The sequence below is a fragment of the Lathyrus oleraceus genome, chromosome 5 (genome assembly GCF_024323335.1).
Source record: "Lathyrus oleraceus cultivar Zhongwan6 chromosome 5, CAAS_Psat_ZW6_1.0, whole genome shotgun sequence".
Lineage (NCBI taxonomy): Eukaryota > Viridiplantae > Streptophyta > Magnoliopsida > Fabales > Fabaceae > Lathyrus > Lathyrus oleraceus.
Window position 1 is genome coordinate 47654899 of NC_066583.1, and position 72089 is coordinate 47726987.

General features: G+C 36.1%; 2 protein-coding genes and 1 non-coding gene across 4 annotated transcripts; 2 read left to right on the plus strand and 1 right to left on the minus strand.

The window, feature by feature from the left end:
• The first annotated feature begins 12448 nt into the window (after positions 1–12448).
• LOC127086285 (probable rhamnogalacturonate lyase B) lies at positions 12449–16207 on the plus strand. The gene is made up of 13 exons (XM_051027020.1): positions 12449–12658; positions 12744–12865; positions 13125–13184; positions 13285–13524; positions 13609–13750; positions 14024–14194; positions 14303–14461; positions 14552–14658; positions 14742–14838; positions 14920–15218; positions 15371–15487; positions 15561–15687; positions 15784–16207. The coding sequence occupies exons 1-13, from the start codon at positions 12617–12619 to the stop codon at positions 16042–16044; spliced, it is 1944 nt and encodes a 647-aa protein (XP_050882977.1). The 5' UTR covers positions 12449–12616; the 3' UTR covers positions 16045–16207.
• Positions 16208–24113: 7906 nt separating this feature from the next.
• Positions 24114–28785, plus strand: LOC127085288 (probable rhamnogalacturonate lyase B). 2 transcript variants are annotated; one of them, XM_051025815.1, is made up of 16 exons: positions 24114–24528; positions 24996–25097; positions 25231–25259; positions 25392–25513; positions 25630–25707; positions 25806–25925; positions 26031–26150; positions 26243–26384; positions 26464–26661; positions 26748–26903; positions 27006–27112; positions 27252–27342; positions 27439–27580; positions 27687–27843; positions 28000–28116; positions 28217–28785. In XM_051025815.1, the coding sequence occupies exons 2-16, from the start codon at positions 25028–25030 to the stop codon at positions 28593–28595; spliced, it is 2028 nt and encodes a 675-aa protein (XP_050881772.1). In that variant the 5' UTR covers positions 24114–24528; positions 24996–25027; the 3' UTR covers positions 28596–28785. The 2 variants fall into 2 exon arrangements, with proteins under 2 accessions (XP_050881772.1, XP_050881773.1); XM_051025816.1 differs by lacking the exons at positions 24996–25097; positions 25231–25259 and having other exon boundaries at positions 24115–24528.
• Positions 28786–34297: 5512 nt separating this feature from the next.
• On the minus strand, positions 34298–34404 carry LOC127090202 (small nucleolar RNA R71). Its single transcript, XR_007791730.1, has one exon. It is a non-coding gene; the product is annotated as a small nucleolar RNA R71 (small nucleolar RNA).
• Between the last annotated feature and the right edge of the window lie 37685 nt (positions 34405–72089).

Here is a 72089-nt window from a genome sequence, read left to right on the forward strand (position 1 = left end):
TCGTGACCATTAAGCTATGGATAAATTTGACGTCGGTAAAACCAGAGTCGCCACCGCGCTTTTATTGTTTCCAAAGGAAAAAGGAAAATTACGAACAAAACTCGAAGATAAGAAGTTTTCAAATCAAAACTAGTAAAATTCCAGAGATTACAGGTAAGGGGGTTGGTTACACAGACGGAAGGTGTTAGCATCCAAAGTGTCATATGTAATCCTAGGGAGACCTTTTTGTGTGCATATGTTTTTGGTGTAAATGATGTTTGATAAAATATAAAGTGAGGAGATGAGAAAATAATTCATTAATTATATTTTTTTGTTTGACAAGACTTTCGATCTTATGCCTACGTACCAACATAAAAATGACGGATCAAAACCCCATAGTTCGTGGTAAAAGTTTCAAAGAAGTTGATGAATTGATTTTAACAAAAGTTTAAGTGAAAGGGTACAAAAGGCCAAAAATTTGAATGGGGTTGTTATTTCTTTTTGTTTTTTTGAAACTTAAGTCAATATGGTTAAGTTTATTTACAAGTTTGATTTAAGAAAAGTTTGAAAAAAATTCAATGGCATAAGGCCAAAGTTTCTAATCAGTAAAACATGTCTAAGTTTGAAATTTACAAGCAAAGATTTTTTTTTGAAAAGAGGGAGAGATTTTAAAATTTAAGAAGTGGGAGGAGATGAAGAGACTGCCTTAGACAAAAATTAAAAGTTAAGAGTTGAAAAGATCTGACCAATGGGATGCAATCCAACAGACAAGAATGTCATATAGAAATCCATTTTCCTTTAGACTTTGACAAGTAACAAGCATAAGCAACATCCAAATTCCAAATGAAGGCCAAGGCATCAAATAAAGATGGCAATAATATCCAAGCAAGCATTCCAATAGCTAGTAGTCTTCAACGTCTTCCAATGTATTAGATGAAATACTCCTTGATCAACTCAGAACAATCATCTGACACAGGCAAGAATAATAATATAACAATTAAGCACAGAGACAGAGTAACAGATGAATCAAAGGGATCCAAGATCTTGCATTAGATGAAGGCATAATCGAAGACAGCTCAGGCTCAGATGTTGGGATTGGCCAAGTTCTTTAGCACAGGGAATGTTGCCTAATTCTAAGTCCAAGAGTTCAGGTCAAGTCCAACAGTCCACAATATGTTTTTAGGGATTTTGTTGTTATTAGGTGTTTTAAGGTCCTAAGACCACAAAAAAAATCAAAACAAAGCAAACAACATATATACAATCACATGATATGGCTCAAATGACCAAAGTGAAAAGGACTTGAAACATAGACAAGTTGCATGAAATGTAAATGGCAATGAATGATAAAGGTATTGAAACTTAAATTGCATAAAGTAAATGACTTGAAAGTAAAGCAATGTTAATTAAGAAGTTAGTCAATGATTAGTCAAATGTTAGTGATAAGTTTTAATTGATTAAGTCATTCTTTGGAGAACACTCAACCATTCATTCACAAGTATGAATCCTTGAACCAAGACATCATCCATGAGAAGGGCTTCAACTTGAATAATTCAACAAGTATGCCACTAACTCTCATGAAAGGAAAAAAAGGTTAAGTTTCCATACAATACCATGAAGAATGGGAGACTTACAATCTCACTTACTAGAATACTATGCCTTCTTGATCAAATTTAGCTCTATGTTAAGTAATCATAATTGGACTTATGTAGAAGTCACAATTATCTAAGGTCGGGAAATAAAAATATAGGTGTTAATGCATGTTAGAGATTTGGTACAAGGAACCAAACTCCTAAAACATACAACACACTAAAGAAAATGGGGGGAGGACCTATCTTAGTCTGGCTCATGTTGATTCATCTGACACAAGGTCATTGATGAATCAACTAGCATTAGACATGAAGAGATTTCATTAGTCAATGATGGATTGAGGAAGAATATGGATGAAGATGAAGAAGGAAGGGGAAATAGAAACCCAAATTGATCACAGGAGGAATTTCATCTGATCAATACTATTCATTCATTTTGGGAGATGAAATGTACATTTCATCAATCCCTAAATCCAATGGTATTGATCATACAAAAGTTAAATAAACCATGACCAAGGCCCAAACAGAAAGTCAAACATCACAAGACCATAAAAATGACTCAACATAATTTTTAAACATTTATTCAATTAAAAATCAAATTAAAAGTGAATTAAAATGCATTTTAAAAAGGACAAAACCTCAAATCCCTTCAAAACACCAAATAAATGGCCAATGGATTTATCTTAGGTCAAACAAGGTCAAAGGACCTTAGACAAAAAATTTCATAATTTTTGGAAAGTCAGAAGTATTTTAAAATAATTAAAAATAAGTCAAAAAAAATTTAATTCATGAAAAATATGAAAATTAATCCAAAAAATGATTTTAATTCAAAATATGGAAGATGAAACTATTTAAATTTTTTTGGTGAAAGTCCCATATTTTTTGGATTAAAAATGAATTTAGTATGAATTAAACAAAATAAAGGAATTAAATGAAAAATCATAATTAAAAAAGAAATTCAAAAAAACAAGGGCCATCAGATCTCCCTCATTAATTGAGGTGGCAGATCTGATGGTCACGCGCTAGAGTGCACCAAACACCCTATTCAAACGCGCAACACAAGTGGTAATCACAATTGAGGGCTAAGATTAGAACGTGGAGTCATGATCAGATGGCCTGGGACGTTCCAGCGCACCACCGGAGCCCTAGCTTCGGTCATCTTCTCTGGTGGACCTCACCGAACTGGTCCACCACCAACCACCACTAAAATAAAAAGTGAGTACACTATTTTAAAGAAAAAATGCTCAGGAGCTCGAATCTGGTCTCAATTTCACCCAATTCCAAGTATATTGAAAGATACGTGGACTTGAAGTTTGAGGTGCATGATCTAAGTTGTTTCGATTTGGTCTCAAAGCAACTCAATCTTGTTCCCTACATTGATAGGTCTTTAGATAACCAATAATCAATCAAAATAGTTGAGAAATGAAGGAGAATCGAAAAAGAGAAGTTTGAGAAAATTCACCTTCGGGTAGCTTCAATAGAGCTTGATCTTGCTTCCAATTTGCCTTGGCTCGACTCTAACAACTTGCAGGAAGTGAAATGGATCAATGAAAGGCTTGGATTTTTGGAGTTTCAATCTCAAAACAGAATGAGAATTGAAACTCGATTTCAAGTGAAATCTTCAAGTTTATCCTTTGATGGAGGTTAGGGAGGCAATGGTGCAAAGCTTGGGCAAGATGGATCCCTTTTCTGAGTAACAAGGCAATGTATTTATAACATGAGAGTTTCTTTCCACACCTTTCCATAATTTATCCAAAAATAGTAATGTTATGTGCATGGGTGCATGAACATGCATTGGGACCAAAATGATGATTTCATTGAGTCCAAATTTGTGCATAAACCATGCTGAGATCATATCATGAAGCCATGCAATGGTAATTGGGAAATGAATTCAAAAGTTGCCAAAACAAACCATGCAAAGTATCCACGCGCAAGTCCCTCAATTATTGTCTAAATGAAGTCATCTTGGATGATTTGGAAATGTGACATCAAGGGGAACAACTTTGATGTTGAAAAAATTTCAATTTGGAGCTTGGATCATGATGAATTTGATATGGAAGTTGGAGAAATCAAACAAGGTTGAAAATTTTCTAAGTACAAAGTCAAATGACCTCTTCTTCCATCTTGCATAACTTTTGATATGAACTCCAAATGGAAATGGTTTATTCACCAAAGTTTAATCTATTCCAATCCTCTTAAATTTGGTCATGATTTTTACATCATTTGGATTTGTCATGATGGAGTTATGCATTTTTAGAAGTTTAAGAAACTTGCTTGTTCAATGGTGATGGCCCAAAATGACCTATAATGTTTCCTCTTGGAACATACCCTTGCAAGTTGAATTTGACATTTCTCAAAGAATAAAAGATGGAGAGAACATCTTAAAATTGATCATGAAACTTGGATAGACTTCATATCATAAAAATTGAGCAAGTTATGGTTATTGGAAGTTGACCTCTTAACTAGGGCACAAACAAAATGGCCTATAATCCTTCACCATAGAAAATGACTTTCCAAGAAAAACTAGTTCTTGATGCCAACATGAAAGTTGTTTGGAATGTCATAAAGAGTAACGTTTCGCTTGGAATCATTTTCATATGACAAATATTGTAGGAGATAGGGTCTAGGGAACCCCAATTTTGACTAGTTGACTTTCTCTAGTCAACCTCTTTGAACCAACTTGCAAACTTGAAGTTCTCTTGATCTTTAGAGATCATGGAGGATCATATATGCGTAATATTATGTATAATGAAGTATCCCTTGATATATTTGACCAATTATTGAAGAAACTTGCTAAGGAAGTCACACAAGATACCTAGATGAATTAGGGCTTCCAAGGTAAACAAGCTTCAAACTCTTGATGAATTCTTGATCAAAATGATAAATGAAGAACATGGGGATCCATATATGATGTTTATAACTAATGGTGAACCATTCCCTAATTGATTTCTTGCCATGAGGGTTTCAAACCCTAGTTGTGAGCTTGGTAGGGCACATGTGGATGCACACACTACCTACAAAAGAAACAAAGCTATACATAGACATATTTTTGATATTTTGGTTAGTAATCATGCTTTAGTTTTTTGCTTTAATTTTCATGCTTTAGTTTTTTGCTTTAATTTTCAGTCTATTATTTATGCTTCTATCATTTTTATCATTATTATTGCTGCTGCTATTTAATTTCTAATTTCAGTTCGTATTATTTTTGTTATTGTTCATTGTATTGTTCTGTTTTACCACACATATCAGTTTGAATTGCTACTGTACGTACTGGTTTCACTACATGTGTGTATGTTAGCTACTTATATATATATATATATATATATATATATATATATATATATATATATATATATATATATATATATATATATATATATATATATATATATATATATATATATATATATATATATATATATATATATATATATATATATATATATATACTTTTGATGTAATATCCCATATTATCTTAAATGCTCAATTAGTTGTCAATTGAGACCAATTGAGTTCGTATGTACTCTATCTCTTGTTAGTTAGAATTATATAAGCTCCTATATGCTCTAATTGTTGTCAGTTGGGACAAATAGAGTAACCAGTGGACTCATAAGAGATTAATCATTATTAAAAGAGATTGACCTTTATTAATAAGTACAAGATGAGACATTTTTGTAACATTAATAATTGGTCAATTGATACTAGAAGACAAAATATCAATTAAGATATTTTCTATCACTACTTAATATTATATATTATATAGTATATATTTATGTGGATAAGAAGAAATAAAAGTAGATAAAAGAGAAGGAGAATTGGTAGAGATATCAGAAAGTAGAAAAGAAAGGAAAGAAAGAAATAAGAGAAGAGACAAGATAAAAGGAAAAAGAAGGGAAGAAGAAGAAGAAAGCCATGGAAGACATCATCATCATCAGTTGTTGAGGGAAGTTATCAGCCAAAAATAGTGGACATTGAGAAGGAGGAAGATATTAGTCATGTAGAAGATGAAGAGGAAAGCCCGGCTCAAGTGAATGATCTTCCATCGGCTTGGAAATCCTCAAGAGACCATCCTATTGACAATATACTTGGAGATATCACCAAAGGAGTGACGACTCGTTCTAAGCTAAGTAATTTTTGTTATCATTTCACTTTTGTTTCTCATGTAGAACCTAAAAATGCCAAAGAGGCCTTGATTGATGAATTTTGGCTAATGGCCATGCAAGATGAGCTTAATCAATTTAAAAGAAATGGAATTTGGGAACTTGTCCCTCATCCGCGAGACGATCATATCATTGGTACTAAGTGGGTTTTCAGGAACAAACTTGATGAAAACAGAATGATAACCCGAAATAAAGCCCAGTTAGTTGCTCAAGGGTATAACTAAGAGGAGGGCATAAACTATGAGGAGACTTATGCCCCGGTCGCTCGCCTTGAGACTATACGCCTTTTGCTTGCTTATGCATGTGCTAAGAATTTTAAACTTTATCAAATGGACGTAAAAAGTGTCTTTCTTAATGGCTTCATAAATGAAGAGGTATACGTCTCACAACCTTCGGGTTTTGAGAATGATGAATATCCGGATCACGTTTTCAAATTAAAGCGTGCTTTATATGGTCTTAAATAGGCCCTTCGGGCTTGGTATGAAAGACTTAGTAAATTTTTATTTGATCATGGATACTTAAGAGGTAAAGTGGACACCGCTCTTTTCATTAAACGTCAACAAAAGAATATTCTTTTAGTTCAAGTATATGTAGATGATATTATTTTTGGTTCAACTAACATGCACTTGGTAAAAGAATTTTCTAAGGTTATGTAGGGTGAGTTTGAGATGAGTCTAATGGGGGAGCTAAACTACTTCCTCGGTCTTCAAATTAAACAACTCGACGAAGGCACAATCGTGTGTTAAACAAAATATTATAGAGAGTTGCTAAAGCGCTTTGGAATGGAAGACTCAAAGTCAATCAACACCTATATGTCTACCAACGGGAACTTAGACAAAGATGAACATGGTAAGAGTGTAGATGTCAAGAAGTATAGAGGTATGATTGGATATCTTTTATATCTTATTGCATCTAGACCCGACATCATATTTAGTGCGTGTATGTGCGCTTGGTATCAATCAGATCCTAAAGAATCTCACTTAAAAGCTGTAAAACGTATACTTAGATACCTTCACGGGACATCCAAGTATCGGTTGTGGTATTCTAAGGGAAGAAATTTTATTTTAGTAGGTTACTCCGATTCTGACTTTTCCGGTTGCAAATCGGATAGGAAAAGTACTAGTGGTACATGTAATTTATTTTCAAACTCCTTAGTGAGTTGGCATAGCAAAAAGCAAGTTTATGTTTCTTTGTCAACTATCGAGGATGAATACGTTGCAACCAATATTTTTCGTGCCCATATTTTATGGCTAAAACAACAATTACTTGATTTTGATATACAAATCAAACATATTCCCATCAAATGTGACAACACGAGCGCCATAAACCTTACTAAAAATCCAGTTTTACATTCTTGCACTAAACACATTGAGATTAGACATCATTTTTTTCCGCGATCATGTTGAAAAAGAAGATGTTGTGTTTGAACATGTTGATACTAAAAATCAACTTGCCGATATTTTTACAAAACCACTCGCAACTGAATCGTTTTTTTGACATTCGCCGGGAGTTAGAAATTCTCGATATCTCAAGTTTGATGTCATAAGCATGCAGTTTTGTTATTTATATGTATATCTCACCACTATATTTGAGATCTCTTTAAGCTTATGAATATGCATCTTCACCATTCATCAAATGAGGTAACTTCGTTCTTTTTTATATCTCGTTGTAAACTTTACCTATGTGTGTACTTAAGTTGTTCCTTTATGGGATATGGTTATATGCTTGATAAGTTGTGATTATCTTATATGTGTTCATTTCCAGAATTTCGTTGATTGCGTTAATAAGTCTTTCAATCTATATGTTAAAGTGACTCATTGATAATTCTTTCGTCTTGTATATTCATGCGCTCATAAAACATATCATACGTTGCATTTCATGCATTCACATGTTATCTATACACTACTTATATCATTTGTCTCTCATCATCACAAAAACTTTAATACGTGTTTAAATGTGCATATGCATTTCATATCATTTCATTGCCAAAATTAAACCATCAAAGGAAAATCAATGTATCTCAAGTCTGTTTACATCTGGTTTTTTATTTTATTTTAATTTTTTACTAATGGATCGATACATACCTCTTTGGATCGATACATTAATGTCTGAAAAGCCAAAACAAACTCATTGAATTGACTTGGATCGACCCATATTACCATGTGTCGATACATGCAATAATTTTTTAAACTTTAGAAGATTGTCGGGAACAACCGGGTATCATGGAACGTTTTCGGAGTGAGAATGTGCAACAACGGTTCAGGCAACATGGCTTTATGGGTGGATTTAATCAACCTACACCTTCGCCTCCGGAAGGTGGAAGTCGTCAATTCAAGCCCGGACAAGATGAACACATGCCATTCAATGAAAATCAAAGTCTTCCATGACATACCATATCATTCATAACATACCATGTTTTAGTTTCATCTTATTATGTTGTTTGACTTATGTTATTTTGGCTGTATGATGTAGTTTAATTCTCGCACCTCTTAGCAACTTTTGTTTTGTAATTCCGTTTTATGTTAAGCATGTTTACTATATTGCCTATTTAGTCACTCTTTGTGAGTGCATTTGTGTTTTTTCCTTCCAATTGGTTGTTCTTTGTGAATGCCTTTTGTTTTCCATTATGTTGCGTATGCCTTCATATAGTTACTCATTGATATTATGATAATAGATATGATACTACTAACAGAAAATACGTTGTCTCTTTTTGACGTTGACAAAGGGGGAGAAAGATTGCGTGCTCAAGATCTTATGCATAAACTCGGGGGGAGCTTACCTCGTTCATCTACCTTCCATCACAAGACTTACAATTATTTGTCATCATCAAAAAGGGGGAGTATTATGAGTGATATCCCATATTATGAGTTTTTGAATGATGTCAAAGTTTGTGATAGAAATGTAGTTAGAAATTATTTCAAAAAGATCTCTAGCATGGCATATCATTAAAATAAAAATTGAGAAGATTTTTGCATCATTAAAATATCATTTTTTGCATATTTTGATGTTTTAGATCGACACATGAGTTGGTGTATCGATACATGTCTAGATTGTGTTTCTGAAATTCAATTTTGGTTCAGCATGAATCGACTCATATGGTGATGTATCGATACATGTGTAATTGTTTTTCTCAAAAATCAATTTTCCTTCAGTATGTATCGACCCATCGATGGTTGTATCCATACATGGTCTGTCAACCTTTCTGTTTGGTGTTTTCTACCAAACATATATCGACCCATTTACTCATGTATGACTCATGTTGTATTAAAATTGTGAAAAATTGTTTTTCATCCCAGTATGGATCGACCCATACCCTATGTATTGATACATCATGATACATTCATTCTAGAAAAGGTTTTTGTTACCTAATGTATCGATCCATTGGGTCATATATCGACTCATGGGTCAATTTTTGCACACATGCATCGACTCATGCATCGCATGTATCGACTCATCCAACTAAAATTTTCTATTATTTTCTGTTTTCACTCTTTTATAAGTAGTAAAATATTATTCTTTTTACATAACACATGAAAACATTTTGAGAGCATTTTGGTGTGAGCAAGAAACCTGAAAGATACTTTGTCTTCATCACCTTCTCAATCATCTTTTCACATTCAATCACTTTGAAACATAATAGTCATTGTGCATTGCATCAAGAGATCTTTGAGATAATGTTCAACTGTAGGATTTGTAATCGAAGCTGAGTTGAAGGGATACAAAGGGGGTTTCTCTGAAAAACCAGAAGGTTTTCCATCAAGAACGGATTGTTTCTTAGGGGTTTTCATCAAAGTCAAGTGGATCGAATTCAGCCGTAGTGAAGGGGTTTGGAAATCTAGATATTTCTCAAACAAGTATTGGAGCGGAGGGTTGATCGTTGATTTTGAGGTTCAAGACTTGATCGGATCTGATCAAGCGAGGTTAAGACAAATTCAACATAATCGGTGGAATTGGTGCTCGTTATTTGTGTTGTAACCTTGTAAACATTTGCAATATTATTGGAAATAAGATCTCAATTTCTATTTCGAAATTAAGGGGAGACGTACCCACATGCGAGGACGATAGTGGGGAAATTCCTTACCAAACTCTCTGCGTACAATTTTCTATCCTTAATCTCTTTACTTTTTTAGCAAGTTTATCATTCAATTGTGGTGTTAATTTTTCTGTTGAATGATCCTACATTGGCAAAATAATTCTGCATAATTGAAAAATTGTTTTAGTGTTTTTAATTATTTGATAAAAGTGTTATGTTTGGTTTTGTTCATTGGAATATAGTGTTGTGTGTGAATTTCATTAAAACGATTATCCAAGCGTGTTTATTTGTTATCGACATACTGTTATCCATTGGTTTATCGCATGTTCGGTTTTCTAGTAGCCGATTCAAAATAGACGGAAGTCGATTCGGGACTATGCTTTTCTGCTAGCCTTTAAAAATCAATTAAAAGTTTTAAAATCTGTGATTTTTCTGTGGTGATCTATTCACCCCCTCTCGATCACCTGTCACACCGTCTAACAGACCCCACAACTCAAAATTCCTAGCTCCGTCCTTGATAAAAGTGATAAATAAATATGTTACCCTTAACAAAAAGGATAGTCTGGAACAATGAGATGTAACATTTCCTTGCGCTTATCGATCAGAATTCCATTAAAAGCTTTCAATGCGTCAACATTCTTAACAAGGTACATGAAGAGGCAAAGAACTTTTTTCAACGCCAATCTCGACCATCAGGTTGTTTTAAAAAAATTCCTTCCACCTCTATCAAAGCATCTAGCACTCTATGAAAATGACGACTAACAGTTTCACCAGAGCGTCTAAAAAAGAAGGACATCACACGGTTTCTGACATTATGTCCAACTATGTGAAGAAATTTTGCTACTTGTTCCTCGACAAACGCTCTTCGTGTATGTGTATGTGTAAGTCCACATTGGTCTTGTAATAAGGTGCACAAGTTTAAGAAAGCTTTGGGACCCATACGAATGATATCGTAACATCGTTCACTTCCTATAATATGCTTCATTAACTCATTTCTAACTTTCTCTCTTTGCTCTGTGATTCTATAAGGTATTTGAGATTTTCTACGCTTGTTTTTTAGCAAACATATTAGAACAATAAATAATAGATACTTGAAGAATCATCATTTGAACCAATTTCATATACTTGATTCTTATGTCTTCCTTAGTCATCTATAACAAATTCAATAATAAAATCTATTTTAATTATAAATCCATAATTAAATAAATCAAATTAAAATATTTATAACAAATAAAACACATCATATTAAAATCAGAACAAATCAATTAAGAATTTTTATAACAAATCAAATACAAACCCAAATCAATAGCAAATCAATAATTTATATTCCTATAAATTCTTTTCATATTGTGTTACATAGTATTATTAGGACTGCAAATCAATAATTTATATTCCTATAAATTCTTTTCATATTGTGTTACATAGTATTATTAGGACTGCAAATCAATAATTTATATTATCAAGAATATTTATAGCAAATCAACAATTTATATTACTAATAATTATTTTCTATACAACATAAATCCTATTTTTATAGCACTAAGAATCCAATTTTTATTGTAGGTATATTATTGTATGCTACGAAAATGTGCAAATTCAATTTTTATAGCACTACATATCAAATTTTGGTTGCAAATCCAATTTTTGTAATAGGTATTATATAGCTCTTCAAGTCCAATTTATATAGTACTAACTAGCATTATAAATCATGAAGAAAAACAATCCATAAACAGTAATGGTAGAAAAAAACAAGCAACAATATGAAAAAACTACAAGAAGCACACAAGAGTATCACACCTAATTTCTAAAAATTGAAATACTCATTAACATGAAAATAAATCAATAGAACATACATATAAATTGGTGAAAAATTAAAAAGAAATATGACATATCTTATTAAGGTAGAAGAAGAAGCCGATCTAGAAAGAAGAAGAGTTACGGTGAATGAATAAAAAATGTCACGTGAAATGAAGAGTGAAGAATATGAACGGTTAATAAAATTGAAAATTTTGAGAACAAAATTATAAGTGTGTTATTAATTGATTTCCTTCCATTGGATACACTCCAATTTGGTGGAATGAAAAATGAGTTAAAAAAATGGTATTGGATGGAATTGGTTACATCGCACTCCATTCCATTCCATTCATTTTTTGCAAAATCAAATAATGAAATATAACTCCACTCTATTTCATTTCATTTCATCCATTTCCTCAATCCAAACCACCGACCCTTAGTATTTGAACTTTAACGTGATATTAAAAATTCACATTCTATGATTTTAAATTTTGCCGCTATTAGTATTAGACTTCTTTGGTACCACAAATCATTTTGAAATCGAACACAACAAAACCCTTTCACAATCCATGTACTTCTGTCGACGGTATATTGGTAACTATCAGTTGATTTAACTTTAAGCATTACATTCCATATACTTTATTAGTGTGTGTCTATTACTATTTTGTAAAAAAGAACACATTTTAGAAACTTAATGGTTGAGATCATAATAAAATTTATTATAAATCAATTTTGAAAAGTTATTTACTGTTTCTTGACTCTGAAGCCTTTATCTAATACACAACATATGCACCAAACAAATGTGACGACTAAGTAAAGAGATTTAAAGAATGCTTTTTCTCTAGTTCAAGGAAACTCCTCAACTATACTATCTATCCAATTTCTATAGCTAGATTGCATAGTATTTCTATTAAACTATTTATAGCACATAAACACAAACTGTTTTATTCAAACGTTGTGCTCAGAACCTTCCATCACCACCATATAAAATAAAAAAAAACATGTTATCTTTCTTCTCATTATATTCAACATAAATTCTCAACCATTCAACCGCAAATACTACCATGTCTACACAAGGGGTGCAACTCATCCTTCAAGATCATCATGTAATTAAAATCTTATCTCTATAATTATTTTCCTTCCGTATGAACTTTTTATGGTAAAAGTAAAACATCATTATTTCATGTGTAGGTGGTGATGGACAATGGCATACTAAGAGTCACTTTATCAAATCCTGATGGAATTGTCACTGGAATAGAGTATAATGGCATTGACAACTTGCTTGAAGTCTTGAATGAAGAATCTAATAGAGGGTATAAATATTTTACAAAATCATTCATATAATTGTAGAGCCGTCTTAAACTTTTGCAAGTCCTGTGTAAATTAGTCACTGTTCAATCATGACAAAATAATTAGAGTATTTAAATATTTTATGAAATCCTATTTAATTACGATTTAACTGTGACAAATTTTGAATCATGTGCGCTAACCTTTCTTGCATGCCAAGACTGCATTTCTACAATTCAAGTAACTTTTATGTAATAAAAATATGTTTTGCAACCTTTGATTTAGGTATTGGGATCTTGTTTGGAGCTCTCCAACAAGTACAGGAACCACCGGAATATTCGATGTGTATGTCTCTCTATCTTCTCTTGCCAACTTCATTACTTTCACATGATTTTAAAAATGTAGACTTATAGTAACACTTTTGAATTGTGATTAATGAGGACAGGATAAAGGGAAGCACATTCAAAGTTATATTGGAGAATGAAGATCAACTTGAGTTATCCTTCTCTAGGACTTGGGATACCTCCCTAGAGGGCAAGTTGGTTCCATTAAATATTGATAAAAGGTTTATAATGCTTCGCGGTTCTTCCGGCTTCTACTCCTATGGAATTTATGAACACTTGGAGGATTGGCCTGCTTTTAATCTTGATGAAACAAGAATTGCTTTCAAGCTTAGAAAAGACAAGTATTTACCTTTTTCTATAAGCTCTTTTAAACAGTTATATTGAAGTTGTTGATGGAACTAATTGAATGGTGATGGTGGTGACAGATTCCATTATATGGCAATGGCAGATAATAGACAAAGGAATATGCCTCTTCCAGATGATAGAGTACCACCAAGAGGCCAACCACTTGCCTATCCAGAAGCAGTTCTACTTGTCAATCCTATAGAACCAGAACTTAAAGGAGAGGTATATTTTCAGAGTCGTATCTACGAAGACGTGTAAGACAGCCTACTGTATAGAGTCCAAAGTTTGACACGTTTAAACCGTGATTAAAAATGACTTCATAAAATATTTTTCACGATTAAATCATGATAAAATAGAGTCTATATTTGATTTGTCACGGTTCAATTATGGTTAACCTACGCAAAGCTTCCAAAAATTTACGACTGCGTTGTATATTTTACATTTCATGCATCAATGAGAAAAATATAACTCTAGAATGTTTTTCCTAATGTTTAGGTGGATGATAAGTACCAATATTCATGTGACAACAAAGATAGTCAAGTTCATGGATGGATTTGCAAGGATCCTGCTGTTGGATTCTGGCTCATTACACCTAGCAATGAGTTTCGATCGGGTGGACCCGTCAAACAAAACTTAACTTCTCACGTGGGACCTACCACGCTTGCCGTAAGTGTTCAATCATATCATAATCTGATAATACTAGAGGTATTCGTGGTGCAGTTTAGATCAGTTTTAATCTGATTTTATAATTTTTTGTCTAAATAATGTAATCAGGTGTTTCTTAGTGCGCATTATAGCGGAGAGGATTTAGTGCCAAAATTCAAAGCTAATGAAGCATGGAAAAAAGTTTTTGGTCCCGTTTTTATCTATGTCAATTCTCCATATAATGAAGATGATGACCCAATTAAGCTATGGGATGATGCTAAACTTCAGGTTCAAAATTACTTACACAACAATTTATATATATGTACATATTATGTATCTATATTTTCTAAAGAAATAACCAAATTATAAAACTTACAGATGTTAGTTGAAGTTCAAAGTTGGCCCTATAATTTTCCCGAATCCGATGATTTTCCAAAATGGGACGAACGTGGTAACGTTTGTGGCAGATTAATGGTTAAAGAGAGGTGCGTTCTTAGTAGTCATAATTGTTTCGTGATCAAAATAAGTAATACGACTAATTAGATTTTTGATCTGATAAAACATATAGGTATATTGATGATGATGATGATTATTTATCAGCAAAATATGCTTATGTTGGCTTGGCTACACCAGGAGATGTAGGATCTTGGCAAAGAGAATGCAAAGTAGGTTACTTTTGAAAAATGAAATTGATTGCATATAAAAAAACTATAAGCTAACTTGTATTTACATCAAAATGTTATCAGAATTATCAGTTTTGGACTCAAGCGGACGATGATGGCTATTTCTCTGTCAGCAATATTCGTGTCGGGGACTATAATGTTTATGCATGGATACCTGGTTTTATTGGTGATTATAAGTATGATGTAGTAATTACCATAACAGAAGGTTGTGACATAGATATTGGCGATCTTGTTTATGAGCCACCAAGAGATGGACCAACATTGTGGGAAATAGGCGTCCCCGATCGATCGGCTGCTGAGTTCTATGTTCCCGATCCAAATCCGAAATATATCAACAAATTATATGTTGATCATCCTGATAAGTTAGGATTCGCTTTCTTTAAGTGTTTCAATTTAAATATTTGTCAGTTGAATACTATATATTAAACATGCGACCGATGATTGTTTTGTATATAGCACAGACACTTCAGATTGAAGACGTGTCTGATATTTCAGGGATACCTGTGATTTGCAGGTTTAGGCAATATGGGATATGGGAGAGATATGCAGAACTATACCCTGAAAAAGATTTGATCTACACTATTGGTGTTAGTGACTACACCAAAGATTGGTTCTATGCTCAAGTTACTAGGTAAACATAGTTTTGCATTACCAACTAATTATCTTCTTTACATTATGTTTAATTCTTTCCTCCTCAATTGTAGGAAGAAAGAAGATAATAAATATCAAGGAACCACTTGGCAAATCAAGTTTAATCTTGATAATGTGAACAAAAAAGAAAGCTATAAACTTCGAATCGCTTTGGCATCAGCTACATATTCAGAACTTCAGGTGAAATTTCAGAAATCGCATATTCGAACAAATGTTAAGTAGTCAAGATTTATAAATTTATCTTATGTTTGATAAATACTTTATTTATAAATTTAGGTACGAGTTAATGACCCGAAAGCGAATCGCCCGATATTTTCAAGTGGGTTGATAGGAAAGGATAACTCAATTGCTAGACATGGAATTCATGGACTTTATTGGCTTTACAATATTGACTTACAAGGTTCTTTACTTGTTGAAGGAGATAACAATACCATCTTTTTGACACAAACAAGAAGCAATGGTCCATTTCAAGCCATTATGTATGATTATATTCGTTTGGAAGGTCCAGCAAATTCTAGTTTCACTAAGAAAATTTGAGAAACTTTTCTATTTTATTATAATGGTAAATTAAATTCAAAGAAATAGGAAAATAAAGAGTGGTGCTTATGAAAGAGCATACAAGTTTTTGTTTTATTTCAATTGTAAGATTTCTTGTATTGTAAGGTAATTATTAAAGATTATAAATGAAAAATAGTTTGTGTTTATTTTGGGAGAAAAAATGTGACACAAAATTACTGTAATGAAAAAATAGAAACACAAAATACCTAACCAAAAAAGTTTATTTTTAAAAAAAAAATATTTTTTTATTTATATTTGGAGCATATATATGGTTGTTTCATACATATACAAATATTTGAATCAACCGTATATTTTCTCGTCTGTAAATATTAATTTTGTTTTGACATATTTTGTTGATTTAAGAAAAACCATTTAAAAATTATCACGTGTCTATATAGAAAACCATTTAAAAGATCGATTGGTTGTGAAATTCTCTTTCTTGTAGCAGACACAGACAGATAATGCAATTTAATCTATTTTATTGATTAAGTCTACAACTGGATACATCTTTAAGTCTACAGGTTTAATGTAACCGGTTACAAGTACGAGATTTTCTATTTTATGTTATTTTAGCTTGATTTCTTATATCTCAATCCATTTATAAACATATAAATACTTTGGAGGTATTGTTGTCAATGTTAATGATAATTCTCACCCTCAATTACTATCTCTCTCTAATTACAATTCTCTCTCTCTCACTCTCCATACTCAATTTCTCCATTACTCACTAATTTTGCGGTTCCAAATTCTAACAATTTATTTATTTATTTTTATCTATTTATGAATTTGATTCTTTATTTTAAAATTTAAATCTTTGACCATTCACAGTAATCGTGACAGTGATTTGGTTCTAAACTTAAACAACTTCGAATGACATTACTCTATTTACTTCAAACAATCTATACCACCTATGAAAGAGTTTTCCCATAAAAAATTGTAATCTTGAGTTGAACTATAGAACTAGCTCTCTTTCATTTAATCCTTTTGTGATTTCTTTGTATAACTTCGCATTCTCATACGCATTAAGACTTAACTCCTCTAGTTCGTTTAGCTATTGTTTCCTTTTCTCTTTAGCTTCTATAGATTTAAGGATGAAGACTTTTATCGTCCAATAAGCTTTATACTCAACTTCAACAGGGAGATGACACGATTTTTGATAATTTGAAAAAGTATCGCATTTTCGACTCGATTAACATGTCATTTTGAGTCTTTTTCCTTTCCTTTTTATAGTTTTACGTTTGTACTTGGTATTTGTTTAAGGTATTTTGGTTGCGGGAATGTTCATGCGAAGATATGATGTGAAACGGCGAAAACGGGAGAAAAAGGAAATTTTGTACTGATATGACGCCCTTCATGACGTGGCAGGTCTAGACCGTCAGGACAAAAAGACAAAAGCAGAATAATTTCAGCACCAACTGGATGATGGGTAGGTCGTCACCCAGATGACATCTGTCATCCCTCCACGATGCACGAAGACCAAGACGTCAGAGCCATGACATCCGTCATGGTTCTGTAGTTCAGAAAAATGTGACACGTTTTCAGACTTGACAAGAGATTTTTCCCCCACTTTCTCCACTACCTTTTGCACGTTTTTGACACCCTTATACGAATTATAACTCTGTAAATAGGTCTTTAGACTTCAATTTTGATATCTAAATTTTCTAGAATTTATTTTAGGCAGAAAATTCAGTTTTATTAAAGCCCTTATTTTCTCACACTAAGAAATAAGTGCACCTTAGTTTAAGATTCTACAATTTTCCTATCAAATTGTAATCTTGCTGGCATCAGATTTCCAGAATTTTATTCAACAATTATTACCAGAATTGGATTTTTTCTTATTATTTTACGTACTGTCATTGCATTTCCAAGTTTTGCATTTATTGCTTTTACTACTTTGTTTCTATAAAGTGCATCTGTCTTCATTATTTTAGTATTATAAAAGGTATGTTTAACATGTTTAGAATTAATTTTTAGTATTGTATTTGTTCTATTTGCAACATGTCAGTTTAATTTTTTAGAGTCCCGGATACAAGAGTTGTCGTAAAGACGGTGCTCGTAAAGTATAATTTAGAGATATTGGTTTTGATTCGAAAGAATTGAACTTTTATCAGACTTAGAAAAAAAATAGATTTTAAATATTTGCATTGCAAAAGCATATTTTATTTTATTTGTAAAAATAATTATTTTTAACAAAAGGATTTTAAGAACATAAACAGACACGTGAAAGCGGACGCTTATGCGCTTAAAATCCGGTATTAGACGAGCGAAAGCCGATAATATTTTTATACCGTAAATAATTTTTTGAATAATTAAAAGTAATTAATTTTCAAAAATAGAGTTTTGCACTTTAATACGTTGAATATGTGAAAGCGGCAGAAAATATTTTAGACTAAAACTCACTTCGGCTGCGCGAAAACGAACAATTCCTTTAAATCATTTCTTTTTCTTATGAGAAAACACTATCCCAATTTAATTATAAATTGATACAACTTTGTGAGTATTGTTGGTCGATGAGAGTCGTATTTCGGTCTCTGGCTTAATTGATTTTCTAAATTAGCTTATTTTAGTTCTTTTGCATCCAAAATTGTTATTATGCCTTAGATTTACACACTAGCGATAGATAAAGATAGGTTGATATTTGGTCTTTGTGGGTTCGATACCTTTTTATATTACTACGACATTTTCGTGCACTTGCAGACCTATCAAGTTTTTGGCGCCATTGTCGGGGACCATATAGTCAATATCGTGATTTTGTTGCTTCATCAAATAGACTAAGGCAATCTTTTAAATATTTTATTTCCCTTTTCTCTGTTGTATGCAAAGTATCCGCTCATTCGGGGATGAGTTAGAACAACTGGTTGACAAAATCGTGCATTTTCTCCTTATTAGACGTTGATTAGAATAACTTCACGCTGAATTCACCATTCACATGGCTGCAAACAATGATGAGCGTCCTCTTAAGGATTATGTCGTCCCATCTCAGGATGAGCCTCATTCGAGCATTTCTCCCCCAAATATTCAAACCAATAAATTTAAGCTTAAACCTTCTCTACTGCAAATTGTGCAACAGAATCAGTTCTCCAGAAGCCCTATAGAGGACACTAATCTGCATCTCTCTATGTTTCTTCAGTATGTTGACACGTTAAAGAGTAATGACATTGATCCCGAAGCCATTTGATTACGTCTTTTCCCTTTTTCCCTCTGGGACAGAGCCAAAACTTGGCTACAGTCCCTCCCAACTAATTCTATTACTACTTGGAATGGCCTCAAGAAGGTACTCTTAGCCTGATATTTTCCGCAATCTAAAACAGAAGTTTTAAGAAATCAAATCACTTCTTTTAGACAAGCTAGAGGAGAATCCCTCTTTGAAGCCTTGGAAAGCTACAAAGAAATGATGATACTTTTCACGTACCATGGCCTATAGAAATGGCTAATTATCTAGGCTTTATATAATGGTCTCCTCTATAACATGAGGATGACAGTTGATGTTGCGACATGAGGTGCTCTAATGGACAACCCCTTCACTGAGGCCTATCAACTTATTGAAAACATGGCCCAAAATCAGTATCAGTGGGGTAGCGAGTGCACCCCTGTTGAAAAGTCTCAAAAAAAGGCAGTATGTATGAAGTGAATGTCCTAGATCATGTGAATGCTAAGGTAGATGCCCTCACACAGAAAATTGATAATCTAACCATTATTCCTGCGGATACCGTAGCTGCAGTGACTCCCCTCGGTGAGATTTATGGAGTCCAAGGACACGTCACATCTGACTGTTAATTGTTGTCTAAGCCTTCCCACGACCAGGCCAATCATGCGCATGGTAACCCCTACTTTAACACACATAATATTGGATGGAGGAATCATCTGAATTTCTCCTATAAGAACAACAAGGCTCTTTTTGCACCAAGCTCACCTCCTCCTACTTCTCCCGACTCTCAGATAATAAATGAGCTTATGCTTCCCCCCATGATTGTGCACTCCTTTTTGTCATCATTGCAAAAAAAATCTATTAAAACCCACTTCACTCACATTTTCACACTACGCGCACGATTCTCCCACACTTTCAAGTTTTTCAAACCCCAAACAACATCTCTTCTCTGTCTTCAACTGTTCTTTATCATCATCTTCCTCCTCCTCAATAATCAATGGATGAACAACAATAATCATCAATGGCTGAACAACAACAATCTTCAACGGCTGCTCAACAACAACTACTTCAGTAACAATTTCAACAACTGCAACTAGCTCAGACTAGATCTCCTCTTAGATCTGTATTTAGTGAAGGCACTCCTTCATTCAAGGAAGAATAAACAGCAGTATTACACCAGTGGAAAACTATCATATCTTCACAAAGATCAATCCACCAGATATTTTAGCACATTACATGGAGATCTGTCTTGAATAGAGTATTGATTCGTTGGTAGATCCCTTAAATCTTTCGGATGACTACCCAACTGTTCCGCCGCCTCCTCCTTCTTCCCCAAACCCTTAGTTTTTCTCTAATATCTTCGCACGTGTGTGTATTTGTTTTATGTTTTTCTTGCTGCATTTCGTTTGTAGTTCATTTCAGTACTTTGTTATTCCGTTTTGATGTTTACCAGTTGTACTTTGCATTGCCTGTTGGCATTTTTAATCAATGAAAAATGTTTTACTTCTCTTTGTTTATTTTTTGTCTTTTATCTTTTTGATTGATGACAAAAGGGGAGAAAACATAACGTTATAAAAGGGAAGAATTAAGTGTTTATTTTGATATCTCTTTTCCTAAGTAAAGACCCAAACATGTTTAAATGTTTTTGTTAACAAATACTTTGAGAAAAGTTTGTTAAGTGTTTTTCCAGGGTTAACTCTCAAGAATCCGAATGGTTCTAAAGGTACTACTTCTAAAAATTAAGGTTCTGAAAAAAACCTTATCCTTCAAGGAAAAGAAGTTTCTGAAGAAAGGTCTTATAAAGTAAAAGATTCTGAAGTAAAGCCTATCAAAATGATGATGTTATCAACCAGTGCTCTGGATAACATCAACTAACTTATGAAGATAAACCAGTTTCTAACTAAATATTGATTCTGACTCTTCAAAAGGTAAATCAGGAAAATGTTCTTTCATTCTGAGTTTATCTTTATAGGACTATATATCTCAGGGGGAGCTTTGTGCTTCTATAAGATGTATTCTTATGTCATTACCCTGTACAAAATTGTTCATTGAAATACATGTTTTGTCATCATCAAAAAGGGGGAGATTGTTAGAACAAGATTTTGTTATGCATCTATACCTTGAGTTTTGATGATAACAATGTTGTATTTGTGTGAGAAAAATTTTGGTACCTTAACGGTTTGTTATTGTATAGATTTACAACCAGTTCTGATTATGATCATATGATATGCAACATCATCAGTTTCTGAAATTTGCGTTTCAAATCCGCTTATGCGCTGCAATTAGAAGTTCTGAAAGACGTCAATATTGTCGCTGCAATGTTCTTTCTACTTCTGTGTTATTTCACCTATCAGAAGCTTATGAGGAGACTCTATATTGCTGCTGCAATGTTCTCTCAGCTCTTGCTTCTGGACGTGACTCTGATCACCAAACTTCTGAAGAATGGCAAGCTTCTGAAGTTGTGTTATGTATCTGAAGACTCTGATGATCTCAAGATAGACGATTGAAGTTATCAAGGTTCTGACTGAGGATTCTGAAGACTCTGAAGATTATGAAGATACTGAAGAACTCAAGTCAGACTACTGACGCTGTCAAGGTTCAGAAGTTTCTGAATCTAGCTCTCTACTTCTTCACTTCATGCTTCAATCATCTTTTATTAGAAGCCAATAAATTTGAAGATAAGATCAAATGGGAACATGATCAAATAATACATAGTACAAATCTAACAACCTTTCCACTACCTGATTTTGTGGGCAATGATTGTACTATTCATCCCACCTATCACTGAATTTATGGGTGAAAGGACAGTACGTGGTATCATTCCTTTCTCATCCAACAGTGGACAACCTCTCAAGGAGCTTTCCCCATTTTGCCCTCCACCTGTCACATGCTTCTCTATATAAGCATGCATTTGAGACTTGAAGAAAACGTTGATTTGCACAAGTATTTTGACAAGCTATTTTTCTTTGTGAAAAACTATCATCTTTTGTATACATTGTTCTTTAAGTATTTGTTATTCATTTGTGTAAAATCTGTTTGTGTAGAAGCATCTCCTTAAGGAGGTTATCCTTGAGAAGACAAAGAAAGTTGTTCTTTGTGAGTCCTTAAGGAGACTAAGGTTTAGCTGGATCCTTGAGAAGACAAAGAAGGTTATTCTTTGTGTTTATTGTAATCTGTTGATTATAGTGGGTTAAGTCCTTGTGTATAAGGCAAAATCTCCTTGGCGGGTGGACTGGATTAGCTTTGAGTTCAAGAGAACCAGGATAAAAATCATTGTATTTTTATCTCTTTGTTATTAACTTGTTTGTGGTATTTTGTTTTTGAAAAAAAAAACTTTTGCTTGTAAAACCCAATTCAAACCCCCTTTCTTGTGTTTTTCACACCTTCAATACCTACAGAAGATTTTCGACAAATTTGGTATGTCAAATTCAAAGCCTATTGTGACTCTGAAAAACCCTCAATTCAAGATGAATAACATCCCATATGCTAATATAATAGGTTCTTTGATGTATGTTATGGTTTGTACTAGACCCGACATAACATATGCAGTAAGTCTTGTAAGCAGGTACATGGAGAATCCTGGAAAGGCTCATTGGCAAGCATTTAAGTGGATTCTAAGGTACATAAATGAGTCTCTGAACAGAGTCCTGATTTATGGTGGAGCATGTGGTGAAAATAGTAAAGCAGAAATCGAAGGGTATGACAACTCTAATTATGCAAGTTGTATGGATTCCAGAAAATCTATTTTTGGATATGTGTTCACTATGTTTGGCACAACAATCAGTTGGAAAGCAACACTTTAGAAGGTTGTTGCCTTATCAACATCTGAAGTGGAATATATCGCCCTCACTAAAGCTGTGGAAGAAGCATTGTGGCTTGAAGATTTTGCTAAGAAGTTGAAACTTCAAGGTCGACTTATCACTGTTAAATGTGATAGTCAAAGTGTTATACACCTGTCGAAAATTCAGCATATCATGAGCAAACCAAGCACATCAATGTGAGGTTGCATTTCATCAGAGGGGTAATCGAGCATGGAAAAGTCCAAGTGCTGAAGGTTTCGACAAATCATAATGTTGCTGATATGATCACCAAGACATTACCAAGTTGCTGATATGATCACCAAGACATTACCAAGTTGCAAGTTTTTCCACTGTATGCAGCTGCATGAAGAAAGCTAATGTGTTCCCGTGATGTTATAAAGTTTATTCCAAGATGAAGATTTGTGAGATATTGGATTGAATTCTAGTATGGTCGAAGGGTAGCTTCTTGCTTTGACAATCCGACAAGATCATTAGCATGTTGTCAAAGTCTGTTCACATGTTGTAGTCGAAATATGCTAGGAGTGTTAGCATGTCGAATTGGGCATGTTTGTTATGCTCAATTATTTAAATTAGCTTGTTCTCTAAGTTAACTTGTGTAATGGACATGTGTGTAAAAGCCAATTAGTTTAACGTGTTAATTTTCTTATAAATAGCATATTAGTTTCTCATCATTGTATAACGCAAATCCTAATTAGGATGAGAGGAGTTATTTTCTATTTTGTAACACTTGTAATCTTGTTTTTTTTACGAAGGTGACATTGTTTAGTTCGCTCAAAAACATTAGATTTGTATGAGAAATCGTTCCTCAATTGGATCCCATTTTCCTCTCCTACAATAATTTTATAAAGTTGTCATATTTACTCATTTAATCATTAAATTTTATTTTGAGAAGAAGAGAGTATTTTTTCTAATAAATGTGATGAAGGTAAAATGCTATAATATACTAATTAGTAGAACACTAATAACCCCACTTTGTGATATGGTAATTGGTAACTACCAAACCATATAGCGACATGTGAACAAATGTGGCAGGCAATCACAATGTGGTAGCCACAAATAAAAGCCCAACAAGGATTAGATTATGGAAAAAGAAAGTAACAAGGTTGGTCTCTTACCAGTTCAACAAGATTCTTCAAAACATTCTTTCACATGACTTTAGTTATTACTTACTCTCTTGTTTCTTCCTTTGCCCATGTTACCTAAATACTCACCTTTACTCCACCTTTAAACCATCCCTTCCATTACCAAATACACTTCTAAGTTTAACTTCCATCAAGACTCTTGCTTCTCCTTCTTCCTAACTACCTCATGCTTCTCTTCTCAAACCACCTAACTTCCACCACCTTCATCACCAATCACAAATACTTTTTATAATTCAGAAATACTATATATTCAATTCAACTGTAGAGAATAATCTCTGGAGTTAGAGAAAATTACAATAAACAACAAGAAGATCACATTTCTAGAATTGAATTAACCACTCATGGTTTAAAGGTATGTTTTTGGGTCTGATTATAAATTATTATTATCTTTGTCTTAACTTTCAATTTTTTAAAAAAGAAATAGGCAAAGTGATATAATATTATTGGTAATTATTTATAGTAAAAAAAAATGTACTTTTAATTAACAATTAGATTTTTTATAAAATTAACAATTCATATTTTATATTTTCTTTTACAGAAACATTTTATATTATATAATTTCTGAAAAGTGTATTACATGCTAAAATATGACCGAGTGCAAAGAATCATGAACATTTATAGTAAAAAAAGAATAAGATCAACTTTTCTTAGGTATCAAATTAAAATAATGACTATGATGTTTTCTTTCTATAAAAATGCAAATAAAATCCGTAAATATAATAATTGAATATGCAATAACAAAATAAATAAAAACTTTCTATAAATTTAATCTTAAATCAAACTTCATCCTCCTAGAACAACACAGTTTTGCTTTTGCAGAAAGTGAAGAGATTGAGGTTGAACAGAGAACAATGAACTTCAACAATTTTTTCTTGTTCTTCCTGTTGCAATTCATCTTAATTCTTGGTTGCAGTAGTTCAGGTTTCACAACTTCATATTATTATTATTATTTATTTATTGTGTATTTTACCTTTCATTATTTTATGTTTTTTTAATCTACATTATAAAAATTAATATTATATGAATAAATTAACAATATAGTATTTAATCTCAGGAGTGCGATTGGATATTCAAGAAAAACATGTAATATATTTCTGCAATAGCTTCTTCTCCGTAAACTTTTTTTTATTGTTAAATTTTTTAGGATAATATGTATGGGGCAATGAACAATTCCTAATTAATTTAATTATTTAATTTTTTTTTGGTTCTGATTAGGTGATAATTGATAATGGCATAGTACAAGTTAATATATCAAATCCAGAAGGACATATCATTGGAATTCAATATAATGGAATTGATAATTTGCTTGAAGTTCAAAATAAAGAATCTGACAGAGGGTACACCAATTTAATTTCAAATATTATTATTATTATTATTATTATTATTATTATTATTATTATTATTATTATTATTATTATTATTATTATTATTATTATTATTATTAATTTGGTAGGTACTGGGATATTGTATGGGAGCAAGATGAGGAAAAAAGAACTGAAAAAGGAACAAAGAAAAAGGGAACATTGGACAGGTATATGATTCACGGACTTTGTCTTATATATAAATTTATATTAATTAATTAATGTAATATTATATTTAAAAAAATTGAATTTGATTAATTTTTTAAAGGATGGAAACAAATAATTTGACGGTGATAGTGGAAAATGAAGAACAAGTAGAGTTATCTTTCACTAGAATATGGAATTTCTCTCTTGAGGGAAAGTTTGCACCACTCAATTTTGATAAAAGGTTCTTCAATATCTCTTTATTATTTTTTTAATTAAAGTTAAAATTTAAATTGTGAAGTAAATAATATTAATAATTATTATCATTATGATGATTATGAACATGTAGGTTTATAATGCTTCGTGATTCTTCTGGCTTTTATACATATGCAATTTATGAGCATTTGAAGGAATGGCCAGCTTTTGATCTTGATAATACTAGGGTTGCGTTTAAGCCTAGAAAAGATAAGTAAGAATTTATTTTTATTTTTATCTTGAAGAAATTAAAATAACTTGCATTTAAAATTTATTGTTGTAATGTCTTTTTAATAAATTTGAAAGGTTCAATTATATGGTTATAGCGGACAACAGACAAAGATTTATGCCTCGGTCAGATGATCGATTACCAGAAAGAGGCGAAGTTCTAGCTTATCCAGAGGCTGTCCGTCTTGTCAATCCAGTGGAACCGGAGTTTAAAGGAGAGGTATCTTATGAATTTAAATTTTTTTGAATTATGTTTGAACTTATGACATCTCGTTAAAATAGAGATGTAATTATTTCAGGTCGATGATAAATATGAGTACTCAATTGAGAGTAGAAAAAACCAAGTTCATGGATGGATTTCCATTAATTCGTCATCGGAATCGGAATCGGAATCAAAATCAACTGGATTCTGGATAATTACTCCTAGCAATGAATTCAGATCTGCTGGACCCTTAAAGCAATACCTTGCTTCCCACGTTGGGCCTACTTCACTATCTGTGAGTTAGATAGTGTTTCTTCATCAATTTTTTTTTAATAATTATTTTCTATAATTCTTATTTATTTGGAAAATCACATGAATCAGGTATTTCATAGTACACATTATTCAGGAGCAGATTTGATCATGAAATTTGGAGTAAACGAGGCATGGAAGAAAGTTTTTGGGCCTATATTTATATATCTTAACTCCAACTCTGATGGTTTTAGCCCAATCAATCTCTGGGAGGATGCCAAACACCAGGTTATACCGAAATTATTGTTAACGTCGATGTATCAGTGTCGTGGTTGATATTTGTGGCCGTGATTTAAGGGTTTTATTAAAAAAATTTATAAAATATTGTAGATGGTGAATGAAGTCGAAAGGTGGCCCTATACATTTCCTGCTTCAAAGGACTTTCTCTCATCTGATCAAAGAGGTAAAGTTGAAGGTAGATTGCTTGTTCGAGATAGGTATGTATCATATAGCTAAGGACTATCACTAAAATATACCAATGGTTAAAATCATGTCAATAATGTCAAGAATTTGATATACCTAACTAGTTTCATCTATAAATACCACGACTGACCGATAGTAAGGAACGGTGAATAGGTTTATCAGTGATACATTTGTTCCTGTCAAAGGCGCTTACCTGGGATTAGCACACCCGGGAGATGTTGGCTCATGGCAAAGAGAATGCAAGGTAACACAAACGAGAAAAATAATTGATCCGATTTTACTTATATTTTGTTCGAAAAACTTCAAATAATATTTAGTATGTATTATTATTTTTTAATAGGGTTATCAATTCTGGACTATTACTGATGATAAAGGCTATTTCTCAATTATTAACATACTTCCTGGTGACTATAATCTGTATTCTTGGGTTAATGGATTCATTGGTGATTATCAATATAACAAAGTCATTAACATAACCTCAGGTAATAATAATTTATGAAGTTTATTCAAAAAAGTTTCTAAATGATATAATATTGTTATTATAAACTCACCATGAGACATGAGACATGAGACAAATGTGTAACATAGGTAGTGAAATTAAAGTGGGTGAGCTTGTTTATGAGCCACCAAGAGATGGCCCTACATTGTGGGAGATAGGTATCCCCGATCGCTCGGCCGCCGAGTTTTATGTTCCCGATCCGAATCCTTTATACGTGAACAAACTTTACCTCAACCATTCTGACAGGTACCATAGTCCTAAAATTGTTCAACCTATTTTTTTTTCAAAATCGAACTGATTCAATAAAAAAAACGTCACTTCTATAGTTGGTTTGATTTCAGTTATATCTTAGACCGACCGAAACGAAGCAAAAACTTTATGAGCTTAACATATAACTTACAGGTATAGGCAATATGGTTTATGGGAGAGATATGCTGAATTATATCCAAAAGAAGATCTAGTTTACAATGTTGGCACTAGTGATTACAAAAAAGATTGGTATTTTGCTCAGAATACAAGGTTGGTAGTCTCACAATTCATAAGATTAATCTATATAGTTACGCGTTGAATATAACAATTTAAAATAGTCTCTTTTAACTCCGTCTATTGATTTTTATAGGAAGAAAGACAACAACACTTACGAAGGAACAACATGGCAAATTAATTTCAATCTCGATCGTGTGAATACCAATGGTACCTACAAATTGCGACTAGCTCTGGCATCTGTTCATTTTGCGGAGTTACAGGTTCGCATAAACAATGCAGATGCAAATCCACCTTTGTTTAGAACTGAAATTATTGGAAAGGATAATACTATAGCAAGACATGGAATTCATGGAATGTACAGGTTATACAATGTTGATGTTCAAGGCAGTCTTCTTGTGAATGGAAACAATACCATCTTTCTAACACAAGCTGCCAGCAATGGTCCTTTTGTAGGAATTTTGTATGATTATATTCGTTTAGAAGGACCCTCTCAAGTACATTTTTATGATTAGAATTAGATATTCTTTTGAAAAATATCATAGTTTCATTTAAGTTCAACAATGGAAAAATAAATTATTGTGTAGCATATTGATATTAAAGATAGATCAAATTAGAAAACCTTCTAAAAGTTCTTCAGATTTTGCTATTACTAAATGTATATACTATAATTAAAGTTAAGAATTTACTCTTATATTCGTTAAATTTATATTGAGTTTATGTCTTTGGTTAAATTGACTTAGATCTCTTTTACAATTTACAATTGGTTTAGATTAACAATTCTCTAATACTATTTTAAATGGACTTTAATTTCACTCTAAACTAACTAATTCAAACGTTGAGATTCTTTAAGCACATTTATTTTACTCAATGGATATGATAATGATTGTGGGCTTCGACCTTAGTTTTTGTATGCTATATATTTTTAATGATTTATTTTATACAGTTGTGTGTTGGTAGAGATAACTTTTGTGAAATTTAGTGCTTGGATGTGTGATTGTGGATCTGTGTTTTGGAATGTGATGTATCAAAAAAAAATTATGATGTGTAGGACTAATAGATGAATTGTAATTTATCATATGAGAATTTCCTTTTAAGAAAGTAAACTTTAGATTTTGAATTTGTGAGTATATGATTATTCGGTAAAAAAAATATATTATTGGCTAGATAATGACCTTTGTAGATAAATTGATTTGAGTTCTAAGTTGTAAAATTGTGATATAATGAGTTTGGCAATGCTTAGTAAATGTAGGATAAAAATATGGTTTGGGATTTTGGTTTAGGATTTTATGTTTAAATGATGTTGTTGTTGAAAATCCCCTAAAATCTATGGAGAATTTTAGTCAATCTTGATGAACAAGATTATTATTACCCACACAAATAGCAATGAAAAGAAAGGAACAATGGAGAAAGAGAGAATGTATATAACGATGAAGGAGAAGAGAAATAAGATTTTGCAGAGTTTCTGTCTGCCCACAAACTGTGGAAAACTTGTTATTCACTTTGCAACTGCAAAATACTATGAATACAATGTTATGAATACTCTATTCACTTCTGTTACAAAATAAGGGTTACTCCTTCTATTTATAGATTTGGGTTAACTTGGACCTCAAGTCAAAGTCCAAAACTATATATGCCCAAAATAGCTAAAACTACTAAAATAGGCATAAGTCGAAATCCTGTGTAAAGGAACATGTTTTGACACTTCGACACACTAACACAACTCAAACACACTAGATGGTTCGGCACTTCCTTACTATGTCGAGCAACCTGCTTCGACACAAGGAATTACAATTCAACATATCACCTAATTCATTGTGTCTAAGCTATCTATATTCATCATAGCTCTTAGTTTTCTGAACACTTTGACATGCATACCTTCTTTGATGCATCATCAAACCTCTACCACTCTTGTAGAATTCGATGTCAAGGAAATATGAAATGTCACCCAAATCTGACATTTCGAATTCCTTGTCACTTTTGAAGTCTTCGATCTTTTTCTTACAGCTACCTGTTATCAACAAGTCATCGACATAGAGACATAGCATAAGCAATTCATTCATGCTTCTTCTTACGTATACTCCATGTTCACTTGTTCACTTCACAAATTCCTTCTCCCTTAGAAAGTCATCTATCTTCTTGTTCCAAACTCTTGGAGCTTGTTTAAGTCTGTACAGGGCTTTATGCAGCCTGTACACCTTTCTTTCTTCGCCATGTTTCACAAACCCAGCTGGTTGTGCAACATAAACTTCTTCTTCTAAGGGGCCATTAAGGAATGCATATTTCAAATCCTTCTGACACATTTACCAGTTGTTCATGTTTGCTAGACCAACAATCAATCTGATTGTTTCGATCCTAGCAACAGATGCAAAAACTTCATCAAAGTCGATTCCTTCTTTTTAAAGAAATCCTTTTGCCACAAGCCTCGCCTTGTGTCGAGTTACTTCTCCTCTGGGATTCAACTTCATCTTGTATACCCACTTCACATTGATTGTCTTCTTGTCTTGGGTTAATTCAACAAGTGACCAAGTGTTGTTGACTTCGATTAACTTCAGCTTTTCATCCATTGCTTTCATCCACTTCGAATCTTTCAATGCCTCAGTTGCCTTGACAGGTTTGACATCTGCGTAGAAAGCATAATATATCAGCTCACCTTCTTCATTTACATTATCATCTAATGTAATCACACATTCTTGCAACCTTGCAGGCATGTGTCTTGTTCTTTGAGGTCTGCTTGTACTTGCTTCACCTCTGACTTATTCCTGTCGAACTTCTCTTTCGACTTCAGTAGCTAGTTCATCACAAAAGATTCTCATTGAATATTTCTTGACATTCTCAGTCCAATCCCACTCCTTAAGCTCATCTATGATCACGTCTCTGCTGATCACTAGTTGCTTATTCTCTGGGTCGAATAACTTGTATCCTCCAGTCGAATGATATCCTATCAAGATCATCTGACTCGACTTGTCATCAAGTTTTCTTCTCAACTGATCTGGCACACGTCTATGTGCTATAGATCCAAACACCCTCAGATGACTCAAGCTAGGCTTGACACCAGACCAACATTCTTCTGGCGTGATTCCTTCTAGCTTCTTCGTCGGACATCTGTTCAGGATATATGTCGCAATCGACACAGCTTCTCCCCGTAATTCTTTGGGTAGATGCTTGTCTTTCAACATACTTTTAACCATATTCATAATGTTTCTATTCTTCCTTTCTGCGACTCCATTCTGCTGTGGAGTGTAGGGTGGCACCACCTCATGCACAATCCCTTCTTCCACACATAATGCATCGAAGTCTTTCGACACATATTCTCCACCACCATCAGTTCTAAAAATATTTATCTTTCGACCGCTCTGATTTAAACTTGGCAAATACCTCGATCACTTCACTTTTCTTCTGGATCAGGTAAGACCACGGTTTTCGACTGAAATCATTTATGAATGTAACGAAGTATTTGTTACCTCCAATCGAATCCACCTGGAGAGGGCCACATACATCAGAGTATATGACTTCAAGAATTGCCTTCGACCTGCTTCCTGCATCCTTACTGAAGTTGTTCTTATGATGCTTCGCTTGCACACATTCTTCACAGACTTCGTTTGGAATGTCGATTTCTGGTAATCCTGAAACCATATTTCTTATCTTCAAATCTCTGATGTCTTTGAAATTGAGATGGCCAAGTCTGTAATGCCATATCCATTCATCTCTGTTGGCTGCTGTTGCAAGGCACTTATGCTCCATCACATTTAGTTCAATCTTGAAGGTTTTATTTTGATACATTGGAGCCTTCAAGATCAACATTCCATTTGAGTCGAGAACTCTCATCATCTTGTCTTTGATCGATACCTTGTATTTCTTTTTGACCAACTACCCTATGTTGAGCAAATTACTCTTCATGTTTGGTATGTATAACACATTTGAAATTATCGACCTCTTGTCATCTTTCCTCATAATCAAAACATCACCAACACCTTCAGTTGCTAGAGTGTTGTCATTTGCAAATTTCACCATGTTCTTCATTGAGGGTTTTTTATCACACTGAATTACACCGTGTTTTTGACTCGGACTTCACATGTTTATTAGGACTTTATTATCATTTTGTTTGTATTATGCTCTCTTTTATGTTGTTTTCAGATATTTAGCTCTTTCGGACCCTTTTAGATGAAACGAAGCAAAAAGACCTAAAATTAGGGGGTTTTGGCGAATATTGTACACATGGCGTTGCACATGGCGGCCGCTATAGGGGAAGCCATGACTCATCAGCCCTCAACCAGGAGGTAACCGCCATGTTCCCATGATCTTTACCATTTACACACATGGAGGGCACCATGAGGGGATGGCGGGCGCCACCTTTGGAAATCACGTTCCCACTAATGAGAAGTTGGAGGGCACCATGGTCTTTGCAAGCTGCTGAAATCCTCTATAAATAGTTCGTTCCATTTCATTTTCTAATCATCCAACTTAGTTTACAACACTAAGCCTATATTTATCATTTGTAAAAGCGGTAATCCGTCACATCAGGGGGTTATCGCACCTTAGTAAGATTGAGTTGGGTCACTTCGAGTTGCTGTCGTCTTTATCTTCAGGAGTTGGAGGTTTATTTTTGTACCAGATTTAAAGCCCTCCGTTTAGAGTAGGTTCTTATTTTATCGTGTTTTTATTTATTTTCCGTTTCGCTTTACTTTATTTATTTTCCGCACTCACTCTACTTTATTTACTTTCCGCACTCGCTTTACTTTATTTATTTTCCGCACTCGCTTTACTTTATTTATTTTCCGCACCCACTTTACTTTATTTACTTTCCGCACTCGCTTTACTTTATTTATTTTCCGCACTCACTTTACTTTATTTTACGCACTTTACTCGCTCTTTACGCCTCACATTCTAAAACAAACTTTTCATCATGATCAATACCGTTGTGTTTGTTTGTGTTACCATGTTTGGCTAAATCTTTTAAAGGTTAGAATGTAAGGATCGCGGTTAAAGTAATGTTTCACATATTGAATCTGTAGAAATACTTTAAAGGCTGTTTTGATTTTTAACTTGAGTTTTCTAAAACAAACTTGGTTAGTTTTAATTATTCAAGGAGTGCGAAAGCACCCTGGCTTAGTTAACTAGGAATTTTTATCACTTTAAGGAAAAACTATTTTTGAAACTATTTTTGGACACGTTGATAGATCTAAAATTAGGAAACTCCTCGGGTAAAACTTTCCAAATCAAAATCACTTTTCAACTAAGTTTATGAGTCTTATTTCTTAAAAATAAGTTTACTACTTTAGCGTTATGCGCACCTTTTATAAGTGACAATAAAAGGCCTTAATTTAAGGGTAAACTCGGTTCTGAATACGCGAAAGCGACAGTTCATGTTAAATGGATTCTTTTCAAGAGTAGAAAATATTGCCTCATAAGTAGTTCTATTTAGACAATCGAAACATCACTTAAGTGACGTGAAATACATTCACCCTGTCTTTACCTGCATTTATTATTCACCGTTGTTTTGCAAACCAAAAATCTCTTTTATACCACCTTAGATAAACACCGTAACGATAGTAATCGATAGATTGACGATTTGGTCTCTGTGAGATCGATATCATTTTATATTACTTTGACGCAATTCGTGCACTTGCGAATTCACACGATCAAGTTTTTGGCGCCGTTGCCGGGGACCAACTTCGTCAAATTTCGTACCCTGTTGTTACACCGTTTAGACTAAGGCATTATTAGCCGGGAAATGCAAAGAACCCGTAGTACCGGAAATTTAGTAAATCCTTTAGCGGAACCCGAACGTTACACTCGTACACGCCTCTTACTCATCCGAATTAAGAAAGTTATGGCCGAGAATCGTGACCAGAGACCTCTTAAGGAATTTGCCCAACCCTCTGACGAGGAACCTAGTTCGAGTATAGTAAACCCCCTTATTCCTGCTAACAATTTTGAACTAAAACCGTCTTTGTTGCAATTAGTGCAATAGAACCAATACGCGGGTCTCGCTACTGAGAACCCAAATCAACATTTAAAAGTTTTTATCCAACTAGCCGACACCTTTAAATCTAACGGCACTTCACCCGATGTGATCCGTTTAAGATTATTTCCTTTCTCCCTCAGGGATAGAGCACGTTCATGGTTAGATTCACTTCCAGCTAACTCAATAACTACTTGGGAAGACCTTAGGAGAGTATTCCTTGCTAGATATTTCCCCCCTAGTAAGACTGTTGTTCTCCGAAACCAAATAACTAGATTTACTCAAAATCATGGAAAATCGCTTTTCGAAGCTTGGGAGAGATATAAAGAGCTATTAAGAGTCTGTCCACACCATGGCCTAGAACAATGGCTTATCGTTCATACCTTCTACAATGGACTCCATTATAACACCAAGATGAGCGTCGACGTTGCCGCAGGTGACGCTCTGATGAACAAACCTTATCCTGAAGCTTGTGACCTAATTGAGGATATGGCCCAAAACCATTACCAATGGGGAACTGAACGAGCATCAATAGAGAAAAAGGAGACCCAAGGTGGAATACATGAGGTAAGCTCTCTAGACATGATGCAGGCGAAAATGGACGCTTTAGCCCTTAGGATCGAACATATGTCTACAAACACTAACACCGCAGCGGTAGTCCACACAGAGTGCAAACTCTGTGGATCTAAAGGACACGAATCAGTGGAGTGTAACCTTTTGAACGACCTGAACACCGACCAAGTGAATTACGCCCACGGTAACCCATTTTCAAACACTTACAACCCTGGATGGAAGAATCATCCGAATTTTTCCTATAAAAACCAGAACCCTATCCAAAATCATGCACCTCATAGACCGCAAGGTTATCAAGCTCAAAAACCAAACCAACCTATGCAAGTTGTGCCCCAGAAGTCTAACCTTGAGAAGATCATGGAGAGCTTTATATTGGGCCAGACTCAGCAAAATAAAGAATTCCTAAACCAGAACATTCACGTAAACGAACTCATAATGCAATTAGGAACCAAGGTTGATCAAATAATCACTCACAACAAGATGCTTGAAACCCAGATCTCACAGGTAGCACAAAACCAAGCCCCACAAACTACACCTGGAGGCCAATTTCCTGGACAACCTCAACCAAACCCTCGAGGGCAAGCTAACGCTATCTCGTTACGAAGTGGGACCGCTTACGAAGGGCCTCATAACCCAGCGATGAGCGAGTCCAAAACTTCTAAAGAAAATATACCTACCAACCAAGAAGAGGAACCGGTAGAACCCGAGAAACAAACCGACCAAGAAGGAGAAGCCAAGGATAAAACTTACAAACCACCACCCCCGTACAAACCACCAATCCCATATCCGCAAAGACTTAAACAAACCAAAGTCAATAACCAATACCAAAAATTTATAAAAGTAATAGAGAAGCTTCATGTAGAGATTCCTTTTACCGAAGCCATCACCCAAATTCCGTCTTACGCCAAATTTCTCAAAGACATCTTACCAACAAGCGTAGGCTTGACGATCCAAAACCCTTGGAATGCAACTTTATTTCCGAGGATAAACTCGCTAAGAAGGAGAAATACCCTGGTAGTTTTTCTATACCTTGCATTTTAGGGAGTCATGTGATCGACAAAGCTTTCCTAGACTTAGGCGCTAGTGTGAGTTTAATGCCCTTAGCTGTATGTAAAAGGTTAAACTTAGGAGAATTACAACCAACTAAGATGTCCCTCCAATTAGCCGATAGGTCTGTTAAGTATCCTGTAGGCATTTTAGAAGACATCCCAGTTAGGATTGGTCAACTTTATATCCCAGTTAAGTATCCCTATCCTTTTAGGTAGACCATTCTTATCAACAGCCGGAGCTATAATAGATGTCAAAAGAGGGAAATTAACCTTCGAAGTAGGGGATGAAAAGATCGAGTTCATTCTTTCAAAATTCATGATGGCACCAATTCTAGGAGACGCACGTTATGCGATCGATATCATAGATGAGTGCATAAGAGAATTTGATCAAGGAGAACCTAAGATTGGACCATTTTCAAACCCGAATGAAAAGGATGACGAGCTAGAGGAAAGGGAACCTCACACTAACAAATGTCTGGATCTTACTCCAGACCCTTCGCCAAATCCTCAAAAACTAGCTCAAGAACTTAAGGAACTACCCAAGAACCTAAGATATGAGTTTTTGGATGAAGAAATGAATCGTCCAGTAATAGTTAGTGCCACCTTAAACCAAGACGAGACGAATCGACTCTTGAATGTTTTAAGAAGATACCCCTCTGCCTTAGGGTACAACATCTATGATCTAAAAGGTATAAGCCCATCTGTGTGTATGCACAGGATCTCGCTAGAGGAGGATTCAAAACCTTCCAGAGAACATCAGAGACGAATCAACCCTGTAATGAGCGAGGTGGTGAAGAAGGAAGTCCTTAAATTGCTGGAGGCTGGTATAATCTATCAGATCTCTGATAGTAAGTGGGTAAGTCCTGTACATGTGGTACCCAAAAAGGGAGGCATCACAGTCGTGCAGAACGAGAAGGGCAAGCATGTAGCTAAACGCATAGAAGGCGGATGGCGTATGTGCATAGATTATAGGAAGCTCAATAAGGCAACTAGGAAATACCATTTCCCCCTTCCATTCATAGATCAAATGCTTGAGCGTCTTGCTAGACACTCTTACTTTTGTTATCTTGATGGATATTCTGGATTTTTCCAAATACCCATACACCCCGAGGATCAAGAGAAAATAACCTTTACCTGTCCTTACGGAACGTTTGCGTACATACGAATGCCGTTTGGACTCTGTAATGCGCCAGCTACTTTCCAACATTGTATGATGTCAATCTTCGCAGATTATCTCAACGGAATCATGGAAGTATTCATGGACGACTTCTCAGTGTGTGGATTAGACTTTGAAGACTACCTTATTAACCTTGAGAAAATCCTAGAGAGATGCGTAGAAGTTAACCTTGTGTTAAACTGGGAGAAGTGCCACTTTATGGTTAAAGAAGGCATTGTGTTAGGACATATAATATCTGAAAGAGGCATTGAGGTCGATAAAGCAAAGATAGAAGTTATAGAAAACCTCAACCCTCCTAAGACAGTTAGAGAAGTCCGTAGTTTCCTTGGACACGCCAGTTTCTACCGACGCTTCATAAAAGACTTCTCTAAAATAACAAAACCCCTGACCGGCCTTCTGACGAAAGACATCGAATTCATTTTTGAAGAAAAATGCATCGAAGCCTTTAACCGTTTAAAATAAGCATTAATTTCAGCACCCATTCTACAAACCCCGGATTGGACTAAACCCTTTGAAATAATGTGTGATGCTAGCGATTTCTCTATAGGAGCTGTTTTAGGGAAAAGAAAAGATAAGAAACTGCATGTAATATATTACGCCAGTAGAACCCTAGATGCCGCTAAATTAAATTATACAACAACAGAGAAGGAACTCCTAGCGGTAGTTTTCGCAATCGATAAGTTTAGGTCTTATCTTGTAGGATCTAAGATTATAGTCTACACAAACCATGCAACTATCCGTTACCTTCTAAGCAAAAAGGATGCAAAACCTAGATTACTCAGGTGGATCCTTTTGCTACAAGAATTCGACTTAGATATTAGAGACAAAAAAGGAACAGAAAACGTAGTTGCTGACCATCTTTCCAGATTAAAGCATTTAAAGCCAGACCATTTACCTATAAATGATGATTTCACCTATGACAGACTGATAGCTAAGATAGATACCGCCCCCCTTAAACCTGATAGAGACAACCTTGGGACAGTTTCAGAAATTACCAGAGTACCATGGTACGTTGATTTTGTGAACTATCTAGCCGCTGATATCATACCACCTGACCTCAACTATCAACAGAAGAAGAAATTCTTTAAAGATATAAGACACTTCTATTGGGACGAACCACTCCTTTTCAAAAGAGGAATGTCATACCCCAATTTTGTCCAGTCATTTGTGGTTTACCCACGAGATCTCTTTGTTTCAAGGGTCCATTTACACACCCCAAATATTTATGCCAAGTTCTAAGTCCTTCATAGGTTCCTAAATTAAATTCGCATTTTTTTTAGACATGTATGTGTTGGTTTTAAATTAAAGCACCATATTTAGAATTGTGTTGTTTTTAAATTAAATCACTATATTTGGTTTCTTTTGTACCTAAGTTAGAATTGTGTTGTTTTTTAAATTAAATCACTATATTTGGTTTCTTTTGTTAAAGTTAGAATTTTGTGGTTTTTAAATTAAGTCACTATATTTGGTTTCTTTGTACCTAAGTTAAAAGTGTGTTGTTTTTAAAAGTTAAAATTGCATTGACATGCCTCATTTTAAATTTCTGGTCATAGTTGGATTTTGATTAAATGATAACATGCTAGAAGCAATTTTTGGTTGGATGTTCATGGTGGCCCAAGTAGGTTGTCAAGTGAAATAAGAAGACAAAGTTCAAAATGATTTAAATTAATTAGCATAACTAGAAATATTGAGAAAATTTTTGAATGCTTAAAAGGTAATTACATAGTTAAAATTTAATCTAATAATCCAAGATATACATTTAACCTAAAAAAATATAATAATTAATTACATCTTAATTTAATAAAAATGTTATTGCAACTTCAACAGATAGGAACGAATTCCCAAGAATCATTCTAAGGACCAAAATCAATAGACTGTTGAACCCTCCTTTGGACTTAGGTACGTCTCAAAACATGATGTCTTGAAGCTTCACGCAGCCACCTTCCATTCCATCAAGTCAATTCAGCTGTAACCTACAGAGAGAAAAACAGTTTAATTAAAAAGCACTTTTCAGAAGCGCTTAAGGAACTGAAAAGTAACTAAATAAATTATTCAGTTTAAAACTTTATCCAGAAGACTAACATGAATATCCAAAAAAGCATTTCAACAATGGCTTAAAACAGTAACAAATCAACAAAAGTGGAATCCCATATAATCTGGAGAAAAAAGCGTAATAGCAGGGAGTTTTTTTTTAGACTTAAGAAATTCATCATAAAAAGATCATTAGAAGTTAACAGAAAGAGGACACACACGAGATAACAGAGCGATTTTTAAAACCCAGAACACACTGCAGGATTTTTTCTCAAAACACAACAAGATATATTTCAAAGAAAACCCCTAAAAACTAAAGAGAGAAAATTTCTTAAAAATCCCAGAGAGCGAATCTAAAGTAATTTCGTTAAGAACACCAAACGGATGACATTAGAAAAATCCAGCAAATCATAAAGAGAAAAGTACTTCACCATCATCAAAAAGCAAAAACAGAGGGAGGACATTGAAAAGAGGGTTTGTCTACCTGGTTTCGTTGAGAGCATCGTCGTCGGACTAAGCCCTAGGTTGGTTTCCTTTCCTCTCATTTCCATCTTCTCACATCGCCTTCATAACTGGATCTTTATGCATGCCAAGTCCGTGTTCTTTGTTTGCTTCAAGTTGTTGTTGTTGGTTTGGTTAAAGTGTTAGGGTTACGTTTGGAATTCAAGATCTGGACGAGTGGGGTTGTTTTTTCGGAAATCTGAGCCTGGATTCGAACTCAGAAGGGTCGTTTTGGGTAAGGTAGGGTTTCGTGGGGTTGAACCACCGTGAGATTGAGGTGGCGCCGTCGCAGACGGCCGCCCGTCGCTCTCTTCTCCGACGAAGAGGTCAGAGAGAGAGATACGCTCTGTACAGAGCGTTTTCTTAGGGTAGAAATCGAAGAGAGAGAATGGAAGTTGAAAAGTGTTGTTTCGTTTTTTCCTATTTTCGTTTAAGCTGACCAAGGTAGAGTTAATTTTGGGCCTTCCAGATTTGGCCCATCAACCCCTATCAGTATGCGCCCCATCTGGGCTTTGTTTGCTTAAAAAAGCCCATTTCCTTTTCCTGGTGCCATACGCCCTAGTGGGCTTAAGAGACATTTCAGGGCCCATTTTATTTCTTTTTTTTTGTGTTAGCATAGGTTTAATTTAAATTTATTTGATATAAGCATGAGTTTTATTTGTTTTACTAAAAGCTTACTATCATAGTTATTTAATAATAGAATTATTTACTATTTAATTAATTAATTAAGTTTAATATCATTATCACCGTTTGTTAGTTAAATATAAGTAATTACTCATTTTTTTATGAAAATTGTGTGTGCCACCATTTTGGTTTATTTAGTTATTTGTACAAATTATTGAGTTCATATGTATGGTGTGTTACAATCATGATGGGTTATCTCGATCTCACCAATGTAAAAATCGTTCAAACCGATTTCAAAAATAAATCACATATTTCTCGATTCAAAGTCGAGCCCATTTTCAAAACACCTCTGTAAGTCGATCGCTTGTAAAAGCATCGCCATCAACCTCACATGGCTTACTCTTGGGCTTTCTTACAATGAGACCTATTCGGTTTAAATTAATCGGTTAGATGGATTATTCACTAAATAAATCCAATTTATTCATAAAAATGTAAATTGTTAAAACCTCGATCCGACATCGAATATTCTTTATAAAAGTTAAATTAAAATACTTAATCACATTTAAACAACACTTCATTTGAAAATGAAAAGGGAGATGGTTTTGAGTTTTCAACTCCTCTCCTCGATTATTTGAATACGAGTTTTCTTACTCGGTTAGTCAAATGGCCGTCATTTCTAATCCATTTAAGCACAAACAAATCGAATCCTTTTATAACAAGAAACCAAAAGGGAGATAACTTTGAGTCTTCAATTTTTCTCCTCGACTATTTGAATACAAGTTCTCTTACTTGGTTAGTCAAATAATTGTCGTTCATCTACAAACTTCTAAACTCGATTAAATCAAATTATTTTCATAATAAGCTAAATGAAAAGGGATATGACTTTGAGTTTTCAACTTCTCTCCTCAATTGTTTGAATACGAGTTCTCTTACTCGGTCAGTCGAGCAATTGTCATTTTTTTCCACAAACATACAATTTAATCAAATCATTTTCTTAACAAAATATACGAAAAAGGAGATGGTTTTGAGCTTTCAACTCCTCTCCTCAAATGCTTGGATATGAGTTGTTTTACTCAGTCGTTCAAGTACTTGTCGTTTATTCTAAAAAATACATCAACTATATACAACCTTATTTTCATAAATATTCAGATGAAATAAAAAATGGTCTAGAGTCTTCTATTCCCTTTCCCGATTATTAGGATACGAGTTGTCTTACTCGAATATCCGAGTAATCGTCATCCATTCAAAACACCTTAATTATTATCCAATCCTTTTCATAATTACTCAGATGAAACAGAAAGCGGTCTAGAGTCTTCTATTCCCTTTCCCGACTGTTAGGATACGAGTTGTCTTACTCGACTATCCGAGTAATCGTCATCCAACCAAAAACATCACAACCAGTCAAACAAAATATCCAATATATTAATCCAACTTGTCACCCTCGTGTGATCAAAACTCTTTTCAGAAAGAACACTGTTTAATCTCATCTAACGCGCACAACAAACTAGTGCTTAAGCCTCCGCCGAGAGTAGACAAACCAACGTTTAGCCTTTAAAACACGATCTAAAACAGTCGTTCACTAAAAGACACAAACCAACCGTAGTTCCCCGAACTACGAATGCTCTGATTTCCTTATTACACCATAAGGATACGTAGGCAGGAGATTGTTGTATCTTCACGAGCACACTAATAAAAACCCTCCCCTTTCCCTTTCCGAGGTTCCCATCCATTTCTATTTTTAATATATTCATAACTCGAAGATAACAAACAACATAAATTAACACTCAAAACACAAATTAGAACTAAAAGGTTCCCGTTGAGTACAACGGACGTAAGGGGTGCTAATACCTTCCCCTTATGTAATCCACTCCCGAACCCGAATATAGTTGCGATGACCATTATTCTATCTCTTAAAGGTTTTATCGATATTTTCCTATTCCTTCATTGGGATAAATAAAGTTCGGTGGCGACTCTGTTCGAACATTAAATTTTTCCGCGACCATCGCGAGGAATCGTATTTTTCGAGATGCGACAAGGAACCATCTCTTTCGGTGGTTTGATTACCTCCATTGCTAGAGCGTTAAATCTCAACGCTAAGTTAGCCACCTTGGAACCACTCCCTCACCGCACCATTAACTTAAAGTTTTTGAAAGATATGAAATTATGCAAGGTGCGGCGAGTAGGTGGTTTTCACCTCATGATACATGGTGTAGTTATACCCAGTCTTGTGTTACCTTGCTCTCAATGTACGGATGTGCGACATGCAAGAAACTGGATATATGATCTTGCTGCTCCACCCTTTACCGGTCCTTTGCCACCTAACGTTCCTATGGACGATAAGCAAGGAACCGATGATGAGTATGACCGACGCGACCAGTCACCTGCTCATGATATTCCTACTGCATCACCTGCACACACTGCACCTTCTTCGTCTAACCATTTTGCAGGTACCACTCCCGGTTTCTACATCACCGAGGAGATGTGGCGCGAGCACCTGGCTCGTGAGGAAAGGTGTGACACCCTCCTGAGTATGATAAACCAACAACTGACAGATAATATGAGTTTTATGGTAGCTTCCCAGCAGCGTAGTGAGCAAGCATATCGGACTATCACTGAGTCCTTACTTGCGATCACTAATGAGCAGCATCGCCAACGACAGGCTAATGAGCGTCACTTCGCTCTTATCGAGGCTACACAAGGGTCTCTCTTAGGTCGCTCTCAGTAGCTTCAGGAAGGACTTAGTACTCGTAGCAGACGTCGTCGACCCAGGCATCCTGACTAGGGCGGTGACGGTGACGGTACCGGTGATCACCCCTAGTTCTCTCCCTCTCTCTTCCAGGTTACTCCTACCTTATCTCATATCGAAACATTGAGGACAATGTTCGGTTTAAGTGTGGGAGGAGATTTTTATCGCTCTTTATCTTTCCTTTATTTTTATCGCTTTTTATCGCTTTCTTTTATTTTTATCGCTTTTTATCGCTTTCCTTTATTTTCAGTATGTTTTGTTTATTTTAGTTGTTTGTTTTTCCTTTCAATAAAATAATATGTGTCTGACGAGTCATTTGTGTAGTGTATCCGTATTTCTCCCATTTCTTTAACCTTACTAAAAAAAAATTAGTAAAGAAAACAGTACATCTTGAACATTCAGGCTATAAGACAGGCTTATGACGAGATGTAAAAGACTTGGAAAAACTTTTTCTAAAAATCGGTATTGTCTTAACACCTTAGGCTTCATGATTATAAGAGTTGATCCCGATACCCCATATGTTGTGGCCCCAATTTTTGTTCCAAATAAGTCCTTAAGTAGTTTATCCTTGCAGTCAGCTCCGGCTTAAGCATGCTCTACGTAGGGGACCGATGAAAATAAGTGAATGATCACAAAAATTCCTGCTTTGTTCTCAAGTCGCATGAAAATCCGGGCTAGGTGACTCTCACACGGTCATTTAGCCCAGCAAAATAAAGACATATGTGAAACATGCAGAAGAAAATATATATATATATATATATATATATATATGTGTGTGTGTGTGTGTGTGTGTGTGTATAAATAAGCCTATTTGTTGGTTGGTTCAGAGGTATCTGGTGCTGAACTTGGTAGGGTGGATTACAATCCAATCCCCCACAACTGCAAATTGGGTTGAATAAAGGGGTTACACCAACTTATGTACCGGAGCCCCATGCTTAGAAAAATAAAAAAATAATAAACCTATTTGTTTGTTGGTTCAGAGGTACCTAGTGCTGAACTTGGTATGGTGGATTACGATCCAATCCCCCACAACTGCAAATTAGGTTGAATAAAAGGGTTACACCAACTTATGTACCAGAGCCCCATGATTAAGATCATAATCACTAACTAGTCACTTTACTATGAGGATGTACGGATAACGGGCTTAATGTGATTGCACCTGAATGAAAAGGACTTTAAGAAAACGAAAAGAAGGCCTAGGTATGGTGGGGTAATGTGGATTGATTTGTATAGGAACAAAGCCTATGACCGTAATTGCGGGAAGTGTCACTACAATATCCTTAGTTCGAGTCGTTAGTACCTATCAATACATTCCTTGAATGAACTTATAAGTCTTTTTTCCTTGAATTAACTCTAGTTGATACTGTTTTTCTTGCATAAAACTATAAAGAGTTTTGCTTGAGGACAAGCAAAGGTTTAAGTGTGGGAGAATTTGCTCACACTCAATTACACCGTGTTTTGCACACGGATTTCACATGTTTATTAGGACTTTATTATCATTTTGTTTGTATTATGCTCTCTTTTATGTTGTTTTCAGATATTTAGCTCTTTCAGACCCTTTTAGAAGAAACGAAGCAAAAAGACCTAAAATTAGGGTTTTTCGGCGAATATTGTACACATGGCGTTGCACATGGCGGTCGCTATAGGGGAAGCCATGACTCATCCGCCCTCAACCAGGAGGTAACCGCCACGTTCCCATGATCTTTCCCATTTACACACATGGCGAACGCCATGAGGGGATGGCGGACGCCACCTTTGGAAATCACGTTCCCACTAATGAGAAGTTGGAGGGCACCATGGTCTTTGCAAGCTGCTGAAATCCTCTATAAATAGTTCGTTCCATTTCATTTTCTAATCATCCAACTTAGTTTACAACACTAAGCCTATATTTATCATTTGTAAAAGCGGTAATCTGTCACATCGGGGGGTTATCGCATCTTAGTGAGATTGAGTTGGGTCACTTCGAGTTGTTGTCGTCGTTATCTTCAGGAGTCAGAGGTTTATTTTTGTACCAGATTTAAAGCCCTCCGTTTGGAGCAGGTTCTTATTTTATCGTTTTTTATTTATTTTCCGTTTCGCTTTACTTTATTTATTTTCCGCACTCGCTCTACTTTATTTACTTTCCGCACTCGCTTTACTTTATTTTCTGCACTCGCTTTACTTTATTTATTTTCCGCACCCGCTTTACTTTATTTATTTTCCGCACTCGCTTTACTTTATTTATTTTCCGCACTCGCTTTACTTTATTTTACGCACTTTACTCGCTCTTTACGCCTCACATTCTAAAACAAACTTTTCATCATGATCAATACCGTTGTGTTTGTTTGTGTTACCATGTCTGGCTAAATCTTTTAAAGGTTAGAATGTAAGGATCGCGGTTAAAGTAATGTTTCACATATTGAATCTGTAGAAATACTTTAAAGGCTGTTTTGATTCTTAACTTGAGTTTTCTAAAACAAACTTGGTTAGTTTTAATTATTCAAGGAGTGCGAAAGCACCCTGGCTTAATTAACTAGGAATTTTTATCACTTTAAGGAAAAACTATTTTTGAAACTATTTTTGGACGCGTTGATAGATCTAAAATCAGGAAACTCCTCGGGTAAAACTTTCCAAATCAAAATCACTATTCAACTAAGTTTATGAGTCTTTTAAATATAAGTTTACTACTTTAGCGTTCTGCGCACCTTTTATAAGTGACAATAAAAGGCCTTAATTTAAGGGTAAACTTGATTCTGAATACGCGAAAGCGACAGTTCACGTTAAATGGATTCTTTTCAAGAGTAGAAAATATTGCCTCATAAGTAGTTCTATTTAGACAATCGAAATATCAGTTAACTAACGTGAAATACATTCAACCTGTCTTTACCTGCATTTATTATTTACCGTTGTTTTGCAAACCAAATATCTCTTTTATACCGCCTTAGATAAACATCGTAACGATAGTAATCGATAGATTGACGATAACAAACAACATAAATTAACACTCAAAACACAAATTAGAACTAAAAGGTTCCCGTTGAGTAAAACGGACGTAAGGGGTGCTAATACCTTCCCCTTACATAATCCACTCCCGAACCCGAATATGGTTGCGATGACCATTATTCTATCTCTTAAAGGTTTTATCGATATTTTCCTATTCCTTCATTGGGATAAATAAAGTTCGGTGGCGACTCTGTTTGAACATTAAATTTTTCCGCGACCATCGCGAGGAATCGTATTTTTCGAGATGCGACAAATGGCGACTCTGCTGGGGACCTAGCTCCAAGCAAAAGAGAGTGAAGCCTAGTTTAGTTCAGTTTCTGTATTGTGTGTTAATCTTGTTTGTTTATCTGTTATCTTTTTTTATTACTCTGTCATAATTATTATATTGTGATTTATTGACTATGTCTTATTTGGGGTTCTATGGTTGGTGATACTTTGTGAGATAGGCTCTCCACCCGAGTATGAGAAAAACCATAAGATTAAGTTGGTGGTTGTGTAGTGGGCACCCACAAGGAGTCTTCCTTGTTGGGAAGAAACGAAGACCCCCCCCCTAGAGGAGGTTCTCTTGAAATATTATTTCCCGGCGAGTTTTCGTCACGACGATAATATTCTCAAGTTGGATCAATGACTCTAGAGACCTTTTAACCCATTATATATCCGGTGGTTATGTAGTATCTACCTGAAAAGTCCCAGACTTATTGGGTTAATACGAAAGCCCCAATCAGATGAGATCCCTTGGGCATGTTACTACCTTACAGTGGTATTCCCAACCTCGATCTATGACTCTCAGAACCTTATTAGAACCTTGGACTCGAGAGTTGTGTAGTATGGACCCACTAGGAGTTTTCCTCTTTGGGATCATACAAAGGCCTCACCCAAACGAGACTCTGTTTAGGGATGTTATTAGCAGATGAGTTTTCATCATGACAATAACTTTCTTAAATATTGATTGATGACTTTGGGAAATTCTTACCTTTAGCATTCTACCAAAAGGGTTTTGTTTAGTAACCAAGAATACCCACTCGCATGACCTGTATATCAACCTACATGTGACACGCATAATATCATTCACAGCATAGCATTCATATTATTTTATTTCCAAGGAATCTGAGTATCATGAGTTGCAGGAATTCAAGAAACATGGAATCAAGCAAATGAAACATTTACTCTTTCAAATTCAAGGATCCCGATCTGAAGAACTTACGTAACTTGGTCTCTCAGATGCACCATGTATACAGAATCAACTTTGGAAAGAATTATGGCAATTTGCTCAGCATCTTCAATCAACAAGTGGACCATACAACCTTGATCACTTTAGCCCAATTTTATGACTTACCTTTAAGATGCTTCACATTCCAAGACTTCCAGCTAGCACCAATGTTGGAAGAATTCGAGCGTCTTGTTAGGATTCCTATGAAGGACAAGTCACTATTTGAAGGGACAGATGAATCTTTGCCCCTCGAGGTCATTGCTAGTGCGCTTCACATGGATGAAAAGGAAGCAAAAGATAACTTAGAGACCAAAGGGAATACCAAAGGATTTTCACTAAGTTTTCTTTTGGAAAGAGCTCATACCCTATTGAAGGCAGAAAGTTGGGATGCTTATTACTCTGCTATTGCATTGGCCATCTATGGCATTGTCCTGTTCCCGAATATGGATGGTTTCGTAGACATGACTGTCATTTGTGTCTTCCTTACTGGGAACCCAATACCCACTTTGTTAGCCGATGTCTATTATCACATAAGTCATAGGTATACTAAGAAGAAGGGATTGATTGCTTGTTGTGCTCCTTTATTGTATTAGTGGTTTCTAGAACATCTTTCGAAGACAGGTGCTTGGGTTGAACAGACAGATATTAGTTGGCCTCAGAGATTAGGATCACTCTAATCCGAAGATCTCTCTTGGTACTCTAAAGAATATATCAACATGAATATCATATTCAGTTTTGGAGATTTCCCAAATCTACCGCTCATTGGAACTCAAGGATGTGTAAATGCTAATCCAGTTCTATCACTCAGACAACTTGGCTACCCAATGGACGGCCCTCCAGAGGCAAATTCTTTGGAAGCTTTCTTGTTACTTGACTTTGGGGTTGAGAATCCTAGCTTATTCCAGCGAATCAAAGAAGCTTGGAAGAATGTCAATCGAAAAGGGAAAGTTTAGTTAGGGAGAGCAAATGGGATTACTAAAGAACCATATTTTCAGTGGGTAAAGGAAAGGGTGCAGATGATTAAAATGCCATTTGTCATTCGGACACCTATACCTCTTCCTGAACCTAAGCTCACCCATGTCGCTATTGAAGAAATGGAGGAACTCAAGACCACCATGGCAAAGCTAGAAAAAGAGAATGAAGAGTTGCAGATAAAACTCTAATAAGCCATCAATGAGAAAAATAATATGAAGTGGGATCTTGAGACAAAGGAGGCACAACTTCAAGCACATGTGGAAAAGTTCAACAAGGAAGAGCATAAGAGGAAAAAGATCAAAGTGGGATTAGAATGGGCTGATCATTGTTTGGATACTCTTAAGGGTCAACTACGACAAGCTCAGAAAGAATGTCAAGACAACGAGCGTTGGTGGCATATAGCCACAAAGGAAAACAAGACGATAAGGGATACACTTGGAGCTCAGATAAAAGAACTCACAAATTCTGTTCGTCCTGCAAAAGTTGAAGTAGATCAGGAGCGCCGACTCAAGAAAATAGCCATTGAAGCTTCTAGGGTCTCACCCATGGTATGGGAGGAGAAGTGTCGAGAAGTGAGAGATGCCAAGGAGTCTGTAAGCTATTGGAAGAACCAGCTAGAGTCATTACGCCAAGACAGCTCCATATGGTTGAAAGAGCGAGACTATGTGATTGAAGATTATGAATCCTTTAAGAAGACCATAGACTTCTTACAAGGGGATAGGGATAAGTTTCGTGCAAAACTCGATGGGCTAGTAGGATTCTGTAATTGGGCAGCTAAAGAATTGCCATGGAGGTTGAGAGACGCAGTCGAAGAGTTGAAAGAAGATAGCACTCCTCCAACCATAATCAATTTCGTTCTGCTCTACAAAGGGTTGTTGAAGAGATTCAATGAGGAACTAGAAGAGCTTCAGGCCAGAAAGCCAGCTGTTTAATTTGCCTATGTCTTGTATTTTGTTCCTTTAACAAATGTACTTTTGAACTATGACCTTTTTGGACCTCTATGTTATGTATTGGAATGAATGACGTTTAAAAAATTACTCCATTATTGCTATTCTAAGTATTTTTTTGTTGTTTCTTCGAATTACTAACAACTAATGAAACTCGAATGACTCCCTGGAAATAAAATATGCATAACATTCGCATCTTCATTATGTATCACGCTTCATAAAAATCAAAAAACCTTACCCAAACCTTTTTACCCTTTATCCAGCCACAGTGACTAATAAACACCGGTACGAGACGCGAAGCAAATACAAGATGACATTAGAGCAAGTTGAGGCCAACCAAGTTACCATGAGGACAGACATCAATACGATACAGGAGAAGATGGATCAACTTTTGGAAACAATGCTTGCGATCGCTCAGAGATAGAGGAGCGAGGAGGAAGAAGCTAGGGCAAGAAGGAATGATGGCGCACCAGGTCCGAATCCCCAAGACGAAAGTTACGTCCCCACCAAGAAGAGATTGGTTCAGATACCAGTATGAGGCAAAGGAGATGGAGACCGTGCAGAACTTTTTGATACGTCTACTCATCATGGATCCGAAATTGGAGATGACCAGTATGATGCATTCTATATGCCTGATCAACCAAAGCCTAAGATACTTTCAGATCCCGCTGCAGATAGGCTCCGTGCCCTTGAAAAGAAAATCAAAGCCATATAAGGAAACAACATCTTCGGTGCTTCTGCCATGAACATGCGTTTGGTATCGAGAAATATAAAGGACAGACTTGTCCAAGAAGTCACCTGGTAATGTACTTCAGCAAAATGGCTGCTCATACCAAAAATGACAAACTACTTGTACATTGTTTCCAAGATAGTTTGAGTGGAGCATCTCTGAGATGGTATATGAGTTTAGAACAGGGGCGAATTCAAAGTTGGGAGGATTTGGCTGACGCATTTCTCCGTCAGTACAAATACAACTTAGATATGGCACCCGACCGAATGCAGTTGCAAGGGATGGCTATGAAGGAGAGTGAGTCATTCAAAGAATACGCCCAGCGGTGGAGAGAGTTGGTTGCTCAGGTAGAGCCACCATTGTCTGAGAAGGAAATGACCGGGATATTTGTGGACACCTTGAAGGACCCGTTTTTTGATCGATTAGTGAGCAGTGCAGCATCTGACTTCGCACATCTAGTTACGATTGGAGACCGCATAGAGAAAGGGTTAAGGGATGGAAAGATTCCAGGAGCAGTGACAACACCTAACGCACCAAAGAAATATTCTGGAGGTTTCCCGAAGAAAAGAGAAGGCGAAACAAACTCCATATCCAGAAACTACAAAGGAAAGAAACAAGCTTCATATGGCCAAGTCACCGTTGTGGTACCCATACCCTATCAACAGCCAATACAGCAACAACAAATGTATCAGCCGCAACATCAACAACATCATCATCAGCAAAATACCGCACCACCAAGACAGTTCAAGCCAAGACCTCCAAGAAGGCAACTTGATCCTCTACCAGTACCTTATAGTCAGATATTCCCATATCTGCAGAAGGAGGGCCTTCTAACATTAAGGGAGTTAAAACCAGCTGTCTTTCCATATCCACCTGGATACGATGCTAATGCCCATTGCGAATTTCACATGGGAGCACCTGGTCATACCTTGGAAAACTGTTTCGCATTTCAGAATCGAGTACAAGACTTGATCGAAGCCAAGGCCGTTTCTTTCACTCCAAGACGCCCGAACGTGAACACCAACCTTATGCCGACGCATAAGGATTCTTCCGTCAGTGCCATTGAGGAGAGTGATCAAGGCAAATTGATCCGTAAGGTTCAAGAGATTCAAACCCCTATCACCATGATAGGAGCACAATTGGTGAAGAGTGGTCTGATCCCGGAAGAGCTGGTTGAGGAAGAGAATAATGAAGAGTTGAGGAGTTTTATACAACAAATGTTGGATCGAGGCGAGTTACAGATGACTTACCGTGTCAAGAACAAGTGCCAGGAAGAGATAGTCGTGGTAGACATCCCCTATGATGAGGTTAAAGTAGAAATACTTATAAACCCGTTGGTGATAAAGTTTCCAACACCATTCGAATATAAAGATGAGAAGGTAGTCCCATGGATATATATCAGTCCAGAGCTTTTAAGCAGGGGTAGGAAGATAAACCTTTAATGATTAACGAACCAAATGTCACTTCAATTGTGGGGCCAACAGGAATGACGCGCAGTGGCCGAGTGTTCGCACCAAGAGCTACTAATACTTCTGAGAGAGCTAAAGGGAAGGAGGCTACTGTCCAGACCCCCATCCCTAATCAGGGGATGCAAGACATGCACCTATCTCCTAAAGTTGTTGTCACTCGTGAGGAGGCTGAGGAGTTTTTAAGAATAATCAAGAAGAGCGATTATAAGGTGGTGGACCAGATAAACCAAACACCTTCTAAAATTTCCATGTTATCTCTACTGCTCAACTCATAAGCACACAAGAATTCGCTGTTGAAGGTATTGAGCGCCGCTCATATCACCAAGGACATAACAATAGAACAGTTTAATGACGTGATAGAGTTGTGTGACTACTGGAAATTTCTTGGGTTTTAATGATGACGAACTACTGATTGAAGGAAAGAACCATAACAAGGCTCTCCACATCTCCTTGAAGTGCATGGATACTATATTGTCAAGGGTGTTGGTAGACACATGTTCCTCATTGAACGTCATGCCAAAGACGACTTTGATAAAGCTGCCAGTAGAAGGGATAAGTATGAAGCCCAGCACCCTAATCGTAAAGGCATTTGATGGCTCAAGGTGAGCAGTGATAGGAGAGGTTGTCTTACCAACCAAGATAGGTCCAAATATTTTTAATATCACATTCTAGGTCATGGATATACATCCTGGTTATAGTTGCCTACTTGGGAGACCTTGGATTCACTCCGTAGGTGCTGTCACCTCTACTCTGCATCAAAAACTAAAATTCATTACAAATGACAAGATGATTGTGGTTGGAGGAGAAGAAGATATCTTGGTTAGTCACTTGACATCTTTCCGATATATCGAGGTGGATGGTGAAATCACTAAGACACCCTTCCAATCCTTGGAAGTAGTAAACATGATGGCCATTCAACAGACCTTGGAGGTCCCAAAATCCGGACCATCCATGGCCTCATGGAAAGGAGCTAAAGCTGTTATGGAAAGTGAAGATGCACAAGATTGGGGCAAAGTGGTGGAATCGAAAGAGAAACGAGACAAGTTTGGCCTGGGGTATGACCCATCATCAGACAGAGTTGGTAACCAACCTGACAAAGAGAAGATTCTTTCTGTGGAGAAAACATTCACCAGCGCTGGCCACATCTTTGGCAAGCAGGTGGCAATGATCAGTGAAGAAGACCGCAAGGAGGGGGTGTCCAGCTGGATGCGTCAAGCTGCACCTAATGAAGAACTAACAAACTGGAAGGCTGTGGAAGTTCCCCAAAATATTTCAAAAGTAATTTTATCATTTTTAGACAAAACCCTGTGCTCTGCCCAAGGCACAGTGGCATGTTGTAGAGCCTCCTTTATCTTTTTCAAGAGTTTTTATCATTAATGAAATGACGCTTTGCATTCAAATTTTTGTTCCTTTTCTTTCGTTTTGATCTATTTACGAAAATGGCAATCAATTTTTATGCACGCACTTTCTAAATAAACTGCATAAATCATAACATGCAGAAACACCACCGAGACCATTGATAACGACGCTGCTATGGTCCAATATGACTTTGATTGTCCAATCTACCAAGCTGAAGACGAAGTGTGGGAAGATTGCGAACCCCCTGAAGAGTTGGCCAGATTACTCAGACAAGGAGAAAAGGTTATTCAACCACACCAGGAAGAAGTTGAAGTTATCAATTTGGGAACAAAAGAAGATAAGAGAGAAGTAAGGGTAGGCGCAGCGCTTCAAGATACAGTGAAGACAAGACTGATAGAGCTCCTCCACGAATACGATGACGTGTTTGCTTGGTCATACCAAGACATGCCTGGATTAGATACTGATATTGTGACCCACAAGCTTCCCCTTAAAGAAGAATGCCCTCCTGTCAAACAAAAGCTAAGAAGGACGCGACCTGATATGGCTCTCAAGATCAGAGAAGAGGTGAGAAAGCAGTTTGATGCTGGTTTCCTGGAAGTCGCTAAATACCCACAATGGGTTGCCAACATTGTACCGGTGCCGAAGAAAGATGGAAAGTCTGCATGTGCGTAGACTACCGAGACTTAAATAGAGCTAGTCCCAAAGACGATTTCCCATTACCTCACATTGATGTACTGGTGGATAACACAGCTCAGTTCTCCGTGTTTTCCTTCATGGATGGTTTCTCATGATACAACCAAATTAAAATGGATCCCGAAGACATGGAGAAGACCACGTTCATTACTCCATGGGGCACCTTTTATTACAAAGTAATGTTGTTTGGTTTAAAAAACGTTGGGGCAACATATCAACGTGCCATGGTGACTCTCTTTCACGACATGATTCATGAAGAGATTGAGGTGTATGTCGATGACATGATTGCCAAATCCCAGACAGAAGAGGAACACATCACCAACTTGGAAAAACTATTCACTCGTTTGAGGAAGTTTAGGTTGAGACTTAATCCTAATAAATGCACATTTGGGGTTCGATCTGGGAAGCTTTTAGGCTTTATTATAAGCCAAAAGGGAATTGAAGTAGATCCTGACAAGGCTCGAGCCATTCAGAACATGCTTGCACCAAAGACTGAGAATGAGGTTCGTGGTTTCTTGGGGAGACTAAATTACATCGCCAGGTTTATCTCTCACCTTACTGTAACATGCAAACCAATATTCAAGCTTCTGAGGAAGAATCAAGGCGTGGAGTGGAATGAGGACTGTCAGATAGCCTTTGACAAAATCAAAGAATACTTGCAAGAGCCACCGATTCTAATGCCCCCTGCCGAAGGAAGACCTCTCATCATGTATCTAACCATGCTCGATGAATCCATGGGTTGTGTATTGGGACAACAAGATGAGACTGGTAGAAAAGAGCATGTCATCTATTACCTGAGCAAGAAATTTAATGATTGTGAAACCAGATATTCATTACTCGAGAAGACTTGTTGTGCACTCGCATGGGCTACTAAGCGTCTCAAGCAGTACATGCTAACTCACACAACTTGGCTGGTATCTAAAATGGATCCCATCAAGTACATATTCGAGAAACCAACTCTCACTGGTAGGATTGCTCGATGGCAGATGTTGTCGTCAGAATATGATATCCAATATGTTTCACAAAAAGCGATCAAGGGAAGCGTACTAGCAGACCATCTTGCTCACAAACCACTGGAGGATTACCAATCTTTGAAATTTGACTTTCCAGACGAGGACATCATGGCTTTTAAGGATTTTGAAGACTCCAAACTAGAGGAAAGCCTCGAGCCAAGAGCAGGATGGACGCTCATGTTTGATGGTACCTCAAATGCGATAGGCCATTGAGTTGGGGCAGTGCTGATGTCTCCTAAGAATTTCCATATACCATTCACTGCAAAGCTCTGTTTTACCTGCACAAATAACATGGCCGAGTATGAAGCTTGCATACTAGGGTTGGAAGAAGCTATTGAGTTGAAGATCAAGATACTAGAAGTATTCGGGTACTCCGCTTTAGTCATACATCAGATCAGAGGTGATTGGGAAACAAGACATGCTAACCTAATTCCATACCGGGATTATGTGCTGAAGTTACTCCCAAAGTTTGACGAAATCACTTTCTCTCATATTCCTCGAGAAGAGAATTAGATGGAAGATGCCTTAGCAACTCTGGCCTCCATGTACAAATTGATATGGCCCAACCATCAGCCTCATATTGAGATTAGGCGTTTTGACGAACCTGCTCATTGCCTAACGACAGCAGAAGAGCCAGATGATAAACCCTGGTTCTTTGATATCAAATAGTATCTGGAGAAGAGGGAGTATCCGGCAGGGGCTTCCAGCCTTGGCAAAAGGACCCTCCGGAGATTGGCATTAAAGTTCCTCTTGAATGGAGAGGTATTGTACAAGCAAAACTACGACATGGTTTTGTTAAGGTGTGTAGACAAACATGAAGCAGATCAACTTATGAGGGACATACACGAAGGTTCTTTCGGTACGCACGCCAATGGGCATGCCATGGCCAAGAAAATTCTAATGGGAGGTTACTACTGGTTGACGATGGAAACCGACTGTTATCATTACACCAGGACATGCCACAAGTGCCAAATCTATGCTGACAAAATACATGTACCGCCTACCCCGCTGAATGTCATAGCGTCACCTTGGCCTTTCTCTATGTGGGGCATCGACATGATTGGAATGATAGAACCCAAAACGTCAAATGGACACAGATTTATCTTGGTGGCCATAGATTATTTTACCAAATGGGTGGAAGCCGCGTCTTATGCGAATGTCACAAAGCACGTAGTCGTCCGTTTCTTGAAAAATAACATCATATGTCGATATGGTATTCCCAACAAAATCATCACTGATAATGGGTCCAATCTCAACAACAAGACCATGGATGAGTTATACGCAACATTCAAGATCGAGCACCACAACTCATCACCCTATCAACCTAAGATGAATGGGGTTGTTGAGGCTGCAAATAAAAATATCAAGAAAATCATCCAAAAGATGGTTGTTACGTACAAGGATTGGCACGAGATGTTACCTTTTGCGTTACATGGCTATCGCACATCAATACGAACTTCAACAGGGGAAACTCCTTATTCCTTGGTATACGGTATGGAAGCAGTTCTCCCTATAGAAGTAGAGATCCCCTCGATGAGAGTCCTGATGGAGGCTAAGCTAGATGAGGCGGAATGGGTTCAATCAAGGTATGATGAGCTCAACCTTATTGAGGAGAAACGCTTGAAAGCGTTAGCTCACTGTCAACTCTATCAGAGGCGTCTTAAAAAGGCATTCGACAAGAAAGTTCGTCCCAGGGTGTTTCAAGAGGGGGATTTAGTACTGAAGAAAATCTTGCCCATTCACAAAGACTCTAGAGGGAAATGGACACCAAATTATGAAGGCCCATTTGTGGTGGTTAGAGCCTTTTCCGGAGGCACTCTAATTCTAGCAACTATGGACGGTGATGAGTTGCCGCTTCCCACCAATACTAATGCTGTTAAAAAGTACTTCGCCTAAAAAAGTGGAATAATAAAAGCCGCTAAATCGAAAACCTGAAAGGGCGATTTAGGCAAAAAATGGCTATCCCGGTGGATCGAAAACCCGAAAGGGCGATCCAGGCAAAAATTAGGGATAAAAATAAAAGAGTTTGACCCGCTGAGTTGAAAACCCGAAAGGGCGACTCAGGCAAAAATGGGTATCCCGGTGGACCGAAAACCCGAAAGGGCGGTCCAGGCAAAAGTTAGGGATTAATTCCAAGGCAAAGAGTTGTACTTACAAACATCTTACATACCCTCGAAGACAAAGAATTAGTCTACCTCACTTTTCAAAAGCAAAGTGCTCGGGCTATCAAAGACATAAGGATCATAGCAGTGTGGAAACTCAATAAGAACTCAATTCTCATTGCCATTTTGTTTCTATGCACAACAATTACCTCATTAAGGAATTGCGTCTTTATGTACAATCACCCATTTAAGGGTCAAATCAATAAAAGAAAATTTTTCTCAAGAAAGTGTGCCCAAATCATTTTTTTTATTTTATCTGTTATTTTGCAAAGAACCTTTTATTTTCGATAAACATCACTTTTAAAAATTATTGGAGAAAATAAAATGCATGTTTGAATAAAGTGGTAAAATTGCTCTTGAAACAGTAAGCGGACGAATCCTTTAGTCCCCAAGATTCACTCTTGTCTTTCATAAAGGTGTAGGACTGATTGTAGATGGTTATGTTCCTTTCAACTTCTGATTCATACATCTCATAAATGTACTCATGGTATAGCCAGACCGGGGCAAGGCTCCATCACATTTCCAACAGAAACATTGATAAATCATGGACGGAGTATCGCGTGTTGAAAAGTCTGAACCTTTCAATGAATCAGAACAACCCAAATATACTCCCTAAAACCACCTAACAGGGGCATTAAAATTTGATCTCCATTGATCGCCCCAATGATAAAAAAATCCATACTGCTGGCATCATACCTCAAAGCGAAATGTCTTAACCGGGGCATATCCAATTACCCAGTTGCATTCCTACATGCATCACAAGCATCATTTCATGCATAATTTCCTGCCAAACGAGAAAATTCAAAAAAATACCACAGTCATATCAATCATCAGCATACTCATGCATAACACTCCCACAAAATGGGAATTTCAGCAAAATAAAAATCATTCGCATTCCTACATGCACAACCAAATATCCCTAGCGAAATTGCATACTTGCATACATCCCATGCATCATCCCATGCATGGAATTCCCACCTAAAGTGGGACATTATACAAAAATCAAATATAAAATAACAGGATCCAAGGTCATTCGTATATGTCTCGGACATTCCTCATTTCCAAATGAAGTTATTACCCTACATAGGCTCGTAGGGTTATTTCTCAGCAAATCATTTTTCAACTTTTTTAATAATGATATTCCCAACATTTTTCTTTACAATCATTGCTCCCCAAGCAGAGGTTACCCTAAAAAGTCTCTTATGAGCGTTTCCCCTGCAGAGCATTTCTAGTAAATCTCCCTCAAAAGGAGTCTTTTCTTAAAATTCCCCCAACAGACGAATATTCAAGATACTGCTTCATTTATCTGAAGAATATCATTTTTACTGTTTGAGATGTTGCTTGATCAATATGAAGAATCTCATTTATCTGTTCGAGATACTGCTTCATTTATTTGGAGAATCTCATTTATCTGTTTGAGATGCTGCTTCATAAATATGAAGAGTCTCATTTTATTTTTTCGTGATACTGCTCCATTTATCTGAAGAATCTTATTTCTCTGTTTGAGATGCTGCTTCATCAATATGAAGAGTCTCATTTCAGATTTTTTTTAGAGATACTGCTCTAAGTATCCTCTGAGAGTCTTAGATTCAATTAAGGTATCATTCCCTTGTTCGGAATATCTTAATTCTATCATATAAGATGTTGTTTTGACCCGATACAGAGAATCTCATTTTTACTGTTTGAGATGCTTCTTCATCAATATGAAGAGTCTCATTTCAGATTTCTTTTAGAGATACTGCTCTAAGTATCCTCGGAGAGTCTTAGATTCAATTAAGGTATCATTCCCTTGTTCGGAATATCTTAATTCTATCATATAAGATGTTGTTTCGACCCGATACGGAAAATCTCATTTTTACTGTTTGAGATACTGCTTCATCAATATGAAGAGTCTCATTTCAGATTTTTTAGAGGTACTGCTCTAAGTATCCTTGGAAAGTCTTAGATTCAATTAAGGTATCATTCCCTTGTTCGGAATATCTTAATTCTATCATATAAGATGATGTTTCGACCCGATACAGAGAAACTCATTTTTACTGTTTGAGATGCTGCTTCATCAATATGAAGAGTCTCATTTCTGATTTTTTTTAGAGATACTGCTCTAAGTATCCTCGGAGAGTCTTAGATTCAATTAAGGTAACATTCCCTCGTTCGGAATATCTTAATTCTATCATATAAGATGCTGTTTCGACCCGATACAGAGAATCTCACTTTTTACTATTTGAGATGCTGCTTCATCAATATGAAGAGTCTCATTTTAGATATTTTTTAGAGATACTGCTATAAGTATCCTCGGAAAGTCTTAGATTCAATTAAAGTATTTTTCCTTTGCTGGAATATTTTAATTCTATCCTATAAGATGCTGTTTCGACTCGATACATAGTATCTCACTTTTACTGTTGAGATGCTGCTTCATCAATATGAAGAGTCTCATGCCAGATTTTCTTTATACTGCTCTAGCATCCTGAAAAATCTTGAGATTTAGCTAGGGATGTCATTCCATTACTAACATATCTCGACTATGACGTCCAAGATACTGTTCTGACGACTCCCAGAAAGTCTTGACTGTTCCATTTTACAGTGGGATAATGTCTTTTGCCATTTCTCACCGCATTTTCTTCCTGTATTTTCTTCCTTTCATTTCCTAGGACAAAATTTGGGTCTTCTTGTATTTAATTATCTCCCACTGTGAATGCGTAAAGACTATTGTCATTATCACTTATCGGTTTGAGGTAATTAAATAGGGGCAGCTGTCATACCCCAATTTTGTCCGACCATTTGTGGTTTACCCATGAGATCTCTTTGTTTCAAGGGCCCATTTTCATAAGAGTGTTCATAATCTAAAATGTGGTTTGAATCTTTTTACATTACTAATCCAAAACCTATTTTCTTATTAGTAAGTATTAAGAGCCATATTATTATTTCTATGATCACTATTCATTAGTCCATTTACACACCCCAAATATTTATGCCAAGTTCTAAGTCCTTCATAGGTTCCTAAATTAAATTCGCATTTTTTTAGACATGTATGTGTTGGTTTTAAATTAAAGCACCATATTTAGAATTGTGTTGTTTTTAAATTAAATCACTATATTTGATTTTTTTTGTACCTAAGTTAGAATTGTGTTGTTTTTTAAATTAAATCACTATATTTGGTTTCTTTTGTTAAAGTTAGAATTGTGTGGTTTTTAAATTAAGTCACTATATTTGGTTTCTTTGTACCTAAGTTAAAAGTGTGTTGTTTTTAAAAGTTGAAATTGCATTGACATGCCTCATTTTAAATTTCTGGTCATAGTTGGATTTTGATTAAATGATAACATGCTAGAAGCAATTTTTGGTTGGATGTTCATGGTGGCCCAAGTAGGTTGTCAAGTGAAATAAGAAGACAAAGTTCAAAATGATTTAAATTAATTAGCATAACTAGAAATATTGAGAAAAATTTTGAATGCTTAAAAGGTAATTACATAGTTAAAATTCAATCCAATAATCCAAGATATACATTTAACCTAAAAAAATATAATAATTAATTACATCTTAATTTAATAAAAATGTTATTGTAACTTCAACAGACAGGAACGAATTCCCAAGAATCATTCTAAGGACCAAAATCAATAGACTGTTGAACCCTCCTTTGGGCTTAGGCACGTCTCAAAATATGTTGTCTCGAAGCTTCACGCGGCCACCTTCCATTCCGTCAAGTCAATTCAGCTGTAACATACAGAGAGAAAAACAGTTTAATTAAAAAGCACTTTTCAGAAGCGCTTAAGGAACTGAAAAATAACTAAATAAATTACTCAGTTTAAAACTTTATCCAGAAGACTAACATGAATATCCAAAAAAGCATTTCAATAATGGCTTAAAACAGTAACAAATCAACAAAAGTGGAATCCCATATAATCTGGAGAAAAAAGCGTAACAGCAGGGAGTTTTTTTTTAGACTTAAGAAGTTCATCATAAAAAGATCATTAGAAGTTAACAGACAAGAGGACACACACGAGATAACAGAGCGATTTTTAAAACCCAGAACACACAACAGGATTTTTTCTCAAAACACAACAAGATATATTTCAAAGAAAAACCCTAAAATCTAAAGAGAGAAGATTTCTTAAAAATCCCAGAGAGCGAATCTAAAGTAATTTCGTTAAAAACACCAAATGGATGACATTATAAAAATCCAGCAAATCATAAAGAGAAAAGTACTTCACCACCATCAAAAAGCGAAAACAGAGGGAGGACATTGAAAAGAGGGTTTGTCTACCTGGTTTTGTTGAGAGTGTCGTCGTCGGACTAAGCCCTAGGTTGGTTTCCTTTCCTCTGATTTCCATCTTCTCACATCGCCTTCATAACTGGATCTTTATGCATGCCAAGTCCGTGTTCTTTGTTTGCTTCAAATTGTTGTTGTTGTTTGTTTGGCTAAAGTGTTAGGGTTACGTTTGGAATTCAAGATCTGGACGAGTGGGGTTGTTTTTTCGGAAATCTGAGCCTGGATTTGAACTCAGAAGGGTCGTTTTGGGTAAGGTATGGTTTCGTGGGGTTGAACCACCGTGAGATTGAGGCGGCGCAGTCGCAGACGGCCGCCCGCCGCTCTCTTCTCCGACGAAGAGGTCAGAGAGAGAGAGACGCTCTGTACAGAGCGTTTTCTTAGGGTAGAAATCGAAGAGAGAGAATGGAAGTTGAAAAGTGTTGTTTTGTTTTTTCCTATTTTCGTTTAAGCTGACCAAGGTAGAGTTAATTTCGGGCCTTCCAGATTTGGCCCATCAACCCCTATCAGTATGCACCCCATCTGGGCTTTGTTTGCTTAAAAAAGCCCATTTCCTTTCCCTGGTGCCATACGCCCTAGTGGGCTTAAGAGACATTTCAGGGCCCATTTTATTTCTTTTTTTATTTTGTGTTAGCATAGGTTTAATTTAAATTTATTTGATTCAAGCATGAGTTTTATTTGTTTTACTAAAATCTTACTATCATAGTTATTTAATAATAGAATTATTTACTATTTAATTAATTAATTAAGTTTAATATCATTATCACCGTTTGTTAGTTAAATATAAGTAATTACTCATTTTTTTATGAAAATTGTGTGTGCCACCATTTTGGTTTATTTATTTATTTGTACAAATTATTGAGTTCATATGTATGGTGTGTTACAATCATGATGGGTTATCTCGATCTCACCAATGTAAAAATCGTTCAAACCGATTTCAAAAATAAATCACATATTTCTCGATTCAAAGTCGAGCCCATTTTCAAAACACCTCTGTAAGTCGATCGCTTGTAAAAGCATCGCCATCAACCTCACATGGCTTACTCTTGGGCTTTCTTACAATGAAACCTATTCAGTTTAAATTAATCAATTAGATGGATTATTCACTAAATAAATCCAATTTATTCATAAAAATGTCAATTTTTAAAACCTCGATCCGACATCGAATATTCTTTATAAAAGTTAAATTAAAATACTTAATCACATTTAAATAACACTTCATTTGAAAATGAAAAGGGAGATGGTTTTGAGTTTTCAACTCCTCTCCTCGATTATTTGAATACGAGTTTTCTTACTCGGTTAGTCAAATGGTTGTCATTTCTAATCCATTTAAGCACAAACAAATCGAATCCTTTTATAACAAGAAACCAAAAGGGAGATAACTTTGAGTCTTCAATTTTTCTCCTCGACTATTTGAATACAAGTTCTCTTACTTGGTTAGTCAAATAATTATCGTTCATCTACAAACTTCTAAACCCGATTAAATCAAATTATTTTCATAATAAGCTAAATGAAAAGGGATATGACTTTGAGTTTTCAACTTCTCTCCTCAATTGTTTGAATACGAGTTCTCTTAATCGGTCACTCGAACAATTGTCATTTTTTTCCACAAACATACAATTTAATCAAATCATTTTCTTAACAAAATATACGAAAAAGGAGATGGTTTTGAGCTTTCAACTCCTCTCCTCAAATGCTTGGATATGAGTTGTTTTACTCAGTCGTTCAAGTACTTGTCGTTTATTCTAAAAAATACATCAACTATATACAACCTTATTTTCATAAATATTCAGATGAAACAAAAAGTGGTCTAGAGTCTTCTATTCCCTTTCCCGATTATTAGGATACGAGTTGTCTTACTCGAATATCCGAGTAATCGTCATCCATTCAAAACACCTTAATTATTATCCAATCCTTTTCATAATTACTCAGATGAAACAGAAAGCGGTCTAGAGTCTTCTATTCCCTTTCCCGACTGTTAGGATACGAGTTGTCTTACTCGACTATCCGAGTAATCGTCTGTAAGAACAAAAATAGTTCTACAATAGATTCCATGATTTTGATGATAACAAAGGATGAAACCAAAAATGGCACCCTAACGAAAAGTTTCTAAGTGTGCAGGGTTCTAAAGAAAGAAGAAATAAATCTGATGATGTCATCAGATGCAAAACAAGATCAGATGCAAAATCTCAAGTATCAGAAGCATCTGAACATGAAGTAAAGTCTAGAAGCTCTGACTCTGAACAAATGTCTTCTGTAAATTCTGAAGTTATCAGCGCCATCTGAACTTTCAAGAGATAACATCAGAAGCCAGTTTCTCCAGATACACAAAGACTCTAATCAGAATTGTTAATCATGATGAAGTAACGTTTAAGCCAAGTTAAAGTTCTGCAAATGGATTTCCTCAATTAGAAAGAGACGTTAATCTCCACTTCCAAGAGAGAAGATACTAATTGTGGTAAGTAGTCACTTCTAAGAGAAAAAGTCTACTGCAGAAGCTATTAATGGAATGGCGTAACTACATCTCAATATCCAACAGATTCAACGCTACTTCAACGCTACTTCAACTCTACTTCAACTCCTATAAATAGAGAAGAAATCTCATTCAGAAAACAAGAAATAACTAGCCAAAACTATACTGAAATTATATCACGCTCAAGAAAAACATCTTTGTTCTTCAAAGATTTTCACTAAGCTTTTGCTTATCAAGTGAAAAATTTGTTCTTAAGTTTGTAATATTTGCTTTCTTAGAAGCACTCTAGATTACACATCTTGTATCTAATTTTTATTTGATTTCCTCAAGTGACTCTTTGTAGTCTGTAGACTTGAGAGGACTAAGAGATTTTCTTCTCTCTTAGGGGTTGTTTGTAATCTTTCAAGATTAGTGGATTAAGTCCTTGTTGAAGGCGAAATCACCTTGGCCGGGTGGACTGGAGTAGCTTTGTGTTATAAGCGAACCAGTATAAAATCATTGTGTGATTTCATTTTGCAAAAGCGCTTATTTTTCAAACAATTCAAACCCCCCTTTCTTGTTTTTCTCACCTTCAATTGGTATCAGAGCTCCGGCTCTGTTATTGATTTTCAAATCAAACACTTAACCGTGTAGAGAGATCCAGTGCGAGAAAAACAAATGGCCCACTCAAATGAGAAAGATTCTTACAATGCCAAGCCTCCTGTTTTTGATGGAGAAAAGTTTGATTACTGGAAAGATAGAATCGAAAGTTTCTTTCTGGGTTATGATGCTGACCTCTGGGACATTGTCACAGATGGATACAAACCTCCAACCTTAAATGGAGCTGAAGTTCCCAGAAGCAAAATGTCAGAAGATCAGAAACGTGAATTCAAAAATCATCACAAGGCCAGAACAATACTTCTAAATGCTATATCATACAACGAATACGAAAAGATCACCAACAGAGAGACGGCTAAAGATATACTTGACTCTCTGAAGATGACCCATGAAGGAAACTCCCAAGTCAAGGAGACGAAGGCTCTGGCGTTGATCCAGAAATATGAAGCCTTCAAGATGGAAGATGACGAAGCTATAGAAGCTATGTTTTCCAGATTCCAAACTCTTATTGCAGGTCTTAAAGTGCTAGACAAAGGATACACGACTGCAGATCATGTTAAGAAGATTGTCAGAAGTCTGCCAAAGAAATGGAGACCTATGGTTACTGCTCTGAAGTTATCAAAGGATCTGAACAGTATCAGCCTTGAAGAACTTGTTAGTTCTCTAAGAAGCCATGAGATAGAACTAGAGGAGGATGAGCCTCAGAAAAGGAACAAGTCAGTGGCGCTGAAGTCCAGACCTGAAAGACGGAAGTCAGACAGAACCAAAGCTCTCCAGGCAGAAACTGCAGATACTGACGACTCTGAACCTGAAGACTCTGATGATGAAGAAGAACTGTCCTTACTAACCAGAAGAGTTAAGCAACTCTGGAAAAGAAGGAACAACAACAACTTCAGAAGATCAAGACCCAGAGGGGATAGATCAGAGTCAACTTCAAAAGGTAAACCTAATAAAGATATTACCTGTTTTGAATGTAAAGAAACAGGTCATTATAGAAATGAATGCCCCAAGCTGAAGAAAGATAACTCTAAGAAAGAAAGCTTCAAGAAAAATGCCTTCAGAACAAAGAAGGGATTAATGGCCACCTGGGACGATAGTGAATCAGGATCATCAGAATCTGACTCTGATGAACAAGCCAATGTAGCATTTATGGCTACCACATCCAGCAGCTCAGATGAAGAATCTGAAGAGGTATTTTCTGAACTTTCTAGATCTGACTTAGAATCATGTTTATCAGAAACTCTTACCTCTCTTCAGAAATTAAAACAAAAAGTTAAAAGCATTAAAGGCCTTCTTAAAGCAAAATCTGAAGAATGTAGTGAACTTGAGACAACAATTCTAGCACATGAAGATACAATCAAATCTTTAACGTTAGAAAGAGATGGAGCTAAAACAAAAAGCCTAAAATTAGAAGAAGCGTTGTCTCAAGCACCACAAACTTCAAATGAAATTATTTATAAATATGAAGAAGCCTTTCAGAAGTTTCTGAAGAGTGGAATAGATAGGAGTATTATGGCATCCATGATTTATGGAGTAAGTCAGAATAATAAAAGGGGAATTGGGTATGATTCTGATTCTGATAAAACTTCTACCAGTAACCAAATTAAATCACCTTTTTCATACCACTATACACACACACAAGAACACAAATTTAAAAATGCTAGAAGACCCAAAGTTGTAAGAAACTCTGGGAAAACTAATCTGAAAGGACCCAAGAGATTCTGGGTACCGAAAGATAAGATTATCTATGTTGCAGATATCATATGCAGCAAAGTTCAGACACCAGTCATGGTACCTGGACTCTGGATGCTCGCGACATATGACGGGAAGAAAGTCTATGTTCCAAAGCCTGGAACTTAAAGACGCTGGCTTTGTAGGCTTCGGAGGAGATCAGAAAGGAAGGATCAGAGGCTCCGGAACTATTGGTAATGGTACTCTTCCCTCTATATCTGATGTTCTTTATGTAGAAGGATTAATGCATAACTTGTTATCCATAAGTCAATTAAGTGATAACGGTTATGATGTAATCTTTAATCAAAAAACGTGTAAAGCCATTAGTCAGAACGATGGCTCTGTCCTTTTCACAGGCAAAAGGAAAAACAACATTTATAAAATAAATCTTTCTGATTTAAAAGATCAAAATGTTAAATGTTTAATGTCAGTTCACGAAGAGCAATGGGTATGGCATAGACGCTTAGGCCACATTAGCATGAGGAAACTTTCTCAGCTAACTAAACTTGAGTTAGTCAGAGGCTTACCTAAACTGAAGTTTTCTTCAGATGCTCTGTGTGAAGCTTGTCAGAAAGGAAAGTTTTCAAAAACATCTTTTAAAAAGAAAAATGTTGTTTCTACCTCCAAGCCTCTGGAGCTTCTTCACATTGACTTATTTGGTCCTGTGAAAACAGCATCAGTCAATGGAAAGAAGTATGGACTTGTAATCGTTGATGATTACAGCCGCTGGACATGGGTAAAATTCCTAAAGCACAAGAGTGAGTCTCACTCTGTATTCACCAGTTTCTGTTCTAAAGTGCAAAAAGAATTTGACTCTAAAATTGTTAAAGTCAGAAGTGATCATGGTGGAGAATTTGAAAATAAAGATTTTGAAGAATTATTTGATTCTAATGGAATATCCCATGATTTCTCCTGCCCTAGAACTCCACAACAAAATGGAGTTGTAGAGAGGAAGAATAGGACACTCCAAGAAATGGCCAGAACCATGATCAATGAAACAAATGTAGCAAAGCACTTTTGGGCAGAAGCTGTAAATACAGCGTGTTACATTCAGAATAGAATCTCTATTAGACCTATTCTGGATAAGACTCCCTATGAACTGTGTAAGGGAAGAAAACCCAACATTTCTTATTTTCATCCTTTTGGATGCATTTGCTTTATATTAAATACTAAAGAACATCTAAACAAGTTTGATTCCAAAGCACAGAAAGGTATTATGTTAGGATACTCAGAACGCTCTAAAGGCTATAGAGTATACAACACAGAAACCAAAATTGTGGAGGAATCAATTCATGTTAGATTTGACGATAAGCTTGACCCTGAAAAGTCAAAGCTAGTTGAAAAGTTTGCAGATTTAGAGATCACTCTGGTAGAATCTGAGAAAACTCCAGAAGCAACTGTCACTCCAGACTCTGAAGAAATTAAATCTCCAGAAATTCCAAGGAAAGTCAAGAGTCGTAGCAACGTATCTGAAGATTTGATTTTGGGAAACAAAGATGAACCTGTTAGAACCAGATCTACCTTCAGAACTTCTGAAGATATTCCTCTGGGACTAGTGTCTCTGATTGAGCCTACGTCCTGTGATGAAGCTCTTCAAGATAATGATTGGGTGGCAGCTATGCAAGAAGAGTTAGATCAATTCTCCAAGAATGATGTCTGGGATCTTGTTCCTAAACCCAGAGGCACTCATGTCATTGGAACCAGATGGGTTTTCAGAAACAAGCTGAACGAGAAAGGAGAAGTTGTCAGAAACAAAGCTCGACTGGTAGCTCAAGGTTATAGTCAACAAGAAGGTATTGATTATAATGAAACTTTTGCTCCAGTCGCAAGGTTAGAGTCTATTCGTCTTCTTGTATCATTTGCTATTAATCACTCTATAAAATTATACCAAATGGATGTCAAGAGTGCATTTCTTAATGGTTATATCTCAGAAGAAGTGTATGTCAATCAACCTCCTGGTTTTGAAAATTCAAACTTTCCAGAACATGTTTTCAAACTTAAAAAATCTCTATATGGACTTAAACAAGCTCCCAGAGCTTGGTATGAACGTCTGAGCAATTTTCTTCTGGAACAAAATTTTATCAGAGGGAAAGTTGATTCTACACTCTTTTGTAAAAACCATAAAAATGATCTCGTGATATGCCAGATTTATGTTGATGACATTATTTTTGGTTCTGCTAATATCTCTGTTTGCCAAGAATTTTCTAAGTTAATGCAGGCAGAATTTGAAATGAGTCTAATGCAAGAACTAAAGTTCTTTCTGGGAATTCAAATTAATCAAACTCCAGAAGTCACATACATTCATCAAAGCAAGTACATTAAAGATGTTCTGAAGAAGTTTGACATGACTGAATGCAACTCTGCAAAGACTCCTATGCACCCAACTTGCATTTTGGAAAAGGAAGAGGTAAGCAACAAGGTTTGTCAGAAGCTCTATCGAGGTATGATAGGCTCTCTTCTCTATCTGACTGCTACTCGTCCTGATATTCTCTTTAGTGTCTGTCTCTGTGCCAGATTCCAATCAGATCCTAGAGAATCTCATTTAACAGTTGTTAAGAGAATTCTTAAGTATCTGAAAGGAACTCCTAACCTGGGCCTGATGTATGAGAAAACATCAGAGTATAGGCTTTCTGGTTATTGTGATGCAGATTATGCAGGAGATAGAATAGAACGAAAAAGCACATCTGGAAATTGCCAGCTTCTGGGAAACAATCTAATCTCCTGGGCTAGCAAAAGACAGTCAACTATCGCTCTATCAACTGCAGAAGCAGAATATATCTCAGCATCATTGTGCACAACTCAGATGCTCTGGATGAAACATCAGCTAGAAGATCTACAAATCTTTGAGAGTAACATTCCTATCTTTTGTGATAATACTGCTGCTATTTGTTTGAGTAAGAATCCTATTTTACATTCCAGAGCCAAACACATAGAAATAAAACATCATTTTATTAGAGACTATGTTCAGAAAGGGATAGTAACGCTGAAGTTCATTGATACAGAACATCAATGGGCAGATATCTTTACTAAGCCTCTAGCTGAAGATAGATTTCGTTTTATATTAGAAAATCTGAACATTAAAAATTGCCCTGAGTAAAATTTGGCTCTGAACATGTAAAATGAGACTCTGATAAAAACAAATACACTTCTGCCTCTGACTCTGATACTTCTACCAAGTTAAGAAGATATCTGAGTTAGAAATCTTCAGAAATCCTTTGGTATTCCTGAAGATCAGAAACATCAACACGTGGGGAACATGCGTCTAACCCTAGAACTTCTAGACAGTTGTCAAAAGAAATCAAAGGTCAGAACGCTTGAAATCTCCTCGAGCAGTGTGCTTACTGTTGGGATTAGACATTCATTTATTAGCTATAATCATTTTTCCTCCCCTAGCGTGCAAATCTTGTGTTCTGTTCCAACGCAATTAAATGTGTCGTTTTGCATGTGTTTTTACCCTTAGGTATATAAACACTTTTCTCACATTTCACACACTTATCACTCTCACTCACTCTTAAACCCTAAACCCTCTCTCGAAGTTTTCTCTGCAACTCCTTCAGTTCTTCATCTTCTTCATCAATTTTCTTCATGAATCCTCAAGAGCAAGCAGTTTTTAACTTCTCCCAACAAATGGAAGCCGCTTCTAACCCCCAAACCTCAAACACTCAAACACCCATGGTTGTAGACGTTACCACAACCCCAGTCTACAAAGAACCTCACATTTTGGAACGCGAACAACACATAAACCTTTCAACTCCCTTTGAAGGTTTGGATGTACTGTGTGAATCACTGGTGGATTTTGAGAATTTAAGAAGAAACGGTGTTGATCTTACTGAAGATCTTCACAAGCAAGGTTGGGAAACCTACTTCAACAGATTGTATGGTCCAATCTATCCTCTTCTGGTGAAAGAGTTCTGGAGATGTGCAGATGCTGATGACGAGTTCATTGTTTCTTTTGTTCTGGGAGTGAAGATCATTATCACAGAAGCGTCTATTGCTTCTTTGCTGAATATGGAGAAAGCTGGAGGTAAGAGGATTTACAACATTCCTCCAAGGTCCAAGCGCATCACAGAAGTCATTAACCCTACAATCTTCAAAGCAAACGCAGAAGGAAACCCCTCTAAGAACAAGGAGCTTCATCAGAACCTCCGAGTTTGGCTGAAGATTATTCTGGGAACAATCCATCATCGTCCAGCCTCCAACTCTTCAGATTACATAAATGCTGATCAGAAATGCATCCTCTACTGTATTCAGAAGGGTATCCCGATCAACCTCCCTGTTCTCCTCTTCAGATATCTGAGGGATTCAGTCAGAGAAACCAGGAATAATATGAAGCCCAGATCCTACATTCCTCTGGGTAGATTGCTCTCTGACATCTTCATTGAGCATGGGCTGGTAGATGCTCTGGAGAAGACCAGATGTATGGATGATCTGGCAATTGATGTGGGAAAGCCTCTGAATGCCAAAAATCTGAGGAGTATGGGAATCATCAAAGACATCAGAGTCAAGCCCACTATGAATGTGACCTGGGAAGCTCTGAAGGATCAGAGGAAGATGCCTCATGGCCTTGAAAGGTTCTTCAAGAATGAACCCAGAGATGCCATTGCTATCTACCTTCAGGATCGTCTGGATGAAGGCATTGATATCTCTGATTTCCGCCTTGAAGACTGTCTGGACTCTGTAGAAGATCTGGTCAGATACAAAAGAGGTCTTTCTGAGAAGAAGATAGCTGAGGAAGCAAGGAAGGCAAAGAAAGCCAGACTTGGAGAAACCTCTGGCACCAAAGCTTCAGCACCTCTGAATGTCTCTTCTGGTAAGTCTATTCCTCCTGTCTCTTCTGAATCTATAATGGCTTCCTCTAACCCTCTCTCCTCTCAACCAATATATACCACCTCTGAAATACCACCCTCAATCACCAGAACCTCTCAACCTCCACCTGTTCTAAAAATTGCTCGAAATTTCACAACAACCTCTGACCCTAATCAACTATATCACCACAGCTCTTCCTCATCCTCTGAATATGAATCACCCCCTTACCTTTCCCCTTCTTCTGACCAAGAGTTATCTGATCATGAGTCCTCTGACCAAGAACACTCTGACCCAAACTCCCCAACAATAGCTGAAATCTATGCTAAAAATTTCGCTCCACAACCCTCAACACAATCTGAAGTAACCTCTCCCCTCCAAACTTCACTTCCACCACAACAAACAACAACCTTACCCTCTGAAACTCAACCATCTGATCCCTTCACCTCTAATATCACTCCACCAATTATTCCCGCTGTACCTGGACCAGACTCTGACCCTTTAGACCTAAATCCACTATATGCTTCATCCCCTAGTCTTCAACCAGACGCAGATTCTGAACTTCAAGCAGAATCTGAACCTCAACAAACTGAACCTCAACAATCTGAACCTCAACAAACTGAACCTCAACAATCTGAACCTCAACAAACTGAACCTCAACCTCTAAATCTCAGCCCTCAAAACTCTCCACCTCATTCACCTGAACCTGAACCTGAACTTACCATACCTACCCTTGAGGAGGCCATTATACAGGTTGCAGAAGCCTCAGTCCAGAAGATCAAGTCTCTGGCTAAAAACTCTGAAGTAAGTGATGATCCTAAATCTGTTAGGACACACTGGAACAGAGTCATTAGTTGGATGACCTCTGAGTCTTATAGGCTGAAGAGTATCTCTGAACAAGTCAGAAATGGCTACATCAGAGACTCTGAGGAAAGACTCCAAGAGAGACTGGCTAGAGAAGCTGAGGCCAGAAGGTTAGAGGAAGAAAGATTGGCTAGGGAAGCTGAAGAAGAAGCTAAGAGGTTGGAAGAAGAACGCCTGGCAAAGGAAGCAGAACTTCTAAGGATTCGGGAAGCTGAAGCCAAGGCTAAGGCAGATGCAGAAGCCCAAGCTGCTGCTGAAGCTGAAGCTCAGCAAGCTCTGATTCAGGGGGAGTCTTCCTCTGCGATCCCTCTGATTCTTAACACTCTGAAGGAGATCAAGCAAGATCAGCAAGAGATCAAGAAAGATCAGAATGAGCTTCGTGCCAGGATGGACAAGCAAGATGCTCTGAATGAAAACATCCAGAACATGTTTGCCATGTTGCTTCAGAGACTTCCTCAACCTCCAAACCCTTAGGCACTTAGGATTTATTTTGTTTGCTTGCTAAGTGTTTTTTTTGCTTCTGTCTTCTTTTTTAGCTCTGATATTCTGTTGAATCTGATGTTTTGACTGTTGTTTGCCTTTGTGCTTTTTAATGAATTGTTTTTCTCTTTATTACTCTTTTTTTTTATGCCTTTTTGATTATGCCAAAAAGGGGGAGAAATTATTAAATAGCTCTGATGAAAATTATGTCTAAAACCTTAAGCATTCTGCAACAATTATAGAATTAGTTCTGATATAAATAGCTCTGATTAAATAATAGCTCTGATTAAATAACTCTAACTTTAAAGTTAAGCATTTGCAGAAAGTTTTCAGAAACCTAATTACTTGGAAAGCTCTGGTAAGAACTTCTGAACTCCCTAGCGCTAACTCAGGGGGAGCTTTTGTTTATCTGATCTAATATTTTTCATGTTTCATCTGATAATTTTATTTGTTTTGTCATCATCAAAAAGGGGGAGATTGTAAGAACAAAAATAGTTCTACAATAGATTCCATGATTTTGATGATAACAAAGGATGAAACCAAAAATGGCACCCTAACGAAAAGTTTCTAAGTGTGCAGGGTTCTAAAGAAAGA

Excerpts from the sequence above, each read along its gene's own strand:
- LOC127086285 (XM_051027020.1), top strand. The coding sequence starts at position 12,617 with ATGTCTACACAAGGGGTGCAACTCATCCTTCAAGATCATCAT. Across the intron at positions 12,659-12,743 it reads TCATCCTTCAAGATCATCAT|GTGGTGATGGACAATGGCAT; the intron begins GTAATTAAAATC and ends TTTCATGTGTAG. Across the intron at positions 15,219-15,370 it reads TATGTTGATCATCCTGATAA|GTTTAGGCAATATGGGATAT; the intron begins GTTAGGATTCGC and ends TGTGATTTGCAG.
- LOC127085288 (XM_051025815.1), top strand. The coding sequence starts at position 25,028 with ATGAACTTCAACAATTTTTTCTTGTTCTTCCTGTTGCAATTCATCTTA. Across the intron at positions 25,926-26,030 it reads CCACTCAATTTTGATAAAAG|GTTTATAATGCTTCGTGATT; the intron begins GTTCTTCAATAT and ends ATGAACATGTAG. Across the intron at positions 26,662-26,747 it reads TTGGGCCTACTTCACTATCT|GTATTTCATAGTACACATTA; the intron begins GTGAGTTAGATA and ends CACATGAATCAG.